The sequence below is a fragment of the Helianthus annuus genome, chromosome 17 (genome assembly GCF_002127325.2).
Source record: "Helianthus annuus cultivar XRQ/B chromosome 17, HanXRQr2.0-SUNRISE, whole genome shotgun sequence".
NCBI lineage: Eukaryota > Viridiplantae > Streptophyta > Magnoliopsida > Asterales > Asteraceae > Helianthus > Helianthus annuus.
In genome coordinates, this window is record NC_035449.2 from 89610048 (window position 1) to 89682136 (window position 72089).

General features: G+C 37.3%; 2 protein-coding genes and 3 long non-coding RNA genes across 5 annotated transcripts; 4 read left to right on the forward strand and 1 right to left on the reverse strand.

Moving 5' to 3' along the window:
* Positions 1 to 15015: 15015 nt before the first annotated feature.
* Positions 15016 to 16245, forward strand: LOC110924513. Its single transcript, XM_022168515.1, has 2 exons — positions 15016 to 15073; positions 15149 to 16245. The coding sequence occupies exons 1-2, from the start codon at positions 15016 to 15018 to the stop codon at positions 16243 to 16245; spliced, it is 1155 nt and encodes a 384-aa protein (XP_022024207.1).
* A 33-nt stretch (positions 16246 to 16278) lies between these two features.
* On the forward strand, positions 16279 to 20107 carry LOC110924512. The gene is made up of 5 exons (XM_022168513.1): positions 16279 to 16369; positions 16491 to 18002; positions 19446 to 19498; positions 19625 to 19927; positions 20006 to 20107. The coding sequence occupies exons 1-5, from the start codon at positions 16279 to 16281 to the stop codon at positions 20105 to 20107; spliced, it is 2061 nt and encodes a 686-aa protein (XP_022024205.1).
* A 149-nt stretch (positions 20108 to 20256) lies between these two features.
* On the reverse strand, positions 20257 to 22933 carry LOC110925605. Its single transcript, XR_002584610.2, has 4 exons — positions 22781 to 22933; positions 21581 to 21667; positions 20968 to 21059; positions 20257 to 20462 (listed from the first exon to the last, which is right to left on the reverse strand). It is a non-coding gene; the product is annotated as an uncharacterized LOC110925605 (long non-coding RNA).
* A 5360-nt stretch (positions 22934 to 28293) lies between these two features.
* Positions 28294 to 28966, forward strand: LOC110925876. Its single transcript, XR_002584834.2, has 2 exons — positions 28294 to 28688; positions 28763 to 28966. It is a non-coding gene; the product is annotated as an uncharacterized LOC110925876 (long non-coding RNA).
* Positions 28967 to 29862: 896 nt separating this feature from the next.
* On the forward strand, positions 29863 to 30696 carry LOC110921489. The gene is made up of 2 exons (XR_002582430.2): positions 29863 to 30348; positions 30470 to 30696. It is a non-coding gene; the product is annotated as an uncharacterized LOC110921489 (long non-coding RNA).
* The last annotated feature ends 41393 nt before the right edge of the window (positions 30697 to 72089 follow it).

Sequence of the window (72089 nt, forward strand, 5' to 3'; positions counted from 1 at the left end):
ATTATTCTTTCTTTAAGTACAACATTTTTCATACAGTCATTTCTTCGAACACCTGGTGTGCATCGTATTCTTAATGTCTTCGTGCATGTGGGTGTATTCAAATCACTACCTAAATCTGTTATTTTCATACCCAAAAACATGTATGCAGTAAATACACTAAGAACATCATGTATGTTAACTAACTCAATGAAGATAAATCTTTCAATGAAACAAGTTACATTTAGTTTACTGTATCCAGATTTGTATTTTCATTAAATAAATCCAAACAAGAAATCACAGATGAACATCAACATTGAAAAAAAATGATTTACTTTACCTGATTTTCGTAGACTTTTTAATGGGATGATGCACAACTTCAGAATGCAGATGAGAGCAATGTTTGAAACCCTTATCTATACTAAATGAAATAATAATCTGATAGAAAAATAGATATAAGGATATTGAATTATGATGGACAAGCAATTAGTGAATATTGACTATTTGATATACCTATCACTATGACAATTTTGAGCACAAGATTCCATACAATCACATTCATTTTTTGCCGCATATGTTTATTTGTTTGGTTATTTTTTTACGTTATATATTCATATATTTGTTTATATAGTTATTGTGTGCTGTGGGATCAATTATTAAAAGTAACTTATTATTTTTTTTTTTTTACCATAATAACATATATCAAATATGATAACATATTTATATAATCTTACAATATTACCAAAGTTTTATTTTTACTAATTGATTGATATATAATAATTTTTTTTACAACTAATGCTATTATATTGTTTCTTTTGTTTTACATGTTAATACAGTTTTAACTCCGGCAGTTACAAAAGATGAGTGCAGAGAGAGGCGTAAGCTACGGAAATTGTATTTGTATAGTAAAAGATCTAATGTATCAAACGTGTTACCGGTTTCTAAGAAAAAGAATCATCGACTTCTAATTTGTCTTCCATTTTATTTCACAGTCCCACTACTTCACAACATGCATCTACTAATTGTCCAGGTTTATTTATTTATTTTATTTAAACTTTTCATATTTTTTAAAATTGTATAGTTAACTATTTTTATACATATATATGTCTAAAATAATTAGATATATCTAATATCATAACGCAAAGTTACAATATTATCAAAGTTATTTTTTTAGACAACTAATGCTATTATATCGTTTCTTTGGTTTTACATGGTAATACAGTTTTAACTCCGGCAATTACACAAGACGAGTGCAGAGAGAGGCGTAAGCTACGAAAATTGTATTTGGATAGTAAAAGATCTAACGTGTCACACGTGTTACCGGTTTCTAAGACAAAAGAATCGTCGACTTCTAATTCGTCTTCCATTTTATTTCACACTCCCACTACTTCACAACATGCATCTACTATTTCGCCAGGTTTATTTATTTATTTTCTTTAAACTTTTCATATTTTTTAAAATTGCATACTTAACTATTTTGATACATATATATGCTAAAACTATATATATCGTTTTTCTTTTATCAGTTGTTTTCACGCAAAGTTATCAAAGTTACACTAAAGAGAGACGGAGATTAAGGAGACTTTATTTAGATAGTAAAAAATCTCCTATCTTACGAGGCAAATCCAGGGCTATGAACAGTTTACAATCTTCTTCTAATACAAGATCCTTTCATTGTAACACACAAAATGGTAATTTTATTTGTTAATATTTACAAGTAATATTATACCCGATTTTCTAAAGTCATATTTTATTTAGGTGATGACACATCTGCTTCAAACAACCAAACACTTTCAACAAGTATCCGTCGCTTTTCTATTTCTCCAAACATAACAACAGCGACTACAACTCCTATTTTACGCAAAACATCTCCAAAGCTATCTCCTGGGAAATCTAAGTTATTAGGCAGACCACGAATTACATCTCCTATTCCAATGGTTGATTTGACTACAGATGCAGCGTTAGATGAAGATCCTTACAAAGGTGTTTCACCAGGTAGTCGTTTAAGTTATATATTTCCGACATTATTTTTTATACCATTTTTTTATCTTGAAATACATCGATTAATTTCATTTATTTTTATTTCCATGCTAATCTACAGATTACTTAGATCATGGTGACCAGTGTATTACATGTCAAGTATGCATGGCAAAGTTATGGGCTGTAGAAACGGCGAGAGGTAGAACCAATAATGGGAAAACAAGTTATTTTTTATGTTGTGGTTATGCCAAAGTAGAGCTACCCGATTATAAAGATGCACAACCAAATTATCAGAAACTGTTTACATCTTTGGATAATGAAAGCAAGCATTTTTTGAAAAACATTCGCCGTTATAATTCTATGTTCGCATTCACATCAATGGGTGGTAAGGTCGATCCGACTGTTAATAGAGGTAATGGCCCATTTTGCTACAGGATTAGCGGTGAAAACTATCATAGTATTGGAAGTCTGTTGCCGGAGAATGCGAATAAACCAAAGTTTTGCCAGCTATACATATACGATACAGAGAACGAAGTTTCAAACCGAGAATCGATTTTTAGGTAAGTATCCTACAGTATAATTTGTTTCAATTGTTTCTCAATTAATAATTAATAATTCTTTGATAAAAAATGTGTCAAAACAGTCGATCTAAGGAGTCACCTACATCCTCTTCTGCTTCAGTTGATCGTCAGTTGATCCAACATATCAAGTCTGTGTTAGACTCCGATAATGTATTGGTTAAAGTTTACAGGATGGTTAGAGATTGTTTTCATCACGATCTGCAGCTTACTCTTAAGGTACGTCTTATTGGAAAAAGGGACAAGGATGGTCGAATGTGTCACACCCCGAAATATCAGAGCTGGCGTGACTGGACCGGTATCTTCATTGCACAGCGGAAGCAAAAAAGCTAAGACTTCTAAACAATGAACGCCCGCTATGTACTCGAAATCCCGTGGGTTCTTCTATTCCAACCGTTCCGTAGTTTTGAAAAATGCAACCTGAGAAAGAACATGCGAAAAAGTCAACATAAAGTTGAGCGAGTTCATAGTTTGTTTTGAAAAGATTTAAAATAAATCTTTTTGATAACCGGTTTCAAAGTTGCTGAGAAAATATAGTAAAATCATTTTCTTGGCATGATATATGAAAACTGTGAGTCTAGCCCACGAGAGTCTTTGTGCATTGCACGAGAGAGAATGGGCCGAGCCCAAACGAACCTTTGTAAGCAGGATCAGCGTGTCCTCTTACTTAGGTATAGTTTGAAAAACGTTACCAAAGTTTGTAAATCCATGTATTTGTGAGTTTACTTCAAATGAATCTTAAAAACATTTGAAAATCTGAGTATTAAAACTGGTATGTAAGCGTCTATGAACAGATCATTAATGTTTTGCAAGGACATTAATATGTGTGGCGACATAGGAAGCACTCAACCCTAGCGGATTTCCCCCGGTCCACCCGGTTAGAACAACAAAAGCACTACATGGGCCACACAAGGACCCAAGAGTGGGGCTCGCTACACCCGATAGATCTACCACTTTTGCCCTCGGTCTTATACAAGATTAATGGCACTTAAGAGAGATTACTATTCGCTCACCTGATCTAACAGTTCATTCCCTAGCTTAACCATACCCTAGTTAACGTATAATGTGAGAGTTATTCATGTCCTTGGGCCTCTGCCCATGTCCTTGGGCCTTTGCCCACGCCATTCGTGTTATTAAAACTCATGCATGTTTCGAAAAACACTAATGTTTTTATAAACCGGTATGTTTAGCATAATCTTTTCGTAAACCATTTGAGTTTGTTAAAATCATGTCGCAAAATGGTTTATAAATATGCAATATTCATTTATCGAAACCTTGTGTGATTTTGCAAAACTTGCATGTCTTTCCACCCCGAAAACATTTTATAAAAATGTAAAACAGTAAAAAGTGGGGGTTATGAACTCACCTTGACATTCCTATGCAAAGCTAGCTTAACGTGATTCAATGATGTCATTCCAATAATGTGACTTGCTAGCGTGCATCTATAGTATTCCTAACAGAGAATAACTTGTCAGTTTCTAGTTTAAACGTAGCTAAACTACGTGTCCGAGCTCTACCGAGTCGTTAACTAAACGACTCTCAGGTAGTGTTAATATTTTGATTTGAAATATCCAATTTATGGTTATTCGATCCCATTTATAATCGGGATAAACGCTAAGCCTCGGAAACAACTTAGTTTCCGAGTGATGTAGGATATATATATTTATATATATATAGATATAAGTATAATTACAAAGTCGTGTTAGTTCTCGAGAATAAAAGGCGTAGATGATTTAGTAATACGTCTTCATAGTTTTCGTAAAGTGTAAGTATATATAATATATATACTAGTTATCAACTAACTCGGTTAGCAAGGTGTTATAATTGTGCGATACGTGTCGTGTTCGGTTAGATGTTTGAAACGAATAAGCTTTATAAGAGTATTCGAAGTCCCGACACTCGAAATAAATATAAATATAAATAATTATATTTATGTTACATATTTTCCGAATACTAGACTTTTGAAATACGATTTCCGAATCGTTGACATTAGAAATAAATATAAGACATTATATTTATTTTATAAAATATAATTTTCGCCGTTTGAAATAAATATAACTAATTATATTTATTTTATAAAAGTGTTAGAGTTTCAATATGTTTTCGTTGACTTGTAATCCACTTTTGTCGAAACGTTATAAACGCGTTTTGTAAGTCGTAAAGCGTCGCCAAAATAAATATACTCTTATATTTATTTTATAAAAATACCTCGATCTCGTTAGACGTCGCTTATATAACATAATTATGTTTGAAACTTCGGATTTTTGACGAAAAACGGACAGAGTTTCCTCTGTTTTTAGGATAACCTCGACATCCAATGTGTCGATATTTTAAATCAAATCGCAACAATAATTCAATCAAACAATATGTGTATATGATTTTCGCCAAAATACGCCAAAAATTAAACGTATATAATAACTAAATAAACGACGGTTCGAGCTCGGTCACGTAAACTAAAAATATACGAATCTATATATAAAGTTTAACGCATCGTTAAAACTTTACCGGGTCCTGAATTGACCGCTTTTGACCCGACAATTGACTGCCGTTGACTGAAATTTGACCGGTTGACGTGTTGACCCGAAAACCCGAACCGAAACCAGGTGACCGATTCGAACCAATCTTGAACCATAACCGAAACGAGTTGAACCGTAATCGAATCGGGGCTGACTTGTTGACCCGAGTTGACTAGTTTGACTGTTTGACCGCCGTTGACCGAGTAGGCCCGGTTTGACCGAACCAATGACTGAGTTGACTCGGTTTGACTGAGTCAAACCGAGTTGAACCAACTTCGACTGAACCGAGCCGTCTGTTCAACTGCCTTGACCGAAACCAAGACCCGCATGTATGACCGAGTCTGAACTGAAGTGTCAACCACTGGAACCGAGGCTCAAATACAACCAGAACTTGGAATAATATAACCATCATCGTCATCATTCAGCAACGTCATCATCATCATCAGACAAAAAAAATGAAGACCAGCGTTACGTTATTGGTCAGAGGTGAACGGAAAGAAAGAAAATAACAAATAAAAAAAAAACTCACCGGAAAAAAATTTACGGCTTTAGCCGTTCGTTTTCATCATCATCGGCTCCATCAACATTATCATCATTATCGAGCAACATCTTCACCATAAGCGGAAACAATCATCGATTCGTCACCGCCGCCGAGTGCGGCGGTTGTCGTCTGTTCGCCGCCGCCTTCAGCCGATCTCCGGCAACTGGATATGAGAAAGAGACAGTGGGCGTGGTTGTCGGTTGCTGGAACGAACACCGCCGTGCACCGCCTCCACAGTCGTGCACCGCCTCCACCGCCGTGCACCACCTCCACCACCATGGTTGGTTGGTTCTTCACCGAAGAGAATAAGACAGATGTGTTGGTTTGTGTTGTGTGTGTGCATTTGAGTGTTCTTTATGTGAAGTTTAGATTATAAAGTGCAGACAAACAATTTAGAGAGGAGATAAGGGGTAGCGGCTGATGAAATGGATGGATGTAGGGTTTGGCCTCTTTAAATAGGTAGGGTTTGTCAAGTGGGCTTTGGGCTTGGGCCCGAGGCCCACAAGCCCAATCCCCGTATTTAAGTGACCCGAATTTTTCTACGAGACCCGTTATCAAAACCCGATCTTTCCGTAACACCATAAATTATAATTTAGTATCAAAACACGTAAAACATGACTGGTAGTCGTATGTACGATCGATCGTCGATTACGGTATGATTCGCGTAAAATCGCGTCGTTTGTCGCTTTAAACCGTTTTCGATCCGGTTTCGACTACGGATATTAAATTTAATTACGACGCCAAAATATATCATAAAAAAAAGTTTAATATTTGTCGGCGTTGTCAGTAGTTTGTACAGTGTCAGTTCGTTATCGCTTAATATTCAATAGATTTCCCGAAAATCTTCATACGCATACTGCAACATCCGATCAGCGTTCCTAGGCATACCAAGAGCCTAATTAAGTTAATTCGTGCCTTAAACACTACTTATTATCGGCTTAAACGTTAGTTAATTGCATAATTAGAAGCCGTTAATTACCAGTTGTCACATTCTCCCCCTGTTACGGAAATTTCGTCCTCGAAATTTAGACTATGTTATCTTCTCAGAGCTGTGTCGTTCCTAGGTAAGTCCGAATAATACCAAAATGAATGAGCACGTAATTGAATCAAAACCTATTCAGATTACGTGAATGTAAGGACATTTTGCATTGATAAGAACCCAATGATTCAACTGAGTTTGTTCAAGAAATCGATGTCAAGTGAACGAAGCGTAGTGATACTATCACCAATGCGACCAACTTTACGAGGTTCAACAAAAGAGGAATTTTGGACCAATAGAATTCCAAATAACGTTCACAATATGCAAATTAATTTTTGAAACAATAGAATTCACTACCAACGGAAACCTGCGTTAGTTGTTGTATGACTGAAACTCGGATTTAACAAGATCGAATAAATAGAATCATAAAAATGATTTGTCAACTATCGACCCATTAAATGAATAAAATCAATCTGTTGACATTGTTGAGTTGCAAGGATACACCGAAATGAAATACAACCGAACCTGGTGTATCATCGTCTTAATACATAATTGCATTAAGACTACTTAAACGATGTGTCAAACGAAAAGCATATATAGTTTCGCATGAAGCAGTTGATCGTGATTAGCACAAGCTACAAGTTTATACCGACGCCACAAGGTGTCGTAGTGAATGAAACAATTCGATAATAGCGGTGATTGAACAAGTATCACCTGTGTTTTTCATGAAACACTCGATCATGATTAGCCCAAGCTACAAGTTTATACCGACATCACAAGGTGTCATAGTGATCGAAATAATTCAATAATAGTGGTGAACGAACAAGTATCACCGTGTATGAAATCAGATGAAGGGCTCAACGAAGTAAATGTGAATGTTTGTTCCAAAACAAACATCATGATATTTTCAATTGATAATGAAACAAATAAATAATGTTTTCCGATCGGAAATGAAAGAGCAATAGATATCACAAAATATTCGATCGATGATTAAAGAACCGTTAAGAGGTACACCGAAATATGACGTAAATTTGTGTACCATTATCTTAACACACGATTGTGTTAAGATTGCTTTAATATGATAAATCAACAAAGCGGATTTAATGTCAATAAACAAATAAATAAATAATTAAATCCGTACATGAGGTGAGCAATGAGATTAGCGCAAGCTTCAAACTTGTGAAAAACGCCACCACAAGGTGATCGTGATCAAAGAAACGATTCAATGAAGTCGAAGACCAAGAAGCCTGTTATGGTTCAAAGCAAATGAAGTGCTTGTTGGGATTATTTCGAATATGATGGCCTCAATCCATCATATGGAATCTTGAATCGAATATATATTACGAGCAAGTTCAAACAATTGAACTTGGTTTAAGCACCATCCAACAATGGAAGCATGTATCAACAAGAAAGTTTCGACATGGCCACAACGAAAAAAAATAACCATGTATGCCATTCAAAAGAAAATGAGTTTTCCAAGAAACTATCGACTCGATATCAAAGAGTCAACGCTTCGCAATAATGCGGGTCATTTAAATCACAATGCAAAGATCAAGTATAGCGAAATAATATACGAGATGTTGACAAAACGACCATTCGAAGTGAAACCACATGCGTAACAAACAAGGCATGTGTAGCGTACGAATTTGTCAAGAAATAGGCAAACGAGTGTTCACTATCATGAAATAAAATCTTCATGATGAAATGACTATTAGGGGGAGTAGAAATACAAAAATCTACTCACTATATGCAAAATTTCGGAATTTCAAATAAAGGAATTTAAGGACTTTACCTGGAAGTTCACGTGATGATCGTTTGTTATGTGACATTACCATGGAATGCTGTACGTAGCACAATCGCCATGAATGAAGTAGGGGAAATGCGAAGACATGTGACTTCTTTTGCAGCGCCAGCAATTGTGAGTCTCTTTAGACTAAGCATCGATTCTTATGAAATCTTGTTTAAGCGTACCTCAGTGTGATTCGTGTCGTTTGCATGATCACGTGGCAAAGTGCTGCATTTCGATCAGTAATTCTCTCGCTGACAGAATTAACATCATTGTTGTCGTGCCCAAGTGTGTTTTCCCCAAGGCCTTGCCTCGAAAATCGTGTGTGATGTACTTTGACATCCGCTGATGTATAGTTTATGTTTCACGTATAGTTGCGCAATAGCATTTCGTTCCACCTAGATTACCTGCTCGGGTAATTAAAATAGCATAGAAAATATAGGTAATGGTGTTTGCCCGAGTTGTTAGTCACGGTTTCTAAGTGAGAACCTCTAATGAGTTTCAACATAAGCTTCTCATCAAGAGTTTTCCAAAAGTCCTACATGCGTGTTATACAAAACTATCAAAGTTTTGATTTTCGTGTGTAATTGTTTCGTGTAACGTGTATCAACACAACATTGTGTATGCTTAAAACCAAAATTGTTGACTCATTGTTTTCGGCAACGGTTGGAACCCATATTCGAGTCCTAGGCGTTCTGTATGTGTTCACGTCTTAATAATCTAAGTCCCCAGAGGATAGTGAGGTTTAAGCTTAGGTATCTCTACAGAAACCTAATTCGCTGAAACCTATAGCTCTGATACCAATCCTCTGGGGACTGAGTCAAACCGAGTTGAACCAACTTCGACTGAACCGAGCCGTCTGTTCAACTGCCTTGACCGAAACCAAGACCCGCATGTATGACCGAGTCTGAACTGAAGTGTCAACCACTGGAACCGAGGCTCAAATACAACCAGAACTTGGAATAATATAACCATCATCGTCATCATTCAGCAACGTCATCATCATCACCAGACAAAAAAAATGAAGACCAGCGTTACGTTATTGGTCAGAGGTGAACGGAAAGAAAGAAAATAACAAATAAAAAAAACTCACCGGAAAAAAATTTACGGCTTTAGCCGTTCGTTTTCATCATCATCGGCTCCATCAACATTATCATCATTATCGAGCAACATCTTCACCATAAGCGGAAACAATCATCGATTCGTCACCGCCGCCGAGTGCGGCGGTTGTCGTCTGTTCGCCGCCGCCTTCAGCCGATCTCCGGCAACTGGATATGAGAAAGAGACAGTGGGCGTGGTTGTCGGTTGCTGGAACGAACACCGCCGTGCACCGCCTCCACAGTCGTGCACCGCCTCCACCACCGTGCACCACCTCCACCACCATGGTTGGTTGGTTCTTCACCGAAGAGAATAAGACAGATGTGTTGGTTTGTGTTGTGTGTGTGCATTTGAGTGTTCTTTATGTGAAGTTTAGATTATAAAGTGCAGACAAACAATTTAGAGAGGAGATAAGGGGTAGCGGCTGATGAAATGGATGGATGTAGGGTTTGGCCTCTTTAAATAGGTAGGGTTTGTCAAGTGGGCTTTGGGCTTGGGCCCGAGGCCCACAAGCCCAATCCCCGTATTTAAGTGACCCGAATTTTTCTACGAGACCCGTTATCAAAACCCGATCTTTCCGTAACACCATAAATTATAATTTAGTATCAAAACACGTAAAACATGACTGGTAGTCGTATGTACGATCGATCGTCGATTACGGTATGATTCGCGTAAAATCGCGTCGTTTGTCGCTTTAAACCGTTTTCGATCCGGTTTCGACTACGGATATTAAATTTAATTACGACGCCAAAATATATCATAAAAAAAGTTTAATATTTGTCGGCGTTGTCAGTAGTTTGTACAGTGTCAGTTCGTTATCGCTTAATATTCAATAGATTTCCCGAAAATCTTCATACGCATACTGCAACATCCGATCAGCGTTCCTAGGCATACCAAGAGCCTAATTAAGTTAATTTGTGCCTTAAACACTACTTATTATCGGCTTAAACGTTAGTTAATTGCGTAATTAGAAGCCGTTAATTACCGGTTGTCACATTCTCCCCCTGTTACGGAAATTTCGTCCTCGAAATTTAGACTATGTTATCTTCTCAGAGCTGTGTCGTTCCTAGGTAAGTCCGAATAATACCAAAATGAATGAGCACGTAATTGAATCAAAACCTATTCAGATTACGTGAATGTAAGGACATTTTGCATTGATAAGAACCCAATGATTCAACTGAGTTTGTTCAAGAAATCGATGTCAAGTGAACGAAGCGTAGTGATACTATCACCAATGCGACCAACTTTACGAGGTTCAACAAAAGAGGAATTTTGGACCAATAGAATTCCAAATAACGTTCACAATATGCAAATTAATTTTTGAAACAATAGAATTCACTACCAACGGAAACCTGCGTTAGTTGTTGTATGACTGAAACTCGGATTTAACAAGATCGAATAAATAGAATCATAAAAATGATTTGTCAACTATCGACCCATTAAATGAATAAAATCAATCTGTTGACATTGTTGAGTTGCAAGGATACACCGAAATGAAATACAACCGAACCTGGTGTATCATCGTCTTAATACATAATTGCATTAAGACTACTTAAACGATGTGTCAAACGAAAAGCATATATAGTTTCGCATGAAGCAGTTGATCGTGATTAGCACAAGCTACAAGTTTATACCGACGCCACAAGGTGTCGTAGTGAATGAAACAATTCGATAATAGCGGTGATTGAACAAGTATCACCTGTGTTTTTCATGAAACACTCGATCATGATTAGCCCAAGCTACAAGTTTATACCGACATCACAAGGTGTCATAGTGATCGAAATAATTCAATAATAGTGGTGAACGAACAAGTATCACCGTGTATGAAATCAGATGAAGGGCTCAACGAAGTAAATGTGAATGTTTGTTCCAAAACAAACATCATGATATTTTCAATTGATAATGAAACAAATAAATAATGTTTTCCGATCGGAAATGAAAGAGCAATAGATATCACAAAATATTCGATCGATGATTAAAGAACCGTTAAGAGGTACACCGAAATATGACGTAAATTTGTGTACCATTATCTTAACACACGATTGTGTTAAGATTGCTTTAATATGATAAATCAACAAAGCGGATTTAATGTCAATAAACAAATAAATAAATAATTAAATCCGTACATGAGGTGAGCAACGAGATTAGCGCAAGCTTCAAACTTGTGAAAAACGCCACCACAAGGTGATCGTGATCAAAGAAACGATTCAATGAAGTCGAAGACCAAGAAGCCTGTTATGGTTCAAAGCAAATGAAGTGCTTGTTGGGATTATTTCGAATATGATGGCCTCAATCCATCATATGGAATCTTGAATCGAATATATATTACGAGCAAGTTCAAACAATTGAACTTGGTTTAAGCACCATCCAACAATGGAAGCATGTATCAACAAGAAAGTTTCGACATGGCCACAACGAAAAAAAAATAACCATGTATGCCATTCAAAAGAAAATGAGTTTTCCAAGAAACTATCGACTCGATATCAAAGAGTCAACGCTTCGCAATAATGCGGGTCATTTAAATCACAATGCAAAGATCAAGTATAGCGAAATAATATACGAGATGTTGACAAAACGACCATTCGAAGTGAAACCACATGCGTAACAAACAAGGCATGTGTAGCGTACGAATTTGTCAAGAAATAGGCAAACGAGTGTTCACTATCATGAAATGAAATCTTCATGATGAAATGACTATTAGGGGGAGTAGAAATACAAAAATCTACTCACTATATGCAAAATTTCGGAATTTCAAATAAAGGAATTTAAGGACTTTACCTGGAAGTTCACGTGATGATCGTTTGTTATGTGACATTACCATGGAATGCTGTACGTAGCACAATCGCCATGAATGAAGTAGGGGAAATGCGAAGACATGTGACTTCTTTTACAGCGCCAGCAATTGTGAGTCTCTTTAGACTAAGCATCGATTGTTATGAAATCTTGTTTAAGCGTACCTCAGTGTGATTCGTGTCGTTTGCATGATCACGTGGCAAAGTGCTGCATTTCGATCAGTAATTCTCTCGCTGACAGAATTAACATCATTGTTGTCGTGCCCAAGTGTGTTTTCCCCAAGGCCTTGCCTCGAAAATCGTGTGTGATGTACTTTGACATCCGCTGATGTATAGTTTATGTTTCACGTATAGTTGCGCAATAGCATTTCGTTCCACCTAGATTACCTGCTCGGGTAATTAAAATAGCATAGAAAATATAGGTAATGGTGTTTGCCCGAGTTGTTAGTCACGGTTTCTAAGTGAGAACCTCTAATGAGTTTCAACATAAGCTTCTCATCAAGAGTTTTCCAAAAGTCCTACATGCGTGTTATACAAAACTATCAAAGTTTTGATTTTCGTGTGTAATTGTTTCGTGTAACGTGTATCAACACAACATTGTGTATGCTTAAAACCAAAATTGTTGACTCATTGTTTTCGGCAACGGTTGGAACCCATATTCGAGTCCTAGGCGTTCTGTATGTGTTCACGTCTTAATAATCTAAGTCCCCAGAGGATAGTGAGGTTTAAGCTTAGGTATCTCTACAGAAACCTAATTCGCTGAAACCTATAGCTCTGATACCAATCCTCTGGGGACTGAGTCAAACCGAGTTGAACCAACTTCGACTGAACCGAGCCGTCTGTTCAACTGCCTTGACCGAAACCAAGACCCGCATGTATGACCGAGTCTGAACTGAAGTGTCAACCACTGGAACCGAGGCTCAAATACAACCAGAACTTGGAATAATATAACCATCATCGTCATCATTCAGCAACGTCATCATCATCACCAGACAAAAAAATGAAGGCCAGCGTTAAGTTATTGGTCAGAGGTGAACGGAAAGAAAGAAAATAACAAATAAAAAAAAACTCACCGGAAAAAAATTTACGGCTTTAGCCGTTCGTTTTCATCATCATCGGCTCCATCAACATTATCATCATTATCGAGCAACATCTTCACCATAAGCGGAAACAATCATCGATTCGTCACCGCCGCCGAGTGCGGCGGTTGTCGTCTGTTCGCCGCCGCCTTCAGCCGATCTCCGGCAACTGGATATGAGAAAGAGACAGTGGGCGTGGTTGTCGGTTGCTGGAACGAACACCGCCGTGCACCGCCTCCACAGTCAAGCACCGCCTCCACCGCCGTGCACCACCTCCACCACCATGGTTGGTTGGTTCTTCACCGAAGAGAATAAGACAGATGTGTTGGTTTGTGTTGTGTGTGTGCATTTGAGTGTTCTTTATGTGAAGTTTAGATTATAAAGTGCAGACAAACAATTTAGAGAGGAGATAAGGGGTAGCGGCTGATGAAATGGATGGATGTAGGGTTTGGCCTCTTTAAATAGGTAGGGTTTGTCAAGTGGGCTTTGGGCTTGGGCCCGAGGCCCACAAGCCCAATCCCCGTATTTAAGTGACCCGAATTTTTCTACGAGACCCGTTATCAAAACCCGATCTTTCCGTAACACCATAAATTATAATTTAGTATCAAAACACGTAAAACATGACTGGTAGTCGTATGTACGATCGATCGTCGATTACGGTATGATTCGCGTAAAATCGCGTCGTTTGTCGCTTTAAACCGTTTTCGATCCGGTTTCGACTACGGATATTAAATTTAATTACGACGCCAAAATATATCATAAAAAAAAGTTTAATATTTGTCGGCGTTGTCAGTAGTTTGTACAGTGTCAGTTCGTTATCGCTTAATATTCAATAGATTTCCCGAAAATCTTCATACGCATACTGCAACATCCGATCAGCGTTCCTAGGCATACCAAGAGCCTAATTAAGTTAATTCGTGCCTTAAACACTACTTATTATCGGCTTAAACGTTAGTTAATTGCGTAATTAGAAGCCGTTAATTACCGGTTGTCACAGAATGTATAACTTACCAACATTTGGCGAGGTTGCTGCTCTAATTGTTGGAGATGTTGAAAACGCAATTGAGAACAGAGATATTGTTGTTGAAACTAAATCGGGGACTCTTCAACGAATAAGTGAATTACATCCTTCTTACCTTGCTCTTCAATACCCAATTCTCTTCCCATATGGAGATGATGGTTACAGAGTTGACATCCCTCATAGAGGTGTCATAGATGTAACCAACAAGAAGCGTCCAAATTGTACGATGAGAGAGTTCTTTTCGTATCGTATTCAAGATATAGTAAACCAATTTTCGCTGATTCTAAATTCAAGGAGACTTTTCCAACAATTTTTGGTTGATGCTTATACGATGATTGAGAGCGAGAGACTAAACTACATACGTTTTCAACAAAAAAATCTAAGATCTGATACCTATGAAAGTCTCCGGAAATTGAGAAATAATGGTCAGCAAGATATATCTAATGTTGGTACACCTCTTATATTGCCTTCTTCGTTTACCGGTGGAGCTAGATATATGATGCAAAACTATTTAGATGCAATGGCTTTATGTAAATGGTTCGGTTATCCTGATTTTTTATAACCATTACATGCAATCCCAAGTGGCCAGAGGTAAAACGGTTTCTTAAAGACACCACTCTGAATCCAGAAGATAGGCCTGATATCCTATCCAGGTTATTTAAAGTGAAGATGGATGCAATTTGTAAAGATTTAAAGGAATGTCATATGTTGGGAAAAGCAGCAGCAAGTACGTAATGCAATCTTTTTTTTTAAATATATTTGTTACATTTTCTTTTATTGATTTTAAATAATTTTTATGCAGTTATTTATACAATTGAGTTTCAAAAACGTGGCTTGCCTCATGCGCATTTGTGCTTATTCATGGAACCAGAAGCTAAACTTCTCACTGTTGACCAAGTTGATCCGTTCATATGTGCCGAAATTCCAAACAGAGATGATGACCCAGAGTTGTATACGCTTGTGAAGGATTTTATGATTCATGGACCGTGTGGTAATGCTAATATGAACTGCCCATGTATGGTTGATAAACAGTGTTCAAAAGGTTTTCCAAAAAGATTTCAAGATACTACGACAATTGACGCCAATGGTTTCCCATTATACAGAAGGAGAGATGATGGAGCAACAGTTGTCAAAAACCGGATCGAGTTAGATAATAGAAGTGTTGTACCATACAACAAAAAGTTATTGGAAAAGTATCAGGCACATATAAACGTTGAGTGGTGCAATCAAGCTGGGTCAATTAAGTATTTGTTTAAGTATATCAACAAAGGTCCTGATAGAGCAACAGTTGCTGTTTTGCATAGCGATAATCACAATGAACAACATGAAAAAGATGAGATTAAAGAGTATTATGACTGTCGGTATATCTCAGCATGCGAGGCATCATGGAGGATATTTAGTTACGATGTAAATTACAGATATCCTTCTATTAGCAGGCTTCCATTCCATCTTCCAGGTCTACAACCGGTTGTCTTTGGACCAGACGAAGACATCAATTCTGTTCTTAACAGGCCATCTGTCAAGTGTTCTATGTTTCTGTCTTGGATGGAACGGAACAAAGACCCTGATAACCATTTGGCGTGTACACTAACTTATGTTCAGTTTCCAACTTGGTATGTATGGAAGATTGAAAACCGTTGTTGGCAACCTCGGAAGAAAGGCAACTCAATTGGCAGAATTCATAATGTTGCTCCCTCTCTTGGAGAAGCTTATTTTTTAAGAATCTTGCTCAATAAAGTAAAAGGACCTAAGTCATATAACGATATCAAAACTGTTAATGGTCATGTACATGATACATTTAAAGATGCGTGTTTTGCACTTGGTCTTTTAGATGATGACAAAGAGTACATCGAAGCAATTAAAGAAGCAAACGAAACAGCAACAGCTTCGTATGTATGAAATTTATTTGGCATGATGCTATTGTCCAATACTATGTCAAGACCGGAGATCGTATGGGAAAGCACGTGGAAATACATGACAGATGATTTCATCTACAAATATAGTAAACTACATCGTGTTCAAGGTACATTATGAAACTTTAGAAAAGCCATTTTGCTTTTTTAGTTTTTTTCATACATGGTTTAAATAAAATATCATACTCATTGTATTTGTATTTGAACATGTAACATGTTTATCAATTCCAGACGACGAACTTAAAAATTACGCTTTGTTGGAAATTGAAAAGTTTTTAGGTATGAATAGCTCATCACTACGGAACTTCTCAACAATGCCTTTTCCAGATTCTTCTTCGTTATCTGATCTCGACAATCGTCTGATTAACGAGGAGCATACTTACGACGTATTAAGTCTCGCAGAGGAATATGTTAATCTGTTTAATATGTTAACTGAAGAACAAAGGTCGGTGTTTGAAGAGATAATGAAATCTGTTGATGGTAACACTGGAGGGATGTTTTTTGTTTACGGAGATGGTGGCACCGGGAAAACCTTTTTATGGAAGACGTTGTCTGCCGCACATCGATCAAAAAGAGAAATTGTATTAAATGTTGCTTCGAGTGGAATTGCATCGCTGTTATTGACAGGCGGCAGGACTGCACACTCCAGATTTCGTATTCCTTTGAATCTTAATGAGGATTCGGTTTGTCATATAAAAGCAGATAGTGATGTCGCTAAATTGTTGCATCAGACCAAACTTATTATATGGGATGAAGCACCTATGGTCTATAAACATGCGTTTGAAGCCTTGGACCGCACGATGAATGACATTTTCAATTTCGACACCTCAAGAAATTCTGAAATCTCATTTGGTGGTAAGGCTATTGTTTTTGGTGGAGATTTTAGACAAGTACTTCCCGTTGTTCGAAATGGTGGAAGACAAGAGACGGTGAATGCATCATTAAGTTCGTCTTATTTGTGGAGTAAATGTAAGGTGCTAACGTTGTCAAGGAATATGAGGTTAACCGTTGGAAGATCTCCATCCAAGATTGAGGAAATAAATAGTTTTGCTAAGTGGCTTTTGGATATAGGAGAGGGAAATGTTGGTGGTCCTAATGACGGAGAAGCGACAATTGAAGTGCCATCTAATCTTATAATTAATGATACTTCCGATCCCATTTCCAGCCTGATCGAATTTGTTTATCTTTCGATTCTCGAGAACTTTAGAAGTCCTAATTATTTTAGTGATAGGGCTATACTTGCGCTGAAGAATGAGGTTGTTAACGAGATTAACGATAGGCTGTTAGCGTTGTTTCCCGGTGAAGAAAGAGAGTATCTAAGCTCTGACCATCTTTGTGCAACTGAAAATGTTAGTTCAATACAAGAAAGATTATACACACCGGATGTTCTCAATGGTCTTAAAGTTTCAGGCTTACCAAATCACAGGTTAGTGCTAAAAGTTGGTGTGCCAGTCATGTTATGTAACATTGACCAAAAAAATGGTTTGTGCAATGGTACAAGGTTGAAGGTTACAAAGTTGTATAACCGTGTAATAGAGGCTAAAATAATATCTGGAGCTAACATTGGTACTCGAACCTATATTCCCAGAATTAGTTTAGTACCTTCAGACAAGAAGATTCCCTTTTCATTTCAAAGAAGGCAATTTCCGGTTGTTGTTTGCTTTGCCATGACTATCAATAAAAGCCAAGGCCAATCACTTTCTAGAGTTGGTCTGTACCTAAGACAACCGGTTTTCACGCATGGTCAGTTGTATGTCGTGTTATCGAGAGTTAAAACAAGAGACGGTGTTAAATTGCTAATACTGGACAAAGATGGGAAGCCTACAAATAAAACAACTAATGTTGTGTATAAAGAAGTATTCAATGACTTATGATTTTTCATTAATACTTAATATGTATATTTTAAACATGATTATTTACTGAGTGTTAAATTTTATAATAAACAATTTGAAAATAATAACATTTTTTGCCATTTGTTGTCTTATTACTCCTGTTATTTCCAATACTTTTAACAATTTATATATATATATATATATATATACATATATATCGTGAAAACCTTACTTCCGGTTTAGTCTTTCATAACTTCATATTCATACTCACATGACTTTATCATTTTGAAATCCATTTAAAAAAACCACGCTTACAGTTCCCCTGTTTCCTATTTTTTCTTCCAAAAATTATCATTGCATCTCTCCAATATATACATAATCACATCAGTCATTCCAAAATTACAAAGATCGGTGTTTTAATAATATTTATAATGATGAATTTTTGGGATTTTCATACCGTCATTCATCCTTACTCTCTAAATCGGTTATCTATCTACCATCGCCTTCATCATCTTCGCAATTTTCTTCGTCGGTTTTGGCTCCGGTAAGTTTCTTAAAGGTTCGATTTGTAATTTTGTGAAGCTATGATTGTTGATTTAGTAACTGATTTAAAGTTATTTTCGGTTAATTTTATAAACCCTAACCTCTTTGCTACTTGATTTTTTAGGTGATAATGTTTATTGTAACTTTGTATTCATTTATTGTAGTTGTTTTAGTCACTATTTTGAACAGATTGCTGTCATTATGTTTTTGCATGTCCATTATTAAAACCGAAATCTTCGCCGTTATTTTTTGTTGATATGCTCATCTTTACTGTTATTTTTGTTTAAATTGTTGTATTCTGATGATAATGTTTTTTTCTGGGTGATTTTTTGAAAGTGTTTTTTATATTGAAAGACTTAATTGTTGTGTTCTTGAACAATAATTGAACCATAGCATGTATCTTTCTATTTGTCTATACCTGGTGTTATAAAAGTATTGGTTCATGATGTTTTTTTTCCGAATTAGGATAATATATTTGTATACTCTGCATTTGGTTGTTTTGATTGAATTTTATTACCTAGTTTTGCAACCACTTAAGTCTTTTAACATTTGTCAATGCATCTGTTAAAAGTATACTTTACGATTACTTGACGTTTTTAACATTCTATTACATCAGTTAATGTTATGTCTATTAGAGTAAAGGAACTTTTACTATACAAAAGAGGCTGCAATGCTTTTATAAATTTGCAATTTTACCAATAATGTTAAAGATCCTACCTTTATATCATTTGTTTGGCTTTTTATTTTAGTTGGCGGTGGATTTATAACCTTATTCTATTTATATTAATGTTCTTTATAAATATCTTTACAGATATGGATCGTGGTTTTTTTGTTTACATCGAGGACAGGAAATTAGAAGAACAGGTTATACATTTGTTCATAACGTGTTATATATTATTATATTGTTAAGTAACAACCTAACTTTTAAGAAATGTTTAAGTAGCATTTTATCGTGTTTTTATTATTTAATCACTTAAATGATGTTTGCAGCCTTTACCAGCTTGGTATAACAAGTTAAATGAATTAGATGGATATCCCGTTGGTAATGTTTTCTTAATCACTGATGATAAAGCAATATTTGATGTTAAAATCAAGGAGTCTACGGACGGTTATTGTGTGTCAAACGGTTGGTCAACTCTTATAAATGTTCTTGAAGTAGACAATGGAGACTATGTTGTATTTGAACTTATGGATGCAATGACGTTTAGAATAACTCATTTTAAGAGTTATCCACACCCGGATCAAGGTTCAAAGTTCCACGTTGTTATGTCAAACCCCGAGAACCAAAATCTGGTATGTTTTAAACAGTTTTTTTATGTTCAGTAAAGATTTACATTTTGTACTTATTCAATGTTTTTTAATCAACTGCAGTGGTTACCGAGAGACTTCATGCAAGAGCATTTCAATGGTGATAATCTGTTTGACAATTTTGTTATTGTTTTTGACAAAACCACACGTGGACCGTTAGTATGAGAAGACTCTGGGATATCAACCATTTCTTTGTTGATTTTACTCAAGTTTCCAATGATCTATGTTTAATAACTGGCGATCTTATTGTTTTTGAGTTGGTTGATGATTATGTCTTGTAAGACCCGTTCTTATAAATCAAGGCTTAACGTATATTTTGCGAAAATAATCATGTAATTAATGATTATATATATATCGGAAATACAGGTTTGTTTAAAACTTTTACAATTTAAGTGATATACATAATGTGATTTAAATCGCCGTTTAGAATAACGACAAAACAACGTTGCGGAAGCTTTATTTAATGTGTGTTCGGTTCTTGCTCGATGCTCGATCTTCATCCGGGACCCTCGACATTCACCTGTGATCAAAACCAACTTACAGGTCAGTTTTGATAATTAATTAAACTAATACAACGGGGAAATTAGGAAAATCCCACATGGATATCTTAAACCCAAAATAAAAAAAAACTCATTTCTGACCTCCACCGTAACTTACGGTGGCACCGTAAGTTACGGTGGTCTCTGTGTTTCAATTATTCAACCATACAACAGTAGGCATTTACTGTAACCAAATCATGTCCACCGTAACTTACGGTGGCACCGTGAGTTACGGTAGCCCCTGCATCATTCCTTTCCTTTTTGCCGTTTTTGACACGAAAACTTTCGTATCTTTCAAACCGCTCGTCTGTTTAACCTACCGTTTCTTCCAAAACACTTATTTCCAACAACTTTTAAAGGTTGTTTGCCCGGTTTACCCAACAAGGGCATGTTAGTCAACTTTAGCCCCTCATTTACGACGAAGGGCAATTGCTACAATTTGACCCAAAAATATGTATGTTTAACCACAATCGAATTTATACGTACCTGGCTCGAGCCAACCTAGTGACCCGTTTCAACACCTTGCTTTTATTACCGATATTCTGTGGCGACGCAATTATCCAAATTACTATTCGCTCCTGTAACACATGACTTGACCACCACATTAGTTGATGTTGTCAAATGACGTTATTCCCACCATTTGACCCGTTCGATCTATATATAACCCAACATTTTCATATGTAACAAAAACATGGTTTTTATTTACAAATCACACATCCGAACCATTTCGGATTTTCTCACTAGATCCCTTTCTTTCTAAAGTCAATTTCCTATATTTTTAACCCATTCGGCTTATGCTATGGGTATCCTTTGAAACTTATTTTACTTTAGTCAATACTTGACTAATTTTCATTTTTACCCATTTTCCATTGCTAGTTACGCTATAAGGTAACTTTAAGAAAACTCTTAAACTATTAACCAATTCATGACTAGTTTACCATTTTGCCTTTTTCACCATTAATCATGGTTTAAAATGTTTCTATTCGTTCCAACCCAATTCGTTTCATGTTGGAACTCATAATTTGAACCAAATCCTTTGTTGTATTTATCGCCTATAAAATAAACACGTATACTACAAGTAGGTGTAAGTTTTACTTACCTTGCTTCTGAAACATGCTTTTACTTCTTATTTGCTTCGTTTGACCCGCTTCCTTCCAAGCCTCCATCTAGCTTGTCAAAAGTCAAACTATCATCATAATTCACAAGGTGGTTAGGTTAGTCATTATAACCACGACTATTCCACCTTACGTGTTTTCTATGTCAAAACTACTATTCGACTCCGTCCATGGTTAGTTTAACTCTTCAAAAGTTAACTACCCTTAATTATATGATATGTGCATATAAGCTAAATCGACTTCATAATTAAAATTTGTATTACCCCACATCACACATAATTAGTCGAACTAGGAAATTACGCGTTTGATTCATAATTTCAACATATGAACATTGTGGGCATAATTTATAATATCAACAATCAAGTTTCGTATCACTGAAAATAGGCTGTTTTTGGTGACCTATTTAACCTGTTTACAAGTCTTCAAAATTTATGATTTTTTTATGTGGCGTACCTCTCGGAGGGGGAGCCCTTGTGTTAAAATTTCAAGATCTAACTCTTTACCAAAAATTCGTAAAAATTCATCTACTAAGCTGCAATCAGATTCGTCACTTCTGACTGCAGCTTACGGAAAAATTCATTAAAAATTCCTCGTTTATCCGATTGACGAAATTCCAATTGGAGTTTCTTCTAATAACTTAATACTTTCTACAGTAAGAATTTGAGATCATAACTAAATTCCTAAATTGAGTTATGACATTCGTAATGGGCTGCAAATTCTGCCAGAAAATGCAGCTTGAACCTTTGACACGGAAAAATTCATAAAACGCTCAATTCTCGTCGAAAAAATGCGATTCCAGTGGGGTTTTAAAGATATTTCCTGGAATTACATTTTAGACTCAAGAAACACATGTTTTTATTACGTTTTGTCCAAGTTACAGCCGATACAAGTCGGCTGTAAATTCTGATCAAGAGTCGTTTGAATTCAGCTTTCAATTTAAGCAAGTTCTTGACATCATAACACCATTTCAGCAATCAAGAACCCTAACAACAATCACCTTCAATGGTGTTCATGGATTTTTTTTACTAAAATTAGGCACGATTTCAACATATCTTGTCTAGGGTTTACTCCTAAACATTACAAGGTTCCTATTTCATCCATATAACAAGCATGCATCAACAAATTTCGAATACCCTAAATTCATGAGGATTTCAAGTAGAGAATTAACATCAAATTTTACATACCTTACAACCCCCTTGCGATGAGGATCACGATTCTAAGCTCGGATTTCGTTTTGGACCAGATTTGCACCTCCAATTGAGAGTTTTTGTGAGTTTTCTAGGGTTTGGAGCATGGGGATCGCCCCCTGTCTTTCTTTTGATCGACCAGACTCCCATTTTGGGGTGTTTGGTTTATTTTTTTATTTGTTTTATCAATTTTGGTTTCAATTTTAACAACTTAGGTCCCTCCACTTTAGTTTCTATAATAACTTTGGTTAATTTTAACCCTATTATAAGTTATTTCTAAACTATTAGCTAACTAGGTTAAAATCCCTAGTTAGCAAATTCTTGTTTATTTAAGAATTCTAATATTCACCGGGTTTCTTTTACCACTGAAGGTAAATTACCCGTCTTTTAGTATAAACGTGGTTTGATTACCAAACCCGTTTTCGGGGTGTTACATGTCTTTACGATTAAACTGTTCCGTACTAATGGTCTTCAGTCGCTTAGTCCTGACCTTGCCGTACCAGTGATGGAATCCATTAAGAAGGAGGTGCAAAATTTTGTTTTAGACCGAGGATTTTATATTGTTATTGCGGACTCCTCAAAAACCGAACAGGTAATGGTTATTTAATGAACTAGTATTTTTTAATATGTCCAGCGTATGAGCATCAACTAACGTAATACCTGTTTGTAATTTACAGTCTCTTCCTTTATGGTATAATAAGTTTGACAACTTGAAGGGGTATCCGATTGGTCCTGTACTTATCAAAAATGACGAAGGCAATGAGTGGACTGTTTCTGTTAAATCTACTGCCAATGGGTATTGTTTCTCGAATGGTTGGTCTGCTATGGTTCGTGATGTTGGTCTGGAGGATAAAGATGTTATTGTTTTCCATGTTGTTGATGCTCAGAAGCTAAACTTCACTCATTTTAAGGCTGATTGTCTTTCCTGTGTTAAGAACAAGTTTTATGTAGAGATGTTATTTCCCGAGAATGCTAACTTGGTAATTTATACTTTTACTACTTAGGATGAAGAACCAACTGACCTTTTTATTGACGATTGCATTTATTCTTTATTTAGTGGTTGCCGAAGGAGTTTATGAACCGGTATTTCAAAGCGGACACATTGGATGATAACTTTTCAATTCGTTTTGGGAATATATACATCTGGAGTGTTAAAGTGAATAGGCTCTGGGGATCCGACTACTTCATTCAAGATTTCTCACAAATCACCAAAGATCTTCATCTCATATCAGGTGATGTAATCTTTTTTGAGTTGGTTGCGAGACGCATTTTCAACATTCTACTTTTCCGTCCTAATGGATTACAGTCTGTTTTTCCTGAGTTTGCGAATAGTGTTGGTGTTGAAGAAGAGGAAGACACGGAACAAATGGATGTTAGTGAAGATTACATATTAGATGGGGGAAATCAAGACATGGAAGATGACATTGTAGACGTTGTACATGATGTGCCAGTCATTGAAGCTGATCCTGTCTTCGAACCAGGATTTGTTGACGTTCCACAGATTCCGGCCATTGTTCATGAAGCCAACGTATACGAACTAAGATGGTGTCTATCTTTTCATTTTGTAAGTTTTTCATACTTTAAATGCTTTATTTTAATATTATGTAAGGCTTTCAAGGTTGTTAATTTTTTTTTAAATTTGTTTATTTTTCGGACTTTAATGCAGCGGATCCCAAAGGACTTTGCAGCAAATGTTGATTTCTCTGTCCTTGATGACATGGTCGTTCAAACTGAAGAAGGATTTTCAATGATACTCCAGATCCGGCAGGAAACGGCACGTGGGATACCTCGGTATGCTTTCAGAGGATGGCGGAACTTCATGCTGCAGGCTGGGTTGGAAAATGGAGCAGAGTTTTTGCTGCGATATTATAGGGATCAAAACACGTTGCGAATTGTTAATCCGGACCACTAAGCGATGTATTTATTGAAAGACGTCATCAGAAGTAAACATATAATATCGTTACCAACGCTATCCTATATGTGGTAACAGTTTTGGAACAATTATTACTATATATGTTTTTGTTTACCAAAGTTTAATGTGAAACGAACATTTTGTTAACGTACTTTTTGTGACTTGCTAAAGTGTCTCAAAATATTAGGTTTAACAATCAAAGTTTAACGGTTGTACGTTTCAATTATTTTATGTGTTTAGTTGGTGTTAAGCCACCCGCAAAGCTCGCGGGGTCTTAGGCTAGTTTTTTTATAAAAAAAGAAGAAAAAAATTGATTGGTGGAAAAAGGGTGGACCCACATTAACAACCAATCACCCCCTCTCTCTCTCTCCTCTCTCTCAATCGGTGAGTACACACCGCTCCCCCACCCCGCTTCCCCTCCCCGAATTGATGGCGGTGGTGTTCCCGCTCGGGGACTTCACTCCCCGCTCCCCTCCCCGAGAAGTGCCCCGCTCACCCTTACGTAGTTTTAAGGTTCTAGTCCTATTAGGGACAGGGTTTTTAACGCACTGCAACATGCTTGGGCCAGTGTTCCCCTTTGTGACCGCATGCCCAAACTTGCTTATTACCAAAGGGTTTACAGTTTAGGGCTATTAAGGAGTGTGGGAAAACTATTATTCCCCAAGTTCTAGTCCTATGACAAATCAATGTAGATTTAGAAATAAATTTAGTAGTTGTGTGAGTTAACCTTTAAAAAAAACATAAATTTAACATTTTATGATATAATTAGATGTGTATAACATACTAGGTTAGAATCTCGTGTATTACACGGCTTCAATTAGTAAAACTTGGTTTTAATTTTGTAAATTTAAATATGTGGGATCATAAAAAGGAACTTAGAAAATGAGAATCACAACTCTTAAATACATACCTTAGAAAAAACAAAAACAAACTAATGGTAAAATAAAATTTTATTATAAACAATGGTAATGTTTAAATAATAAAAACGTGCGAGGTTGGTGAAAACAAAATAATGAATGTATTAAAGTAATATTGAAAAGGAATTTGGGTAAATATGAAATGGGTAAGGACCTGCGTGTAAGTTAAATGAGTATACAGTTTATACGATAAAAGTTCAAGGATGCCTAAAATTGTATCATGTGTTCCCTTATTTTGTAAAGTTGAATTCATTTGTGAAAAACTGGATGATTATAATTTTGATAGTAATAATGATTTGACATTTGAATTGGAGTAAAGTACTGAATTATCAAAACTCTTAATACTATAATCTGTTATTTATTTGGTAATAAGTAATTTTGTGAAAATATGTTTTTTTTAACAGAAATGTTGTAACTTTCTTAAACTACAACTCCCATAATAATAATAATAGTAATGGTTTAGATAGTACATTTATTTAAAGTATATATTTTTTTTCTTAAATGTTAATATACAGAGTAAAAATACACAAATTGTCCTTTATTTATGTACTAAATTACACTTTTTGTCCTTTCTTTTAAAAAGGCACGCAATATCCCATTTATTTCTATGTTTTGCACGCTCTTTGTCCTTTAAGTTAAATGATATTATCTTTTCAATTAACTTTAAGGTAAAATGATCACTTTGCTGAAAGGATATAATCTAAAGTTTATTTATAAAGGACATAACATGTAATTTATTCTTTTATTTTATTTGTTTAATAGTCTATTTATTTTATTAAATTTATCACTATTATTTTATCGGTTACTTTAAAATTTTCTTAATTCGTTAATTAACACTTTTTAATAAAAATATATGTTTTTATAATTTGTTTATTTTTGTTTTTGATTAAATTATTTACTTTTTTATTTTACAAATAATGTAATTTTTATACTATGTTTTTACATAAACCATTGATGTGGTCGAGTTGTTTTTTTTATCACTTTTACAATTATTATATGTTATTCGAACAAAATTTACACCTAAAGGTGGAGAAAAGTAAGCAAGTCGGTTGCACGATACTACTGGTCGGTTTAAACATAGATAAAAAAAGCATGCAACAATGTTGTATTTAGAGATGAGCATCCGTCAAATATTTTATAACACGTCTAAAATAACCGGTTGCGTTAAATATGTCGTTACAAAATCAAAATTTTATAGAACATCATAGTTTAAACCGACCCATTGTAACACGCGTCTAGCATGCTTATTTTTCTCCATATTTTGGGTAAATTTCGTTTGAATATCATATAATAATTGTAAATGTGATAAAAAAAATAACTTGATCATACTAACGGTTTTTGTAAAAACATAGTATAAAAATTACATTATTAGTTAAATAAAAAAAAGTAAATAATTTAATCAAACAAATGAAAATAAATAAATTATAAACACATATATTTTTATTAAAAATTGTTAATTAATGAATAAATTATAAGTAATCGATAAAACAATAGTGATAAATTTATTAAAATAAAAAGAAAATAGTGATAAATTTAATAAAACAAAAACAACCTAAGTAAATAACATGTTATGTCCTTTAAGCAAAATGATCATTTTAAAAGTCCTTTAAGCAAAATGATCATTTTACTTTAAAGTTAACTGAAAAGTTAACATCAGTTAGCTTAAAGGACAAAGAGCGTGCAAAACATAGAAATAAAGGACAATTTGCGTGCTTATTAAATAATATAGGACAATTTGTGTAATTTACTCTATATTTAATATATATATTATCGTAATTTAGGAATTAAAAATAATATATAAATTAAAAATTAGTATAAAAAAATATGAAAGAGTGATTTTAGTAGTAATACCTGACATTTTTTAGAATTATTTTTTACAATAAAAATTATAATCATTTATTATTGCAATGATTATTCTGAAATCATTTATTATAAGGCTAAAGGGTATGGGAGTCATGGTTAGGACATGATTCGTCACGTAGAAACATGAATGGAATGCTATACCACCCATTCCCTAATCCACAATGGTTTGCATGGATTAAATCATGGCAACCATGGTCATCCTTTTCATTTTTCAAGTATTCATTTTCTTTTTTTTTAGACAAAGAAAAATAAAATAAATAAGGGGATAATGGTTTGGGTCATGTCCACACCCTTAGGGTAGCGGTTTTCAATTGTGGATTAGAGGTGAGTGATGGCACTGATATGGAGGGTCATGACCACACCTTATAGCCTAAGAATAACGATGGTTTAGGCTATATGGTGTGGTCCTGACCCTCATGGTGACCATGACCCTTCACATCAGCGTCATGTCGCCCACTTCTAATCCCTAATCCAAAACCACTATCCTAAGGGTGTGGTTATTACTCAAACCACTATTCTCTTATTTTAATTTATTTTTGTGAAAAGAAAAAAAGGAAATATTGAAAAATGAAAGAAGACTCATGATTGCTATGGTTTAATCCATATGAACCATGATGGATGAGGTAAGATTGATGTAACAATCCGTTAATTGTCTTACGTATTACGTAACGATTGATAACCCAATCTATGTGCCCCTTCAGCCACTTCGAAATCATTTATTATAGTAACGATTGTTCTGGGAAGTAACTATGTATAAAATACTCATAAATTCCATATTTTCTATTTTTAATATTATATTGAATGTTCTTGTGTTTAATGTGTATGAAGTTTCCCAAGATTTGAGATCAATTTAGTAAATTTCAAGACTCAAGAGATAACTTAGCTAGAAAGGATCCGTGGGTCAATATAATATTATTCAACTAGCTCACAAATCCTTGATACAGGAATATGTTACCTTTATATATTTATCTTTGTAAAGAAAATGTGTTTATATACTAAACCCTTAACCTTTATATATTTATCTTTGTATATATGTATGTATTTGAATGTTGCTAACCATGTTGTCATGAGAATGACAATGAAAGTGCAGGTATGTAAGGATGAATGCATAAGAGTCGAATGTTAGGATTCGTAGATCGAATCTGATATTGTAACCGAAAGGGACCCGAACTTGCATATATGTTTGGACATGAACACCAAGTTTTCGTTAGATGTAATTCCCACATTGAGAATGTTTTACACGAAGTCGTTTTCTTGGCTAACAAAACGAATATGTTATGATTGCAGGTTATTCAGGCCTTTCGTACAAAGTGATGATGATTGAAGATCGAGTCAGGATACGGATAATACGGAGGACTGGTCACGTAGTTTACTAAAGTTGTGTTTTATTAAATGTAATAAGAAAAAATGGAAATGTGGCACCCGAATTATATATAGGATGGTTTCTAAGTATTTTAACTAGTTTTAATGAAAGAATTTTCTAATTTACAATTCCGCTGTGTGTTTCCTGTTAAATCAATTTAGCGTGTTACAAGTTGGTATCAAGGGTTGACCCAAAATCAAGTACAATGAGGTAAGTTCCACAACTCTAATCCATATGCTCTTGAGATTAGTGACCCCTACAATCCAATACTTATTCAAGACCCAAAGGTTGAATTTAGAGTAAACTGCTATTTTGGTCCCTGTGGTTTGGACACTTTTGTCATTTTAGTCCAAAGGTTTCATTTTTAACCTGTGGGTCCAAAAAGGTTTCACAGTTGCCATTTTAGTCCACTAGGTTAACTTCATCCATTTTTTCTGTTAACGAGAAGGCCAATTCGGTCATTTTATATGGCTGAATTGCCCTTTTAGTTAACAGAATTACATACAAAATGACCAAATTGGCCTTCTCGTTAACAGAAAAAATGGATGAAGTTAACCTAGTGGACTAAAATGGCAACTGTGAAACCTTTTTGGACCCACAGGTTAAAAATGAAATCTTTGGACTAAACTGGTAAAATGGCCCAAACCATAGGGACTAAAATGGCATTAACTCTTGAATTTATTATAATTTATAAGCTCCATAGAAATAATTGGATGTTTACTTTGTAAGGTTTGTTCGTTAAAAGTCTTTTGTTCATTAACTTACCCATATTTTAGAGTGAATTTCAAATTTTTTCCTTTATCTTTATAGTGGATTTTAGGTGGTGTCCTTTATCTTTTAAATTGACGAGTCTTGTACTTAATGTTTTACAATTTTGCATGTTATGTCCTTTAGCCCTAACCCAGTTAGATTTTTCTGTTAAATCTGATCATGTGAATTGCACATGAGGGTATTATTGTCATTTCAGTTTTTAGGGTATTAATTTGGGTATTAAATAGACAACTAACTTTGGGTATGTAAATTGTGTAGGCCTGCTGCCATCACCACCAAAATCCTCCGCTTATGGTTTCCCGGAGCCCCTTCTCCCTCAACTCCGGCCATGGCGGCCACCCTTATCCTTAAACCCTCACCGTCGTTCTCCGCCCATCCTCCGCCGTCACCGCCGCACCTCCTTCACGCCTCCTCCCCGTTCCGGCTATCCACACCATTCTTCAGACCAACCACAACAATCTTCTCTCCACCATTTCACCACCACTACCACACTTCCTCCTCATCTCAAACCGTTTTCAGTACCATCGCCACCGGTCCTGACCGAATCACTTGTTTTAAGAGTCCGGAATCTGAATCTGACCTAATTTCCACTTTCAATGACAGAACTCTGAAACAAGAGTTCACGGCCGAATCACGAAGCGGAATTCCGGTAGGTATAAACAGGATTCCGGTGCCGATGTAACGGATGAAGAGGTTGAGAAGTATATACAACTTGTGAAGCAGCAGCAGCAACGAGCGTGTAAGTTTCTTTATCGATATAATCTGTATGTATATTGTATATGTATACTTCTTTAGATATTTGAATTGGTTACTGTTTAGTGTTTTGTTTGATTTGAAATGGTGTTTGGATATGTGTGTAGTCCGAATGAAAGCGGGGCGCCTCGAGGTTTGGGGAGATTGAAGGATATGAGTGTTTGGGAGAAGAGGAAAATTAAAAGGAAGGTTGCGATTCAGACAATGGTTCTTGATTTGATGGAGGTTTATTTAAATAGATTGAGATTAAGAAGGTTTTTCTGTTATACAGTTTTAGTTATCGATTATGAATTCAACATCTGATTTCAATTATTTGCTGTTGTTTCCCCTCTTTTATTGAATTTGATATGGATTTTGGTGGTGGTGGCGTGATGTGAGGTCGATGGTGGTGGTGACGGTGGATGTTGGTGATAAATGGGAGAGAGATGTGAGAGAGATATCTAATTTTTAATTTTTAATTTTTTTAATGGTTAGGTATTTATTTTATTTACATAACTAGTCCCTGAAAAGTGAAATGACAATAATACCCTCATGTGCAAGTCACATGACCAAATTTAACATAAAAATCTAATTGGGTTAGTGTGACACCCCAGGAAAACCGGGAAAACCATACAACTTAACTAGCTTCCTCAGTGAGTGCCATCAAATTTCGGGACGAAATTTCTTTCAACTTGGGGATGATGTGACAACTCGAAATTTAGAACCTTTCGTGTATTGTAGTGTAACCGACTTGAAATGTTATGTGATTAATTAATTGTTGGCTTAATGAACAATATGTGAACACCCTATGTGATTATATATTATGCTTATGTGTATGTTGTATGTATGCGACCCGAGACAACAAGGACCCGACTCGAGACCATGTGGTCTCGAGTGAACAGTAACCATTAGGCCGGTTTGGGCCTTTGGCCGGTTGGGCCATTTGGGCCGTAAACCCTCATCCGAAACCCTTTAGGGTGCACCACTTGAACTAGTATATATATATCACCCTAGCTAACCTTGTCATTTTTTATCAACACACCCACACTCTCACTCTTTCCCTCTCTAAAAACCCTTGAAACCAAACATCACCTTCACTCCCTCATTCTCGGATTTTTGGACTCTTGGATCGGCTCACACACGAAATCGGTTGGAAGATTCACACACACTTGGAAACCCATCGACCGGTTAGTGTTTATGATGTTTATTGTGATGTTAGCTCGATATGATGTTTATTGTGTTTGATATTAGTGTTCCATGATGATTCCTAATGTATATGATGTTCTAATGTGTATAATGTTGATAATCGGTTAATATGTCTTGATTTCGGATACATATTGCATGATGGGCTATGGTATCTTGTGTTTAAATGTGATTCAAACCACTTAGGTTGATGAACATGAAACCGGCTTACATAAGAATCGGATAAATGTCCTAAAAATCGATGTTTTGTGATGAATGAAACCATTTAATAAGTATGTTCAAGTGTGTTGATAGTTATGAGTAGGATGAATGCATAATGTGTTTGAATAAGGGTTGATTGATATGATGAACAACATGAACATGATATGAATATATGAAGAACTAGTTGAATGTGTTATGAAGGTGCTTGAATATTTGAATTCTGCTATGTTTGATCCATTTTAGCTAAATGATAGACAACAAAACATGTTTTAGTGGATAGTACCATATAATGTTGCATGACATTTGAATTTCATTGGATAGTACAACTGTGCAGAATCAGCAACTGTTGGGGAGTCGGAACCCCTGGTTGCGACTCGCAACCACAGCATTACAAGCCGAGACCACCAGTTGCGACACAGGTTGCGAGTCCCGTTGCGACTCGAAACCTTAGCATGATCAGCCGAAACCATGGTTGCGACATAGGTTGCGACTCGCAACCATCCATGATCAACACAAACAGCATAACCCGCAACCATGCTTGCGAGTCCGGTTGCGACTCGAAACCACGCTTATTGGGCTTGCTTAATTATGGGCCTACGTTAATGGGCCGGGCGTATGGGCTTCTGTGTTAACTGTTTAATACGTGTTTTGGGCTTAAGTAGTTGGACTGAACTTATGGGCCAAATGTGCTACTGTTAATTGAAAATACTGTGCACTGTTGTTAAACTGCCATGATAGAACTTGTATGCCGGGATTGCTACTGGTACGTGCACTGCTTGGTTTGAATCTGGTATAAATGGTATCTATGTTAGGACATAGTTGACCACTTGCAACTTGATTGACCTTTCTGTGATTTAACTGCCGAGCAAACCAAGGTGAGTTCACACCCTCTACAAAGCATGGGATTCCCTGGGTTGGGAATGGGGTTAAGGAACGTGGGTTCCTCGTCCTCCTTGTGTAGGACAGCAGTGGTTCAGGAATGTGATTCCTCGTCCGGACGGACGGATAACTCGTACTAGACCAAAACTCTATCACGAAGTCCCTCCTTTTTATATCGACTTAATTGCCGGGCCAATGGCGAGCGGGTCATTAGTTAGATAGCGCTATTTAGGTCTGACAAACCTCACACCGTGCCGCAGAGGACGGGCGTGAACTAATGGATCTGGGGCACGTCAATGATGATAGACATTGACAGTTTCAGGGCACATAAACATGACTACAGTCAGCAGTCGATATGGTAACGAGTCTAGTGTACGCATGGGGTAGCCCCCACGGCCGAAATGCCTGATAACTAACATGGGGTAGCCCCACGGCTGGAATGCTAGAGTAACTGGGAATGAACAAGTCACGTTTTTAAACTATGGGGTAACCCCCACGGCAGGATGCCAGTTAAAGGAAACTGTTTTCGAAACAACTAAAACGAACACCCAACTGTGAACTCACTCAACTAGTTGTTGACTCGTTACTACATGCTTTGCAGGACCTTAGGTACTCAGCTGGAGCTTGCATGGAGGAGAGTCGTTGTGGGACATGGATTGCTGTGTACCATGTTAAACTTGAAACCATTTGAACTTATGTTTTAACTTTAAGACTTATGCTTCCGCTTACAACTTAAACTTTGTTTTGTTTGAACACCAATCGTATTGGTTAGACTTTTATAACTATGTATATGCTCGTTCAGTATGATTGGTGGCTGGATCCTGGTCAGTCACGCCTCCAAGCGGTGGTACTCCGCGGGGGGATTTTGGGGGTGTGACAGATTGGTATCAGAGCCATTGGTTATAGTGAACTTGGTTTTAATAAAGGAGAAACGTTTTTGTTAAAACCAGACTATAACCGGTTTAGTGCTCAACGGTCCACAACGACGCTTCACTCCACATGCAAGGCTCGACATTCTAGGTGACATGATATGTGTATATTGCCTACTTGTTAGATACATAGTACATTGCCCATGGTATGCTTGATTGGTATAAATACTGTTGTTTGAACACGTGTGTGCTTACTCTATCCTACTATCGTACTTTCGCGAACCTCTCTCACTCGTATTACTCTTGTTATGAAGAATCATGTCTGGACGCGTTAACATGACACAAGCCCAGTTGACGGCTTTGATCAACGAACGAGTTGCCGCAACACTTGCAGCTGCATACGCAGGAGGTCAACATGCTCATGCACCAGTGTGCACTTTTAAGACCTTTATGGACTGTCGACCCACTACTTTTAGCGAAACTGAAGGAGCAGTAGGTCTCCTCCACTGGTTTGAGAAACTAGAATCTGTGTTCGAAATGTGTGAATGCCCTGAAGCGCGCAGGGTGAAGTATGCTACTGGTACTCTCGAGGGTTTGGCCCTCACGTGGTGGAATGCTCAAGTGCAAATGCTGGGGTTGGTTGCTGCCAACGCCACCCCATGGGAAACTTTCAAGGAAATGATCAGGGAGGAATACTGCAGTCGCGATGACATCCATAAGTTGGAAGACGAGTTCTACAACCTCAAGATGACGGGGTCAGAGATTGAGGCGTATACTAAGAGATCGCATGAGCTTGCCTTGTTGTGTCCTACTATGGTGGACCCTCCGTATAAGCGAATTGAACTCTATCTCAAGGGCTTGGTGCCAGAGATCCAAAGTCATGTGACTTCAGCAAACTTGACTACTATCCAGCAGGTCGTTCAGTTGGCTCACCGTCTCACTGATCAGGCGGTGGAGCAGAACAAGTTACCAAAGCGCATAGGTGCTGCAACTACTTCGGGTACCTCTAGTGAGAACAAACGGAAATGGGATGGAACTTCAAGCAAGGGTTCAACTTCTGTGCAATCTCAGTCTCAGCAGAGAAAGACTGACGACCACAAGAGCCCCAGTCAGCAATCGTCTGGTGGACAAAGTCATGGTGGGTACAAGGGGAATCACCCCAAATGCAATCGCTGCAACCTACACCACAGTGGGCCATGCACCAGGGGCAACTGTCATCGGTGCAACAAGCCTGGTCATGTTGCAAAGGATTGTAGGAGCGCATACCCCGCCAACCAGAATCGTCAGCAACCTCAACAGAACCAGCGACAACAACAGGGTAACAACAAAGGATGCTTTCAGTGTGGAGCTGAAGGCCACTTCAAGAAAGATTGTCCCCAACTGAACCAGAACAACAACAACAACAATCAGGGGAATGGTAACAATGGGAACCACAACAACAATGGTGCCAGGGGACGAGTGTTCGTGATTGGTCAAGGTGAAGCAAGGAATGATCCCAATGTGGTGACGGGTAAGTTCCTTCTCGACGACTTTTATGTTACAGTTTTATTTGATTCAGGCGCCGATACTAGCTATGTGTCACTAGAAGTTAGTCAAATGCTTAAGCGTATTCCAACCCCCCTGAACACCAAGCACACTGTAGAGCTAGCCAATGGTAAGAGTTTGGAGGCCTCACACGTAGTCAAAGGTTGCCAACTTATTCTCGCTAACCAGACCTTCTCTATTGACCTTATCCCTATCGTCTTGGGTAGTTTCGACGTTGTCATTGGGATGGATTGGTTATCCCAACACCGAGCAGAGATTCTTTGCAACGAGAAGATCGTTCGTATTCCTGGTTTTGGTAATGAACCTCTCCTGATTCGTGGCGACAAGAGAAGTGCTGTTGAGAACATCATCTCTCTTCTTAAAGCCCAGAAGTGCTTACGAAAGGGCCACACTGCAGTTTTGGCTCTCGTTACTGACATCACAGAGAAAGAGAAGAAGCTAGAAGATTTTCCAGTTGTACGTGACTATCCTGAGGTATTCCCTGAGGAATTACCTGGTCTTCCACCCCATCGCCAAGTCGAGTTTCAGATTGAATTAGCTCCTGGAGCTGCGCCTATAGCCCGTGCACCTTATCGTTTAGCTCCATCAGAATTGGAAGAACTCTCCACGCAACTACAAGAACTCTTGGATAAGGGTTTCATTCGTCCTAGCTCATCGCCTTGGGGAGCCCCAGTACTATTTGTGAAGAAGAAGGACGGTACCTTCAGAATGTGTATCGACTATCGTGAACTCAACAAGGTGACTGTGAAGAACTGTTATCCTCTACCGCGCATTGACGACTTGTTCGACCAGTTGCAGGGGTCGAGCTACTATTCAAAGATCGATCTGAGATCGGGATATCACCAGCTGAGAGTTCGAGAAGAGGATGTCTCTAAGACAACCTTTAGAACTCGATATGGGCACTATGAGTTTTTGGTCATGCCGTTTGGGCTGACGAACGCACCCGCAGTTTTCATGGACTTGATGAACCGAGTGTGCAAGCCTTACCTGGACAAGTTCGTTATAGTCTTCATCGACGACATCCTGATCTATTCTAAGAGTCAGGAGGAACACGAACAGCATCTACGACTTATTTTGGAACTTCTTCGAACAGAACAGCTTTACGCAAAGTTCTCGAAATGCGACTTCTGGCTTCGTGAGGTCCATTTCCTAGGCCACGTGGTAAACAAGGATGGGATTCACATTGATCCATCCAAGGTAGACTCTATTAAGAACTGGCCTGCACCTCGTACACCAAAGGAAATTCGCCAATTCTTGGGATTGGCAGGTTACTACAGGAGATTCATTAAGGATTTTTCTAAGATCGCGCAACCTCTCACCTCGCTAACGCAGAAAGGCGTTGTTTATCATTGGGGAAATGCACAAGAGTTAGCTTTTCAGCATCTAAAGGATAGACTTTGTAGTGCACCTATCCTTTCACTGCCAGAGGGCACAGACGATTTTGTGGTTTACTGTGATGCATCAATTCAAGGTATTGGTTGTGTATTGATGCAACGAGATAAAGTCATAGCCTACGCCTCACGACAACTCAAAGTTCACGAGAAGAACTACACTACACATGATTTGGAGCTGGGAGCTGTTGTTTTCGCACTTAAACTATGGCGGCATTACCTGTACGGAACCAAGTGCGCCATCTACACCGACCACAGGAGCCTAGAGCACATATTCAAGCAGAAGGAACTGAATATGCGGCAACGACGATGGGTCGAGCTACTAAATGACTACGAGTGCTCCATCAGGTATCACCCGGGCAAGGCGAATGTTGTGGCCGATGCCCTAAGTCGAAAGGACACTGCGCCTAAGCGCGTAAGAGCTCTACAACTCACGATCCATTCTAGTCTACCTTCGCAAATACGAGCTGCTCAGATAGAAGCACTGAAACCAGAAAACGTAAGGGCTGAAGCCCTACGCGGGTCAAGGCAACGCCTAGCACAGAAGGAAGACGGTGCTTACTACGTGACAGGACGCATCTGGGTCCCACTCTATGGCAACCTACGAGAACTTGTGTTGGATGAAGCACACAAATCTCGCTACTCGGTACACCCTGGTTCGGATAAGATGTACCACGACATCAAAACTACGTATTGGTGGCCTAGCATGAAGGCCCACATAGCAACTTACGTCAGCAAGTGTTTGACCTGTGCGCGAGTCAAGACAGAATATCAGAAACCCTCAGGCCTACTCCAGCAACCAGAAATACCACAATGGAAATGGGAGCAAATTTCCATGGATTTCGTTACTGGCTTACCTAGATCTCAACGCGGAAACGATACTATTTGGGTGATCGTGGATCGACTCACAAAATCCGCACACTTTTTGGCGATTAAGGAGACGGATAAATTCTCCACTTTAGCAGAAATATACCTTAAGGAAGTTGTTTCGAGGCACGGGGTGCCCACCTCTATCATCTCTGATCGAGATGCACGTTTTACTTCGGAACTGTGGCAGGCAATGCACAAGTCCTTTGGCTCACGATTAGATATGAGCACAGCGTATCACCCACAGACGGACGGGCAGTCCGAGCGCACTATCCAGACCTTAGAAGACATGCTTCGTGCATGTGTAATCGACTTTGGCAACAGCTGGGAAAAGCATCTGCCACTCGTGGAATTCTCGTACAATAACAGCTACCACACCAGCATGAAAGCTGCTCCGTTCGAGGCATTGTACGGACGTAAATGCCGGTCACCTCTTTGTTGGGCAGAGGTGGGGGATAGTCAAATCACTGGTCCTGAACATGTGGTAGACACTACTGAGCGGATTGCTCAAATACGACAACGCATGGCGGCCGCTCGAGACCGTCAGAAGGCCTACGCCGATAAGGGCAGGAAACCACTTGAGCTCCAGGTTGGGGAGCGGGTATTACTCAAAGTTTCACCCTGGAAGGGTGTGGTTCGTTTTGGTAAACGAGGCAAACTCAACCCACGATACGTTGGACCTTTCGAAATCATTGAGAAAATAGGCAAGGTGGCCTACAGACTGAACTTACCAGCAGAACTCGGTGCAGTCCACAACGTTTTTCATGTGTCGAATCTGAAGAAGTGTCTGTCAGATGAGACCCACGTAGTTCCTCTGAAGGAACTCACGATCGACGAACAGTTGAAATTCGTCGAGGAACCAGTCGAAATCACGGACCGGGATGTTAAGGTCCTCAAGAGCACTAGAATACCTCTCGTTCGAGTTCGTTGGAACTCACGTCGCGGCCCAGAGTTTACCTGGGAGCGCGAAGATCGGATGAAACAAAAGTATCCCCAACTGTTTGCAAATAGTACGACCACTACTGAGGCTGAAGCTACGGAATTTCGGGACGAAATTCCAGATCAACGGGGGGAGGATGTGACACCCCAGGAAAACCGGGAAAACCATACAACTTAACTAGCTTCCTCAGTGAGTGCCATCAAATTTCGGGACGAAATTTCTTTCAACTTGGGGATGATATGACAACTCGAAATTTAGAACCTTTCGTGTATTGTAGTGTAACCGACTTGAAACGTTATGTGATTAATTAATTGTTGGCTTAATGAACAATATGTGAACACCCTATGTGATTATATATTATGCTTATGTGTATGCTGTATGTATGCGACCCGAGACAACAAGGACCCGACTCGAGACCATGTGGTCTCGAGTGAACAGTAACCATTAGGCCGGTTTGGGCCTTTGGCCGGTTGGGCCATTTGGGCCGTAAACCCTCATCCGAAACCCTTTAGGGTGCACCACTTGAACTAGTATATATATATATCACCCTAGCTAACCTTGTCATTTTTGATCAACACACCCACACTCTCACTCTTTCCCTCTCTAAAAACCCTTGAAACCAAACATCACCTTCACTCCCTCATTCTCGGATTTTTGGACTCTTGGATCGGCTCACACACGAAATCGGTTGGAAGATTCACACACACTTGGAAACCCATCGACCGGTTAGTGTTTATGATGTTTATTGTGATGTTAGCTCGATATGATGTTTATTGTGTTTGATATTAGTGTTCCATGATGATTCCTAATGTATATGATGTTCTAATGTGTATAATGTTGATAACCGGTTAATATGTCTTGATTTCAGATACATATTGCATGATGGGCTATGGTATCTTGTGTTTAAATGTGATTCAAACCACTTGGGTTGATGAACATGAAACCGGCTTACATAAGAATCGGATAAATGTCCTAAAAATCGATGTTTTGTGATGAATGAAACCATTTAATAAGTATGTTCAAGTGTGTTGATAGTTATGAGTAGGATGAATGCATAATGTGTTTGAATAAGGGTTGATTGATATGATGAATAACATGAACATGATATGAATATATGAAGAACTAGTTGAATGTGTTATGAAGGTGCTTGAATATTTGAATTCTGCTATGTTTGATCCATTTTAGCTAAATGATAGACAACAAAACATGTTTTAGTGGATAGTACCATATAATGTTGCATGACATTTGAATTTCATTGGATAGTACAACTGTGCAGAATCAGCAACTATTGGGGAGTCGGAACCCCTGGTTGCGACTCGCAACCACAGCATTACAAGCCGAGACCACCAGTTGCGACACAGGTTGCGAGTCCCGTTGCGACTCGAAACCTTAGCATGATCAGCCGAAACCATGGTTGCGACATAGGTTGCGACTCGCAACCATCCATGATCAACACAAACAGCATAACCCGCAACCATGCTTGCGAGTCCGGTTGCGACTCGAAACCACGCTTATTGGGCTTGCTTAATTATGGGCCTACGTTAATGGGCCGGGCGTATGGGCTTCTGTGTTAACTGTTTAATACGTGTTTTGGGCTTAAGTAGTTGGACTGAACTTATGGGCCAAATGTGCTACTGTTAATTGAAAATACTGTGCACTGTTGTTAAACTGCCATGATAGAACTTGTATGCCGGGATTGCTACTTGTACGTGCACTGCTTGGTTTGAATCTGGTATAAATGGTATCTATGTTAGGACATAGTTGACCACTTGCAACTTGATTGACCTTTCTGTGATTTAACTGCCGAGCAAACCAAGGTGAGTTCACACCCTCTACAAAGCATGGGATTCCCTGGGTTGGGAATGGGGTTAAGAAACGTGGGTTCCTCGTCCTCCTTGGGTAGGACAGCAGTGGTTCAGGAATGTGATTCCTCGTCCGGACGGACGGATAACTCGTACTAGACCAAAACTCTATCACGAAGTCCCTCCTTTTTATATCGACTTAATCGCCTGGCCAATGGCGAGCGGGTCATTAGTTAGATAGCGCTATTTAGGTCTGACAAACCTCACACCGTGCCGCAGAGGACGGGCGTGAACTAATGGATCTGGGGCACGTCAATGATGATAGACATTGACAGTTTCAGGGCACATAAACATGACTACAGTCAGCAGTCGATATGGTAATGAGTCTAGTGTACGCATGGGGTAGCCCCCACGGCCGAAATGCCTGATAACTAACATGGGGTAGCCCCACGGCTGGAATGCCAGAGTAACTGGGAATGAACAAGTCACGTTTTTAAACTATGGGGTAACCCCCACGGCAGGATGCCAGTTAAAGGAAACTGTTTTCGAAACAACTAAAACGAACACCCAACTGTGAACTCACTCAACTAGTTGTTGACTCGTTACTACATGCTTTGCAGGACCATAGGTACTCAGCTGGAGCTTGCATGGAGGAGAGTCGTTGTGGGACATGGATTGCTGTGTACCATGTTAAACTTGAAACCATTTGAACTTATGTTTTAACTTTAAGACTTTTGCTTCCGCTTACAACTTAAACTTTGTTTTGTTTGAACACCAATCGTATTGGTTAGACTTTTATAACTATGTATATGCTCGTTCAGTATGATTGGTGGCTGGATCCTGGTCAGTCACGCCTCCAAGCGGTGGTACTCCGCGGGTGGGATTTTGGGGGTGTGACAGTTAGGGCTAAAGGACATAACATGCAAGATTTTAAAACATTAAGTACAAGACTTATCAATTTGAAAGATAAAGGACACCGCCTGAAATTCACTATAAAAATAAAGGACAAAATTTGAAATTCACTCCATATTTTATGTATATTTTGAAGTAAAAAGAAAGAAAAAGAAAAAAAGAAAGAGTTACAAAACTAAAATGTATGAAAAGGAAATTGAATAAAAAAACACGCACCTAGGTTCGAACTCTGACATAACCCGTGTTTAAGAAAGATAGTAGGGCTGTAAATGAACCGAACGAACACGAATAAGGCCATGTTCATGTTCGTTCATTAAGGAAATTAACATGTTCGCGAACTGTTCACGAACGCATACCGAACATAAGTTTATGTTCATGTTCGTTCGTTAAGGAAATTCAGTTGTTCATGAACAGTTCGTGAACACTGGTCTCGAACATAAACGAACGCAAGCGAACATAAACGAACGCAAGCGAACAAAAACGAACACAAGCAAATAAAAAAGAACGCAAACGAACATTTAACTTGAAAATAAAAAAAATAAAAATATTATTATTGTTAAACATTGGATATAAGTAGTTAAATACAACCATCAAATGATAAATCAAAACACAAAAAGTCTAATACACCACCTAACGATGAATCAACTTTAACTAAATTAGAAAAAAATAAGGTTTCAAGTTTTCAATATGTTCAGATAAAATGTTTATTATTTATTATTTTTTAATATAATCAAACGAACACGGACGAACGTAACCGAACATATTACCGAACGTTCACGAACGCAGTCGAACGAATGAGACCTATGTTCATGTTCGTTCGCTATGCTAACCGAACGAAATTTTTTGTTCGTGTTCGTTCGTTAAGCTAATCGAACGAACATAAACGAATTTCCCGCCGAACGATTCACGAACGGTTCGCTGAACGTTCGGTTCGCTGAACGTTCGGTTCGTTTACAGCCCTAAAAGATAGTCTATCCACCGAGATACATACACCTTTTATTAGTTCACCATTTCTTTTGGATGTGTATTTTAAGCAAAGGCCAATATGGTATCGCCTAGTTGGCCGGAAGATTTTTCATTGAGTGATTTTTTCTGGGAAGGTCCCATGTTCGATTCTTACTAAATGCAAATTATGTAAATATGAGGGAGCATCTCTGGGAGAGATTTGAACTTGAGATGAGGAGTTTAAACAGCATATGTTGGCCCTTTAAAATAAGCTGGAAATTCAGTCGATCTGTCGTTCAAAATATATATATATATATATATATATATATTAAGCAAAGACAATGTATATGAAAGCAAAACAGGAAAATAAACATGGTTAAGTGGTGGGCTCGAACCTGCAACCTCACCTCCCTTCGTTCGAAAAAGTCAGTAATAATAATTTTATAAAAGTTTCTTGAAAATATTAATTTTGTAAAAGTTTTTTAAAAAATTTATTTTACTAGCAACTGTATTACTAATGAAAAAAAACTTTATCGTATTGCATTAGTTTGTGTTGTATAGCATTGAAAAAAACTTTATCGTATGAGTGTAGCATTAATGTGTGTTGTGTAGCATAAGATTTAGCGTCGTTTTATAACAAAAAATAATAATAATATATTAAATTTGTTCCAAATACTGGTCGGTGTTTTTAAATCAATATACCAAATCTCTTTTGATATTGATAATGACTTGTACTCCGCGTGGTCCATGTTATCTATTTTTACGAATCTTGACTTGACCAACAAATTGTGTATTTGAGTATGGTTTGTTTCAAATTGATATTTTAGTCAAAATAGTTCTTTTTCTTCTCTAGTCTCTGAGTTTTTCATTTTTTGTCATTCTGATCACATTGTCTAACTCTGTCTAAAAACCCAATTTTAACCAGGGGTATTTTTGATATTTTCACGAACCCACCGCTACAACCACCCCTATTGTCACCACGAACCCACCGCCATAACCACCTCTCACCATCACCACGAACCCACTGCTGCCACGAGCCCATCGGCACAACCACCCCCACCTCCACGACGACGACGACAAGCACCACAATCACTGCTCAACGACTATAGATCGACGATGGCTGATATAGTATATCAACGATTATAGAGACCAGATTTGGTAAGTTTATTTCCTTCTTTTAATTCCGGCCAAAAAGTATACTTTTCGGTTGTGGTTACCTCACGATCTGGTAATTAATTCTGGCCAAACATTTGTTGTTGGGTGTTGTTTATCAGCAACAGTGGAGAGAGGATGTTGTACAACATTTGGCCACAACGGTTCATGTCCGTTCAACGAGGTTTTGATAGCGGCTGGAGTAGTTGCTGTGGTGGTTGAGGTAGATGTGGCCCGAGAATTGTGGTGGAGTTTGCCGGAGATCTGTGTCGGCGATGGCCAGAGTAGTTGTGGAGGTGGTGATGCAAGGAAATTGATAGAGAGAGAGAGAGAATGGGTTGGGGATGATTGGGGAAGTTCTGTACGTATGTGTATATATTAACTAATATAGTATTTTGTTTTTTTTTTAAATTTAAGGGCTAAAGAAAACAAAAATTAAAATGTGTGGATGAAAATGAAAAAATAAAAAAAGAAGTATGTATAGTGACGATAATACCCCTTACTTAACTGGGTCTTTTTAATGAAGTTAGGTCAGATGATCAAAATGGCAAAAAAAATGGAAAACTCAAGGACCCGGAGGAGGAAAAAAACTATTTGGATTAAAATGACAATTTGGGACAAAACTCAGGGACTAAAATGACAATGTACTCTTGTGGATTTTGATAAAAGATTTGATCTTTATAAACATATTTTAGCATGGGAGTTATATACCATCTCTTTATCTCTCTTTATACATACATAGATATATATAGAGAGATACTTTATACATACATAGATATATATAGAGAGATACAGTGGAAAAGGACGTGGGAATAGTCGAAACCTTTAGCATAGGTTTATTATAGAAACTTATTTTTAAATTGGAGGTCTTCGGATCAAGTTCTACTTTAAAAGAAACTGGTTTTTTTTACGTCGCGCGTTTCGGCGAAACCGAGTAAATGATTATGTAAAACAAATGTGATTTGAAAATAAAACATGTTGTTTAGAAAGCCAAACCATTAAAACGATTTAGTTTATTATCGTACCATTTTATCATACCAAATCAATACTTTATTTTGAGTTACGACTTCATTTTTAACAAAACTTATAACAAAATGTCAGAGAAAAAATTAAACACAACTACGTATTTAAGCTTTTAGAAAAAAAGTTATAACGTAACTATTAAAGAAATATCAAATTAATCGATAAATTAATATATGTTTTAAAAAAAGAAAAAACAATATTTAAAAAATGGTAAAGGAAATATATATATATTTTCTAAAAAGGAAAAAAAACTAAAATATGTTATTAAAAGTAAATATAATAATAAACTATTATAATATATTAAATAATAAAGTAATAAAAAGCTATATATTATTATTATAAAAATAAAGTTACTATTCATCATAACTTGTCAACAATATATATATATATATATATATATATATATATATATATATATATATATATATATATATAGGGTTAGGTTAACGTACAAATGCCCTTATCGTACATTACGTACGCTATCATCTCAGCCGTCAGATCTTCATCCCACATTGAAATCGCATGTTGGTTTTTTGTAACAATTTCGCATGTTGGTTTTTTAACATGCGATTTCATCAAAATTACCACATGCGAAATTGTTACAAAAAACCAACATGCGATTTCATCAAAATTATCACATGCGAAAGTGTTACAAAAAACCAACATGCGATTTCATCAAAATTATCACATGCGATTTCATACATGCTATTTTATAACATGCGATTTCACTACATCGTACGTAATGTACGTTAAGGGATATTGTATTTTACACTTTGCCTATATATATATATAATGGCCATTCTAAAAAAAACAAGGAATAAAACAAAATATTATAAATCTATTATATCCGATTAAGTGGATTTGTACGAACATTCTAGCCTTAGACAGAAAACTAAGGGTACATGCATCCACCTTTTCAGATTGCACATGCTCACATTATTAAAACCTAAACTTTGACGGGATTTTGAAAACATCAAAGGCTTAAAAGCCTAAAACAAATCATCTAAGGATAGATGATGATTTCTTGTAAACGTTTTGTAAACTTTTAAGAATGAATTTGTGACTTTTGTATTGTTTTGGTAATCACCTAAGGATAGGTGATGGTTTTGTATTAAGAATCTATACGTGAGTCACCTCACGTTTGGGTTCTAGGAAGGTTATAGTCTAGGTCAAAAACATTACTAATAACCTAATTCCCTATAACCATGGCTTGGATACCAATCTCTGTAACACCTCGACCGCGTAAAAACAACAAACCGCGGCGGAATCATCGGGGAGTCACTTTACAGGAATTGTTTCAAACACATGATATTTAAGGTTTTGTTTTATTGAATTAATAAATTACATTGTCTTTGGATAACACAAACAAAATACAAACATTTGTCTTTAAGTTTTAAAGTAAACTAAGGCCCGAATCCATCCTACATGTAGCATGCGTTCATAATCGTCACACATTAGCACATGAAACATATGTGAGAAAGATGGTCATCAATGAATGCTGGTGAGTAACATAGGTTTTGTGGTCAAATTCATGGCTTTGTATTTGTTATTGCAATACCTCGTCCGACTACGAGAGTCGATGAGTGAAAACTTTGTATCCAAACTTGTATTAAATGTGTTTGGTATTGCAATATGTTTAACCAACTATACAAGTTGATATGAGTAAGAAAACCTTATAACTATGAATCTTGACAAAAGCGTTTCTTTTGTAAAACCGTATAAGAAAACAATTCAAAAGAAATTTTGTATGGTTTATATATCTTTAATTGAAAACCGTTCGTGACTTGTTAGAAACCATTTGTCCTTGTTTGAAGTGATTTGGATAACGCGATGATGAGTAATACGATAAGAGCATTTATATATAGAAAGTACCAGCGGCGTATCCACCATGCTTGTGAGTGCATAATGTCTATCACTTCCGTCAGAAATGAATCAAGACAAGGTGTAAAGAATGAAGTATATAGGGTGAAGTCCATCCGGACGGATGGAGGATTATCCATCTGGACGGATGGAGCTTAAAACTCAAGGAATCCTTCCTTTTAGTGAACCCTATAAATAGGAGTGTCTTGAGTCATTTTATAACTTTTGTCACTTTTGCATCTTGGAGCTTTGAAGGCCTAGTGAGAGAAAGTGGTGATTCAAGGTGTAAACATTGTCATATCATTGAATAGAATCATTGTTAATTACGTTCTGGTGTTTGATGCACACACGTATACGGATTCCACACGTCGTACGTGTTCTTCGTAATCGTTCGGAAGTTCGTATTCGATCCTAAAACGCGTTCACAAGTGGTATCAGAGCGGGAGATCGATTGCACGGATCAGAGTTACAAGATTACACGCGATTTCATCAGATTCGGAGTTGAAATTGCATCGGATTTGTCACATTCTTCTTCATCTCATTTTCTCACTTTTTCCAAAAACTCAAATTAACAACGATTTCATGGTTAAAATTGGATGAATTTTTTATATAATATGCGCAATACATAGTTCTATAACCCTAAAAAATTCAGATTTTAACTCAAGGTTTAATGAGGTGAATTTGATGAAAATGTGGCCGAAAAGTTAGGTTTTTCGTCACTGTTACTGTTCATCCGAGCTGTTGGCATTGTTCATCCAGACCAAGTCTTAAGCCATCCACTCGGATAAAGAATTAAAATCTTCATGCGAACCAACAGGCCATCCGGGGGGCCCATTTGGAGAATTTGGATTACGCAAGTCCGTCCGGACCAAAAAAAACTGTGTAAGCCTATACATAAGCCCATCTGCCCGATTGGGCTCATCCGGACAAAAGTGGTTTTATTCGCTGATATAAGGATCCAACAGTTCAGGCTCATCCGGAAGATTATAACACATGTCTATTCACTAGTCCATCCGAGTCTATCCGTTAAGTTTTTGATCCCAACCGCTCAGATAAGGATATTAGTATTCCATCCGCTAAGAGCTCATCCGGAAGCCCAATAGTTGATAAAATAGTTCATCTGAATCAATTTGTTTAGTCCACCTCTTTTGGGTTTATTCGTGAGCCCATTTAGTTCATTCGGACCAGTTAATCTACATTTGGAGGCCCATCCGGAGATTAGAGGTTTATCCATAAAGTTCATTCAGACATAGCCCATTTATTATTTGTTTAAAGTCCATCCGCTGGGTATTCGGAATATTAAAGCTCATTCGGGTTTGTTATAAAGGACAACTGGTAATCAGCTTTGGTTACTTGTTAAAGGCCCATCAGGAACTTAAAAGTCCATTTGAAATTGTTTAAGATCATCCGCTGAATCGGGCCATCTGGACACTTCAAAGCCCATCCGAACCAAGCAGGACATAAGTGTTCATCCATTATAACTTGAGTGTTTATCCGGGTCATATTGAATGTGAAGTCCATTCATAGTCTCGAAGATTCACATTGTCCATTATTCACACGTTTCGAGTAGTTTAAGTGTTCAGTTTTAAAAATCTTGCTTAACAGTTTGTTCAATTGTTTGCAGGTGATAATCAAGGTTGATTCCAAGATGTCGAGCATGGACGAAGAATTCTACAACGCGTTTACATCTGAAACAGCAAGTGAAACAACACCCGAGACAAAAACTGTTTCAAATTTTATTTCCGAGAGTCTGAAGTATGACAATGTGTACGGAAATCATCAACGACCACCGAAACTAATGAATATCGAAGATTACCATTGGTGGAGCACTAGATTTGAAAACTAGGTGCAGGCTTATGCTTATGAAAGCTGGGTTATGTTAATTTTTTGATATGAAAAGCCAGTGAACGATAAAAATGAATTACTTACAATTAATAATTTTCAGAAAAAGATAAGACAAATCATTCTAATGAGCTAAAAATTGTAACATTATTGCAACAATCGGCTAGAAAAGATATCATGTTTTTACTACAACATGGTGAAACATCAAAGTTGATATGGGAAGCATTGAAGCTGAAAGCCGAAGGAGGTAAAGATAACAAGAAAAACAAAATCTCTTTGCTGAAAAAGGAATTCGATTTATTCGGATGCATGAAGGGCGAAACTGTTAGACAAATGATAGAAAGATTTTGTCATTTGAAAATCGAGTTGGAGAGGTTTGGAATCAACAAAGACAGAGAAGAGATTGTTGATAAACTGGCTGAAGCATTAGCGCAGATTGATGATTGGAAAACATTTGTGATAGTACTGAAAAATGATGCCAAGTTTGACGAGATTACGTTGGATAGTTTGATTGAAAAAATTGAAGGACATGATATAGAGTTACAAAAACAAAACAAAATGTAACAACTTTCACCAAAACTATTAATTATTATTTTATTTTGTCTAATAGGAAACCCTAATTGAGACCCCCACGTATTATTGCATAACCCCTAAAATTTTCAGAACAATTGAAATCAGGATCAGGGCCCCCTAAAATTCATGGGGGGGGGGGGGTATCCCCTAATTATGTTTATCTGCTCAAAACGATTCTAAAACACGTAATTTCAATTTCCGTCGACTCAGCAGGCCTAAACAAGTGACAAAGCAACCCTAGGCTAGGGGGGTATGCCCCGCGACTCGCGACAGGGGAGGAGGATCCCTTCGCGACTCGCGGGAGGGTCCAAATCGGGCTATAAATACAGGGGCTTGGGACTTGAACTGTTTGCTTGTTTCGACGTTAAAATTCGAATTGTACGCTGAGTTATACGCTGTTTACTATAAAAAACACACACGGACAAGAAACGCTGCCACGACAACAGGGTAATAACTTGATCGCTATTACGATTCAATGTCCGATCGATTGGAACTATCCGATGGATGTTTAAGTGCTGCCCACATTAGGGTTATACTTTGTCATTCGTCGTGAATTCGATGGATGTTAAGTATCACACTTTATCATTCATTGTGAGGATTTGTATCTCGTGAGTTGTCGTAAAAAGTTGGATTAAAGTTACTAACCTAGTTTTCGTGTGCATTGTTATTCGAATTAGGTTCCAAGGCTAATCAGTAGGCTAGACTCTGCCCGTTTAAATCTACAATGTGAGTCATTCTCTTTTTATCCAAATGCTTTACAAAAAACCTAAATGTTTCTCCAGTTATAATTACATGGATTAAGTTTTTGTGTAATCTTCAATTACTGCCGGTATGTGGGGTTTTGTATACATTACTTGATACCCGTCACCATTGGACAAAGGGTTAGCCAATGGGTGATCTGACCATAGTCACAGATACAGTCGAGTGGAAAATACCGGGTAATTGGTTGATAAAAACATTGTAATCACCCTTAATACTGTAGGATCGTGCGACTGACCCAAATGAGTCGTTCAGAGGAGTTTTACTCTGTTTCAGGTGCGGAAAACAAGAAACAAAGCTAGAAACATCTTAATCTTCACTTAAATCACTGATTGTATTGAGTTGACGTTGATTACAATCAATCCTCACACCGGCAGCACTTCGGCATGGAATACAAGGACTAGCTACTGATTTCGCTCCTGAGGAAGCTATATATAGTGCTTCTGATTTCGCCCGAAATGACATAAAGTCATTTGGAGCAGAATCAGCATTATAATTCCGAGCGAAATCACCAACTTATGATTTCGGGCGAAATCACATTCATATGCATTAGGAGCAAAATCAGCATTTAACACATATACACTTTCCTATTTTCTCGTAAAACGTGCCCTGATCTATACAATGTAATCTAAGACTCGATACAAGACGAAGTCGACAGATGTATGCACCAACAGACTCCCCCTCAGATGTTGACGAGTCTGACTGTGTCGAGTCTTGACAAACTTCAGTCTTGATCAGCCTCTGGGCTTCACACTCGCTTCTCATCTACAGACTCCCCTTTGCAATATGCTAGGATTCCTTTAGTTCTTCAGCATTATTTGCTTCAGAATCGTTTTCTGGTTTTCAAACTTTGTCCACGATCGATAGCCTGGCTCATACTTTGTCTTCAGAGTCCACATGAATCGGAAACCTGGCTCTTTAGAGAATTGTTCCAAGATCGAAATCTGGCTCTCTTCCGGCATCAGGATAGATTTACCTGGCTCAGACAAGCATACAGCCTTGCTTTCAACATCTTCACCTGGCTTTCGTCTAGCTCAGGTTATCTGCAAAACCTCTACCTCAAAGTAAAGTTTCATATATTCAAACATTTCAACTATTGAGGTATGCACCAACACTGACTCTCCCTCGGAATAAACAAAGATTTTGTTGAACCAATTGAAGGATTAGATTTTGAAAACATTTAATTTCAAAGAACACACTCCCCCTCAAATTTTGCTCATCATGTTTAGCCCTCGGAATTTTGAAAATCAGCTTTTCAATATTAGTTGTCGAAAATCTTTTTGTATTTTTCAAAATTTATGCTAAAGCACACTAAAAATCTTTTTGAATTTTGAAATGTAAAGAAAATAAAGACACAAATCAAAGAAATAAAGAAATGCAGAAATGAAATATTTACAAACAATATTTTTTTGTGAGTTTGTGTAAGAGGATCATATCAGTTTCAGAGACAAGTCACCAACACCGTTAAGCTTGATTCATTTTAAGTTCTAAACAATTCACCTAGATTGTCAGTATATTGATCCACTTTAAATTTTCACACAAAGTTCAATTGTTCCGAGATACGATATTAATGTCTTAATGACTTACACTTATTTGTGTGTCCCACTACTTGAATATACTCCTGTATCCAGATCCCAATATTCAATCTTACAGGTGAGTATATCACAGATGATATCTGTAAAGGGATTAGGTGCGAGGGCCGTGAGAGCTCAGGTCGATACTTCCGTATACGCAAAGAGATGACGGCTTTGACTTTTGGTGTGTCCCCTTTAAAGGATCTTTTGTTACAATAGCAATGACTATCAATTTTATTGTTTCATCAATTTGCTGAGGGCGAGCTTATATTTCAAAGCATTTGCAGAAAGCATTATCCGGGGACTAGGTCAGTATTTCCATACAGCAGAAGTCCTAAGATAATACCCCAGATATCACTGAGTATAAAGACCTAGTATCTCAGAATAAGGGATCTTTCAAACAAGATTTCAGGGGTTACCTATATATCTAAGAAGTTGTTACCCACAGAATAAGCAAGTTTGAATTTTTTAGGTTTATATCTCGTCACAATCTACTAAATGTGCAAAAACCTACTGACATATCCGCGGTGAGATTGTTTATCACATTTTTCATTCCAATTCTTTAGCATGTTGTGACAGTCAACTGATGTACTATCATTTCCTCTTTTCACAACAAAACTCATTTTTTTGGATTTTATCATGTTTTTGGATTTTTCAAATTTTCTAATGTTTTTGGATTTTCTGAAATTTTCTACTCCCCCTAAAATTTAAAACACATTTTAAAAGGAAATTTGAAAACTATCTAAGCTCTTGACCCAAATATAGAAAATTGAAAACAAACTATACAGATAAAGTGGCAACCGATATCGAATCGCATCAAATCGCCATTCACTTGGCATAAACAATCAGAACTCCCCCTTTCAACAAACTATTTTCTCATATAGATTTTAAAACACTTAAGTTTGTTTCAATCAAAATGATTTTTTCGGAAAATAAGTTTGTTTTTACCAATTGTAGTATCACTTGAAAAATAGGGGTATGGTTCATCATATTGTTCACCAAACACTTGTAGTAGATCAAGTACAAATTAATGTCCCTGATATACCGTATGAAAGAATGCACCCTTTGTACCAATTTATAAAAACAATCACCATTGTCCAGTGTAGGAATAGAACATCTACACTAGATCATTTACCAATTGTATGAACAAAATGCAGATTCCTGCTTCACACTTACCAACCTGGAAGCTCTGGCGTAGTCCTTCAATCTGTAAAGATTTCAACAATTTTTCAAATCTTTCACAAAAACATTGTACAAGAATGATGTCGATTCCTGATCCACGATTACAAACTTGGGATCTCCGGCATAGTCCTAAGACTTCAAGGGAAAAGAATTTCCACCCAAGTCTTTTCAGGCTTGAGGGTTTTCAATTCTTGCTCAGTAGGGTTATATGTTGCCTTTTTAGTGGCATAAAAATCTTTAACCCCTTTTGCTTTCCCATTAAGCATTTTCCCAAAATTTTCTTAACATTCCCATTAAATGTTTTCTCGACATCAAACTCATTTTTCTCGGAGTAAAACTGATCCGAGATCTCAACCTTACCAACGTTTTGTTTAACTTTCTCAAATTCCAGTGATGGAAAATCATCATCATTCACTGGATCCTTTACCTCAACCTGTGGCTCTTCTGGTTTTGTGGAACCAGACTCATCGCCGACTTTCTCATCATTCTTTTTAACAACCCACACTTGGTTGTTTTCTGCATTCTTTTTGTAAAGATTCTTTTTAGAACGCTCTCCAACTCCATGAATAGAATTTTCAAAAATTTTGAAGTTTTCAGTTGGTGATTCAACATCAACAACCTTTTCTTTCAATTTGTCAGAAACTCCCTGTTTTGTCTTGGCATTTTTCGGGAAATTCCATGCAATGTGACCAACTTCATTGCATTTGTAACAGGTTCGAGTCTCTCTTGGATGAAACACTCCAGTTCCATTCCTTCTCTTCTCAGCAAGAAACTCCTGGTTTGATTGTTTCCAGAATGGTTTCTTCTGTTCTTCCTCAGCACTTCCACCTGAAACAAATTCTTTTTTTGTTTTAGAATTTTTCTCATTTTTATAATTTTCTCGTGAAATAAAACCAAGACCTTTCTTTTTGTAGCTACGATTTTGGTTTGGTTTCTTTTGAAAACCAGGACCAGAATTGTAACCCTTTTTCTTGTTTAAACGTTGTTGAACTCTTGAAGTGTATTTTTTAGGTTTTTCAAGATTTTTCAAAACTTTCAATTCTGGAATATTAATTTCTATTAGTTTGAAAGTCTTGTTAATCAATTCCATTTTAACACTCATTATAGGAAACTCTTTGTTGTAATATAATTTGTCGGAATCCTTCAAAGTATAAACTACTTCGAATGTTTCGTCATTCAAATTCGATTTGGATAGAAAAAACTCTTTACTATAGGTCCGTTTGACCGACGACTTTTGACCATTAACTGACGAACTTGACCCTCCAGATTCAGACTTTAACTCAGACTCCTCATCAGTATCTAACACCTGATCGACCACCTTTTTGATTAACTCAGACTCATGATCAGTGTCAGACGAGGTGAACGTGATGTCAATGTTTTCTGGTAATTCATCAGTAGTATCGGTTTTTAGCTTTATATTGACTGCCTTTTCAAGTTGCTCCTCGTTTGGTTTTCTAGGAGAATACCCTTCCCAGATCGGAGGCGGACACTTGTTATAACTAACAGTCGGTTTCTTACCAGTTTCCTTTTTCTTTGACTTCTCGTCTTGAAAAGCTTCCAAACCTGCAACAGTTGAGTAAATTCGATCAATAAGGTAATCAGAACTAGAATATCTCTGCAATAATCTTCTGATTCTCTCATTTTCAATCTTTTCAGCTTCCAACTCTTGCTTCCACTTTGCACTTTCTTCGATGTAGAAATTAATAGCTTTTTGCTTTGTCATCATAACAGCATTCATCATCGTTAGTGCTTGTTCTCTCTCAGAATTTGTCTTTTGAAGACCTGTTACAGTTTTGTTCAAGACATCATAAGATTCTTTTACATAGTTGAGATTGAACAACAACTGCTCTTTCTTCTTCTCATATTCAGCTATCATCTCATCTTTTGCTACACATTCCTTGCAAGATTCCAAACACTTTGTGCAAGGCTTGATGACTTCAACAATCTTTTCAACTTCTATTATCTTCTCAACTTCGACAACTTTCTCAGCTTCAGTCACCTTTTCTTCTGTTCTTACTTGCTCAGTCTCAACCATCTTCTCAGCAACACTTTCAGCATTCTCATTCTGAACAACATCTTAAGATTTCATTTGTTGTTGTTCTTTTGCAACTCGTTTTTCTTTTAACTTCTCCAAGCGATCTGCTAAATAGAAATGAAAACTTTCAGGAGAAAGATGAGATTTTGCAATGTTAATATGTTTTTCTTCCTCATCATCACTGCTGTCATCTGGAGGTGACTGATCAAACTCTACAGATTTTTCAGGACTATCATCTGATGAACCAGTATCAGATGGAGTTTTATCAAAAACAATTTCCTTTTCAAAACTGTCATCACTTTGTACACTCTTATCTGAACTTTGTGAGCTTTCATCAGCACTTTCTGAGCTTTCATCAGATGCAACAGATTCTTTCTCCACATTCTTCACAGTCTCACCAATAGACTTCATCCATGTGGCAAACATATCTGGTTCTCTAACAATCTTAGAAATGAATGCTTTAAATTCTCCTTTTTCATCAACAAACATATCCCAGCTAAATCCTTCAGGTAGTTTTTCATCATATTGATCTACTAAACATGCTTTGCTATCAGGAGATATGTAATTGTTCCAGTTAAAATCCACCAAACACGCTCTCTTTGAATCCTCGATTCTTCTACCATGAGCCACCTGTGGTTCTTGCTGTTGTTGTTGACCAACTTGCTGATATATGGCTTTCCGGTAGTAATCGTCTTTTCCAAACGGATTTTGAGCTCCACTAGCTTCCCTGTTCTTGCACTCTCACTTGAAATGACCTTTCTCCCTGCAACGAAAACAAGTAACTTTAGATTTATCAAAACCTAAAGTAGAAACATGTGCATCAAGAAAATCATTTCTCCCGGTAATAAGCTTGAATTTTTCAGCTCGTCTAAGAACACTAGCTAGACACCATTTAATGTCCACTAATTCCATCTCTTCAGCGTCTATCTGATCGTAATCCTCCTTTGTGAGCATAGGATTTCCGATCCGACCTGCAACAAGACCTTGATACGAGAGAAGCACGGAACCAAGTAGAGCCATGTGATCTTTCGCGACTTCTTCTGAAAAACTTTGGCCATCTGGAAGATTCAAAGCAATGTTGCACTGGATCACATAACCATTTCCTTTCTTTGTGCTTTGAGAATGGAAACTTGTAGTTGACTCTTTCGGATTTATTCTCGGAAATGAAGAGAATCCACTGCTGCTTTTAGTTGAACTCTGATCAACCTTTTCTGTAGAATCCCCAGCACTAAACGTAGTCTGGATTTTCGGACTTCTCTCAGTTTCCGGAACCGAAACACTACCTTTGTAGTACATCTTTACATCCTGTTGACCACTTGGACTGTTCATCCTCGCGATCTTTTGCTGTTCCAGATCCTGACTTTCAATCTTCTCGATAAACTGAGAAATCGTTAACCCATCATAAACACTGGTATTTTTTTAGAATCATCAAGTAGGTTCCCCATTCTTTTTGTGGTAACGCATCAGCTAACTTGTCTACCCACTCTTCACGATCTTTTGTTATACTGAGCATTGACATGGATCGCACCAAGTGGCAGTAACGTTCAATCAGCTTCTTTGTGTCTTCACCCGGTAGACTGCTAAACAGATCAAACTCTTTCTTGAGCAACGCCTTCTTGCTCTTAATCATGTTTTCACTACCCTCAAACTTAACCCGAAGAGCATCCCAGATTGACTTTGAAGTTTTGTCGTGTTGTAGTAGAATGAAGATGTCTTCTTTGATGGCTTGCTGTAATAGACTGATCATCATTTTTTCGGCTTTATACATATCTCGTTCTTCATTACTAAACTCAGAAATTGTTTTCACAACTTGTAACTCAGTACGTGGCAAAGCATATTTCTTCAAAATACACTCCCATGACCTAAGATGATTTGCCTGAACCCAGTTTTCGAATCTGTCTTTCCATCCGTAGTATTCTTCGATATTCATCAGTTTCGGAGGCTTTTGTAACGTTCCGGTCTCGTTTTCCAAGTTCATGTTCTGAGCAATAGAAGCCGGAGTAGTCGGAGATGAAGCGAACGCGTTGTAGAACTCTTCACTCATGATGACGTATCACGTTTTTCAAAACAGTTACTTTCGAGCGAAATTAATCTCAATGCAGTTTCGAGCGAAATAGCAATATACAGTTTCGAGCGAAATCACCCAATACTGAATTTGGAGCGAAATTACAAACAAGTTTGGAGCGGAATCACTTGTTTTGTCTTCTGGAGCGAAATCACCAGTAGAATTGGAGCGAAATTAGAAGTTTGTATCACAGGAGTGAAATCACCACACTGGTTTGGAGCGAAATTAGATTTTAGATGTCCTTGGAGTGAAATCAGGAGATAATTTGGAGCGAAATCAGACAGGTATCTAGAGCGAAATTAGATTTCTGAGGTAAATCACAACAAGTCCATTCGAGCGAAATCAACTCGGAGGTCAATTTTGTCCATTTTTAAGCCGTATTTTAATGTGAAACTTTCAAAGATTTGTCTATGTCCAATTTTAAACAGTCTGTGAAAATTTTGTCCGATTTTGACCGTTAGAACTTCCTGAAATGATGAAAGAAGGTGTAGAAGCTAGAAATATCAATGAAATTCGGCTGTAAACTGCAGAACTCCTCCAACTGGCTTTGATACCACTTGTTAGGATCGGTTCGGCTGACCCAAATGAGTCGTTCAGAGGAGTTTTACTCTGTTTCAGGTGCGAAAAACAAGAAACAAAGCTAGAAACAGCTTAATCTTCACTTAAATCACTGATTGTATTGAGTTGACGTTGATTACAATCAATCCTCACACCGGCAGCACTTCGGCATGGAATACAAGGACTAGTTACTGATTTCGCTCCTGAGGAAGCTATATATAGTGTTGATGCATGGAATGTCTGTTGACTACGTCTGCATTACGTCTTAGGTCAAGATAGGTCAACATAGGGTTTTGAAAGTCAAAATTAGGATATTATGTTGTAGTTTCGCTTTTATGTACATAGGTATAGAGGTTTCGCTTTTATGTCATTAAGGTTTCGCTTATGTGGTATTTAGATGGTTTCGCTTATACGGCATGTCGTATAAGCGAAAGCACAAGGACTATAAATAGGCATTATAAGCGAAACCTGATCATTCGTTCGTGTACGTGGGAGCGGAACTAGGTCATTGCTTTTGTAACGAAACTCTGTCAAAATTGAATCAGAAAGCAATAAAAGATAAGGAATTGAAAAGGAAAAGCTGTGTAACTTCATGTGCATTGATTCCGCCTTTGTATGTGAAGATGAACGTTCTCAACTGACTGTTTAGGGTCGGAACACGGTCCAACAAGTGGTATCTGTTGGTGCATGTTTGTGACAACAGCTTGGACTTGGTCTTTGGATATCTTGTAATTAGTTAAACGATAAACAGTTAGCGGGTTTAGCTTTGTAATAGTGAGATTATAGAGTTTGGGCTAAACTAAACCCATTTGGGTCAAGGGGAAACGAATTGGGCTTTGCCCATGTAGGAAACCCTAGCCCAAATAGTAAACCTTGTGTTATATAAACAAGGTTAGGCTTTAGGGTCTAGGTTGATCAGTTAATCAGTTGATCAGCCAAAACAGTTGTGTGAGAGAGTATTTTCGTGAGAGCATAAGCTTGGACGAATTTGGTAGTGGTTAGGGTTTTAGATTGATTGTAATACGAAAGTTTGATAATCAATAGAAACCCGGTTTGATTGAATTGCTGATTTCTGTTTCCTACACGTTTTCTGCTTATTCTGATCAAGAGGATTCCGCACTCTTGATTGGAAAGACGATTCTGTGAAGATCCATACGACTCAAGGGGACCTACAATTGGTATCAGAGCATTAGGCTCTTGAAGGCTCGGTTCAGAATTGTTTGCTGTAGAAAAGGGTTGATTTTCGGGTTGTTTTGGAAATTTTCGAAAATTTTAAGTTTTTAAGACCTAGGGTTTCGAAATTTTAGTGTCTGATTTTCGAAAATTTTGGTGTGTTTGATCTGTTTGAGTATTTAATTTTGCTGTGTTAGTGTTTTTGGTTGCAGGTTTGGTTGATTCTAGAAGAATTTTGGCTGAAAAACTTGAAGATTCGAAGATTTGTTCTTCGTGTTCTTCGTGTTCTTCATACAGTTCTTCGTTGTTTCTTGAAAATTACTAATAGTTTGCTATTTTGATTCTGCAGGAAATTGTTAGGAAATCAGAATAAAATCTTTTCAAACTTTGGAAAGATTTGGTTCTAGCTGAATTCGGATAAATACTCTGACAGACCAGCGAATTTGTGACCTAGCACCTCGGTGACCGGTGAAATGAAATTTCCCAATTATCTGATCCATCGAATTTAACTTCGGTGACCGGCGAAATTAAATCCAAAGGCGACTTTGGTAACCGTATAATTTTCCTCAGCGAAATTATTACGGTGATCGGCGAAATTAACCGTCGTGCCAGCGAAATTGACCTGCCAGCGAAGTTATCTAGAGAAATTAACCAGCAAAATTAATTTGATCAGCTAGCATATTTATTCCAGCGAATTTAAAAATCTAGCATATTTATAATTCCTCTACCAGCGAAATTAACTTGGTTTGCCAGCAAAATTAGCGTGACACGGTGAAATTAACTTGGTTTGCCAGCAAAATTAGCGTGACACGGTGAAATTAAGTTGGTTTGCCGGCATAATTAGCGAGACACGGTGAAATTAAGTTGGTTTGCCAGCAAAATTAAAAGGTGGAGTGGAGGAACTAGATACGCATAGAGGAATTAACGTTTTCGTGAATAGAAAATGATCCATAGCTCGTTTGACGAAACCGTCTACACCGTTGGACTCGGTTGATTTTTAGGACCAAAAAAAAAAAAACTCTGGAAAATCTCGAAATCGGTTTTTAACATTATATATCATTGGATTCGTCTTTTCGAGACGATTCTAAAGGTGTAATTTGGTAACCACTGTTTTCGGACAAACTTTGTACGGTTTTCTCAGTCTGCAACGATTAAAATGTCGAACATGGCCAAGTTGAATGCTCCTAAGATGATGAAGGTGGAGAACTATCTTACTTGGAAGGACAGCTTCAAATCCTTCATTAAATCTCAGGATGCACACATGTGGGTATGTATTGAAGATGGGTACGTAAACCCAGTACATGATTTTGAGGGCAGACGACGAGTAACAGCCTATGTCAACATGAAAGCTGATGATAAAAAGATGTATGAAGCTGAAAAGAGAGCTTTAGCTGCAATAAAGTCATCCTTACCTGATAGCATCAAGCATACCTTCACAAAGTACACAAATTCAAAGGATATGTGGGATGCATTACAAAAGAGATATCAGGGAAATGAGAGTGCCACTCAGGCATTCATGGCAGAGATAGTGCCAGTTGATGAGGCTGAAATTACTGTGAGTGATGCTGAATCAGAAGTGAAAAGTAATGAAGCTAAAGTGGATGCTGAAGTAGAGAAAGAGAGTGAAGCTGAAAAGGTTGTTGCTGATCAAACCACAGAAGTTCATGAGAAAGAGGTACAATTTAATTCTATGTGTTTGAGGTGTCGTGAACTACAGGGTGAGGTTGACAGGTTGTCAACTCAAAACCAAAGTCTGGTGAGCGAGATGTCTAGCATAAAAGAGTCAAATTTTTTCGCTAAAAGAAATGAATCTCTATACTTGAAGAAAATTAAAGGTTATGAAACTGAAATTGATTCTTTAACCTGCAAACTAAATGAAAAACTTCAAGTCATAGATTTAGCTCACGAAATGATGGCTGAGAAAACAAAAGAGATTTCTGAAAAATGCAAAGAGTTGTCAGATGCACAACTCAAAATTATTGAACTTGAACAGAAATTAAGTCAATTCAGAGATTCGTCTTTTGTTATGAAACACATGATGGGTGGGTTAAAGAAGAGAAATGACAAGACTAGTGTGGGATATAATGAAGTCCCACCTCCTCTTAGTCATGACTATTCTTTCCTCCCTGATGAAGATGAGCTAGCAGCCTATATGTCAACTGCACCAAGTAGTTTCGGATCGACATCAAGTCAAGGTGAAGGGTCTGAGAGTGGTGATGCTAAGAAGAACAATAACAGGGAAAATTTGAAAAAGCAAAATTCACCTCAAAAGGGCAAAAATCAAACTTTTGTTAAAAAGATTAATTTTGTTCAAGGTAGTGATATGAAAAATGAAACTGCGGTTATTGAAAAAGAATCAAATGTAGAGTTTGCTAAAAATAAAAACAAAGAAAAATCTGAAACTAAGCAAACTGAACAAAATTCTTCAAAGGCATCATCACCATCTGATAAGGGATCTACCTCAGAGACTCCAGCTAAGAAGTCTTTGAAAAGGAGATCGTGCTTCAGGTGTCACATAAAGGGACAAGTAGCTAGCTGTTGTCCTAACAAAAATAGTGAAGCACAAATGAGTGACAAACAGAGAGGGAAATTACCAGAGAGGAGTGGTAATAGTGAGGAGAAAGGCTCAAATTCTCCAAAGAAATCTGCTCCTAAGCAACCAGAGACAGTTGCTGTTGGTGTGGATAAGGCTGAAAAAGGAACTCCACAAGTTCCTCGTTTTCAAAGAAATCAACCTAGATTTCAGCCTAGATCTCCACCGGGCAGATATCAGAGACCTAGAAGCAGTTCACCAAGAATGAACAATCAAAATTCCAATAATTTCAGAAGTCAAGGTCATTATCAAAATCGATACCAAAATAATGGTGGTCGAAATTTTTATAACAATGGCTTTAAAAATTACAATAATAATGCTTCTTGGAATCAAAATCAAAATTTCCAAAGGTCAAATTGTCCAAATGTATATAGGAACCCTCAGGACCAAAGGCCTAGTGGAAATCAAAACCCATTTCCATCAACAGGTCTAAGATCCAAGACTCCAGTTAGGAGTAATGGATATTGGATGGATGTTCCAGTTGTTGGTGAATTTGGACGACCCAAGACCATTAAGGCTTGGGTCCCCCAATCTAACTAATTTCTTAGTTGGTGTGTGCAAGAGCTGCTAAGGAGGATTATCAGCTTATGTAGATAGTGGCTGCTCTAGGCACATGAAGGGGGGTGTGAAATTGATGATTTATATATATTAAATGATTTAAATTAAAGTTCAAAGTGATGAGTAGACACCGAAGATAACCTGGCAGATCTTTATACTAAAGCTTTTGACAGGGCTCGCTTTGAACACTTAGTCGAACTCAACGGGATGAGGAATCCTGAATAACTGGTTTTTCATAAGAATTTTGTAAATAGTTTACTGCTTTTCTTAAAAATCAAAAACATAAAAAAAATTGAAAAATAAAAAACATAAAAAAGAAAAAATAGAAAATCAAAAATGAGTTATCACTGTGTAAAAAAGGAGAAATGATAGTACATCAGCAAGTTAGACTGTCACACTGAACTTGAACCTAAATTGCTTAAGTGTGATAGCAGCTTCATCATATGATGTACCAGTAGGCAAAAAGCATGAAATAATCAACTTACCAATGTGATATAAACTTAAATGAACTGAATATGAGTGGGGAACACATCAGTGGTGTATGGTTTAATGACCTTAATTCTTGCGTTGATAGATTGCCAAAATCTGAAGTTTTGGGTCTTTATACTGTTATTTCATCTAGGGATATCTTGGCTGTCTGTCTGTTCAGAACTAAAATTGTACATGACCCCAGGAAAGAAAGTCACTTGGAATTAGTTCATTTCTATTTGAATGTCTATATGTTTTCCCGATACACACAATTTTGATCTGATTCTGAAATCTTCTCTGAAAAAAGTCGTGTACCTCCTCTGCTGCATCCAGATATATGCTGACCTGGAGGTGCTAGGCAACGACAGCTTCTGCTGCATCCAGATACATGCTGACCTAGCTGTACATTGTCGCGCTATAGATCTAATACACCCGAAAGAGGCCCTCTAGTGCCCAAAAGAAACCCAAGAAACCGATATCAAACTGAGAAAATCTCATTTGATCTGTATATTATACCATCTCTACTAAAGATCTATTCTGTTCTCTTCTCAACCTATTCCCAGTTAAGATTTCAGAACTCTGGATTGGACTTGTGAAATATGTGGTAGGGAAGATACTTGAATGATAGAGTGTGTTGTTTATATTTCCAGGATTTGATAAGTATTTATTTGGGTGTTCATAGTTAAGCTATCAAAACATGATAAAACAGATTATAAGCAGACCTAGATACAGTCAGGATATCTTAAAGGATGACATCAGTATACTCACCTACTACGATGAATCTTTGTGCATACCTTGATCGTGGGGGTATATCCTGAAGTGGGACACGCTTGTATTTCATAAAATAAAATTACCTTAACGTATCATATGGTAATGGTACTTGAAATGTTCATGCATTTTGTTTAAGTGGAAAAACATACTGGTAATCGTCTTGAACTGCTTTTCACGAAAAATTAAATAAAGAATTATCTAATTGTGTGAAACAGTTTGATTGTGCTGATATGATCTTCTTACCAGTGATTCTCACAAAAATAGAGTGTTTATTGTTTTTGTTATTTACTTGCTTTCAAAAAATATAAAAATCCAAAAATAGTGTCTTTTTCTGTTTAAAATTCTTAATGTACGGAAAACTGTTATTCTTGGAGGAATTGTTACTGATAGGGGGAGACGGTGTTAGAAAGTGAGTTCAAATTTTAACTTCTGCAGGTTCTTGTGTGTTGAACAAAATGTTTTTGTGTGTTGGTGATAAGTTGAAAAAGCTTAATCTGTTATACAGTTTAACTAATCTCTTGGAAAATAATAATTTATTTAACTTATGTTGAAAAATTCTTATGGTTTCTCGAGATGTTTGTTTTATAGTATACAGATTGAAGCACTTTGTTGCTGAGAAGTTGCTGTGAAGTGTGAAGATGAGAGTTTGATTGGATGTATGGTAGAACCTCCTTTCTATATTGCAGACAAGATTGAAGAGTGTGAAGATTGCTGTGCAAATGCTAAACTGGAGTTTACTCAAACGCTAACGTTTTGAAGATTTGGTGATTGGATGCATCAGCTTAGGGGGAGTCTGTTGCTGACAGTCTGTTGCTGACAGAAGCTATTGAAGCTGAAGCTATCCAAAGACCAAAGACAGTGCAAGATTACTTGAAGATTGCAAGAAGACCGAAGACAAAGTTTTGACTCAAGACAAAGTTTTTATGAAGCTATTGTCAAGGGGGAGTTTGTTGGTGCATGTTTGTGACAACAGCTTGGACTTGGTCTTTGGATATCTTGTAATTAGTTAAACGATAAACAGTTAGCGGGTTTAGCTTTGTAATAGTGAGATTATAGAGTTTGGGCTAAACTAAACCCATTTGGGTCAAGGGGAAACGAATTGGGCTTTGCCCATGTAGGAAACCCTAGCCCAAATAGTAAACCTTGTGTTATATAAACAAGGTTAGGCTTTAGGGTCTAGGTTGATCAGTTAATCAGTTGATCAGCCAAAACAGTTGTGTGAGAGAGTATTTTCGTGAGAGCATAAGCTTGGACGAATTTGGTAGTGGTTAGGGTTTTAGATTGATTGTAATACGAAAGTTTGATAATCAATAGAAACCCGGTTTGATTGAATTGCTGATTTCTGTTTCCTACACGTTTTCTGCTTATTCTGATCAAGAGGATTCCGCACTCTTGATTGGAAAGACGATTCTGTGAAGATCCATACGACTCAAGGGGACCTACAGTATCAGAGCTTAGGACGAGGAGTTCATACTACTACAGCTTGATTCTACAGAATTCTCTCATTTCTACTCACTTTCTCTCATACTTTTTCAATTTGAACTGGTTCCTACGGTTGAAATGGCCTGATTTTTTAGTATAACGTGCGAAACATAGTAATAACAAACCCTAGAAAGAATCAGACTAAAACACGGCTTAAAAATGGTTAAAATCAGTTAAAAATAGGGTTCCGCTTATTCGGACATCACAGGTTTCGCTTGAAATAACCTGTTAGTTTCGCTTTTACGGACATTTCGCTTATTCGGTCAAGTAGATCCGCTTATTTGAACTTGATAGTTTCGCTTATAGTGACTTCTGGGTATTTCGGTTATACGGACCAAGTAGTTTCGCTTATACGAACAACCTGGTTTTGATTATAGGTTTCGCTTTTCTGTCAACTCATAGTTTCGCTCATATAGTCAAGTGTGATTTCGCTTGTTTGTCAACCAGTGGTTTCGCTCATACGGACTGTAGTTGTTTCGCTTATTCAGACATACTCTATTTCGCTCATTTTTCACATTTTTCAAAAATTTCGAAAATTGTTCTAAGTGTTTGCTGATTTTGCAGGTACATTCAAAATGGATGACATATTCTTGAACCCGTTTAGTGACATGTACGCGTTCACGGGAAATTTCCGGAAACGATGATACTTCATCAAGCAAAGAGAATGAGAATCCGCCGAATGCGAAGAAAAAGTTAACGGAAGCTTGGGAATCGGAAAGAGCCTTCGGAACCTTCAATAAACCTCCAAAGCTAATGGCTATCGAGGAATATAGTCGGTGGTCAAGAAAGTTTGAAGATTGGTTAATGGCATTCGCATTTCCTAGCTGGAAGAGTTTGAAAAACGGTTATGAAAATGGAAACAAAAATGGTGAAACTTTAAGATCAGCTGAGGAGATTGATTCATTTGTAGCTGAGCAGAAATGTGTAGCTTTGTTATTCCAGTCTGTTCGGGAGGACATAATCTCATTGATCGATTATTCAAATGCAAAAGATCTCTGGAAAAAGCTAGAAACGAAATGTCTAGGAAGTGCTGAAATTGTGAAAAGTAAAAAGAAACTTCTTAGGAAAGAATTTGATATGTTTAACTGTTTAAAGAATGAGTCAGTCTGTAAAATGATAGAAAGGTTTGGTCATCTGAAGCTGGAATTAGCAAGACATGATATCAGATTTCCTGATGAAGAGCTTATCGACAAACTGTTCGATTCATTACCTGACGAGATGGATTGGAGATATTATGCGCTGATGCTGAAAAACACTATCGAGCCTGCAAAGTTGACTGTGGATTTGGTGATTGAGAGACTTGAAAGTCACGAGTTGGAACTAAAGAAGACATACAAAGTCAATCATTCATCCTATCAGCAGAATTTGGATTTGTATTATCCAAAAAGCATGATGCCAAAAGCAACTTCTCCCAAAACTGCTTTTTCTGCTGAAAATGTGTCCACATCAAGCAAAGAAAGTCAAAGTGGTCAAAGCAGTGGAAATCACAGTGGTTATCACAGTGGATCTTCATCATCTGCAAGTCATTCTGATGCAAAGAATCGTTTTCAATGCAACATTGCAATAGACTTGAAGAATGCTCAGAATTTTGATGAGGAGTCGGCCAAACAGCAGATGATCTTCCTAGCATCGGTGTTGGAATCGTATGAAGGATTAGTAGCTGGGAAGATAGGCAATACCAACTTAACGAAGGAAGATTATGATCAGATAGATCCTGAAGAAATGGAGCTGATCGATATTTGTTGGGCTATGGCCAGTGCTGTTCGTCGAGCACAACGTTTTATGGAAATTACCGGCAGGAAGACAATTGGTGGTCCATCTACCAAGCTAGGGTTCGATAAATCCAAAGTGACATGTTTCAACTGTAAGCAGAAAGGTCACTTCAAGCGTGAATGCAGAAACGCATATACTGATGAGTCGGAGAATCCTTTCAGAGATGATTACTACAAGAAGGCGATTTATCACCAGAATAAATCCGAGCCGCCTAGATTGAAGCAGGTTGAAGACAACAAAGAGAAATCTAGAGCTCTTGCAGTAATTTACGATGATGAGGGGTATGATTGGAGTCAAGAGGTTCTATCGGAAGAAGATGCGGTTGGTTACGCATTCATGGCGAAAAACGACGAACCTATTCCTTGGAAAGACAACCGAACTGAAGAGCAGAAGTATAGATACAGAAAAATGTTGGCTGAAAACAGAATCATTAGAATTTCTGGTATCTATCTGGAAGCGAGGAGAGCGAGAAGATGGGATCCGGACAGGGAGTGCTATCTTGATCCATATGGAAACATTGCGATCGATGGCAAAACACTTGATATTGAAGCCATAATCAAGGAGTACAAAGAAGAGGATGATTATTGGCAGAATAGATGGTGGGGAACTGGAGACGAGAAAGAGAAAGAAGAGAAAGAGAAAAAGGAGAAAGAAGAGAAAGAGAAAAAGGAGAAAGAAGAGATTGAGAAATCAAAGAAGATTGATACTGGGGTTATTGACACAACGCAGGAGTTGACTACTGAGAACCTGGGAAAAATGCCTGACAAAGTGCTGGCTGCTAAGGCACTTGAGGTAGACTCTAACTCCGTGTCTGAGACAAAAAGCCAGGTCAGTTCAAACTTGTCAACAAATGCGTTAGGTAAACAAATTGATGGAAATGTTGATTGCAAAAATTGCAACAAAGAGTGCAAATTTTGTAATACAGTCACGTATCTCAACGGTAAGAAAGTTGAAGATCTGACAGCAAAGGTCAGAAGCGTTGAGAATCAAATTCTTGATCGTGACAAAACAGTTAAAGCTTCAACTGAACGGATAAGAGAATTAACTAGCCAAATTGAAAATGATAAAATTGATCATGAAAAATTTAAAAAGGAAAATGAAAAGTTAATTCTTGAAAACCGTCAGATTTCTAAAAACTTTGAAAAACTCAAAAGCCAATGAAAGATTGTGATGATCGAAATGGTAAAACTCATAAAGAAAACGTTCATTTAAAAGCAGTACTGAGAGTTAAAGAAGAATCAATCAATCAAAAACTGGATGAAATCGCTAAACCGAAACTTAAATTTCAAGAGGCTGAAATTGAAAACGAGCAAATCCAGTTGAAACTTAACAGTTACAGAATGATATTGTAAAAGAAGTTGTTGAAAATGTGCTAAAAACAGATAATGACACTACTGAGGAAGATGGGTGTTTCTTGGACAAATACATTCTAAAACAAAAGTCCAAGAACAACTTAAATGAAGAATCAAATCTTGTCATGTACAAGATGTTGGGTTCAGATAAGTTGTTTTCGGATTCAGAGTTTCCGATTGAGAATGTTAACATGAACAAATTGACAAATGTTTTCAAATTGGTCAAAGTTGAATTGTCAGAAGTGAACAATCTGAGTAAAAAGAAAAGTAAAATGAGGTTTGAGAAAGAAAAAATTTACAACAAGAAATCTGTTAATCCACCACGTTTTTATAATAACAACCGAAACAATTGGTCGGGTGGTTATCAGGGGGGTAAATCTTATCAGAAGAAAAATGTTCCAAACAAGAAGTTTGTTGAGAAGAAAAAGTTTGTGAACAGTTCAAGTTCACTTGCTGATGAAGAGAAAGAAATTTTTTCAGAATCAAATAAAGAGTTCTTTGAGAAGAGAGCTTCACAGGCTCAGTCTGAAGGCACAAGTCGAGTGGCTGATACTCGAATATGCTTTCGATGTAATCAAGTTGGTCACATTGCACGAAAGTGTACCAACGTGAAGCCTAAGCCTGAAACTGTGAAGACTCAACAGAAGAAAGTTGATGTGAAGGGTAAAGCACCAATCATTGTTGAGAAAAAGAGTGTGAAAAATGATAACATCAAAGTGAAAAATGAACCCGTAAAGAAGTCGGTAACTAAAAATGACAAATTTTACAAAGGGGTTGCGTTATCTCAACAAGTTTGGAAACCGAAAACAGAGAAAAAGGTTTTACCTTCTGAGGATTTAATTCAAGTTGATTATGATGCAAATTTTCCACCTCTGAAGGCTGAAAACTTTAAAATTCAAGTTGCGAGAGTTAAAACGGTCAGGATTACACCTAAGGCTGATGAGGCCTGGGTGGACACCATGTTTGACTAAGCAGTTTGAATTGCCGGAGCTTCCTTGATCGCAAAGCAGGAATCGGCATCTTTATTGAAGTTGGTTAAGTCAAAGTTTGTTATGTGCAGGATCTTCCAAAACTTGTATCCAGATGGATCATGGATAGTGGAGCTTCAAGACATATGACAGGGAAGACTGCGTTGCTGTATGATGTGAGAAACATAAATGGAGCATACGTAGGTTTTGCGGGTAATCAAGGAGGAAGGATTATTGGTGAAGGAACGTTATCCAACGGGATTGTAACGTTTGAGAAAGTTAACTACATTGCTGAGCTGGAGAATAATCTGCTGAGTATCTCCCAGATCTGTGACAGGATGTATACCACTCACTTCACTGATAAAGAATGTTTGATCTTGAAACCAGGATTTGTTATCCCTGAGGAATGGATTATCATGCGGGCACCGAGAGTTAATGATCTGTACGTGTTGGATATGAGCGTAGCTACTACAACCACGGGTCAAGCTCATTGTTTCGTGTCCAGAGCAACTGAAAAAGAATCGAGATTGTGGCACCGAAAAATGGGGCATATACATCTTAGAAAAATGAATCATTTGGTGCATAATGATTTGGTTACAGGAATTCATGTCAAAGGTTTTCATCTGGAAGGGGAGTGTATTAGCTGTGTAAAAGGCAAACAGAAGAAAAAGTCACACCCTACAAAGCAAGTCAATTCAGTCTCAAGACCCCTGGAGAGACTTCACATGGATTTGTTTGGTCTGGTGAATGTCAAGAGCATTACAGGAGATAAATATTGTCTTGTCGTTACTGATGATTATTCTAGATTTTCGTGGGTTTCGTTCTTGAAGACGAAAGACGAAACATTTGACAGTTTAATGGCATTGTTCAAGAAAATTGAGAATTTGTACCAAAGGCGTATCAAAAGAATTCGAAGTGATAATGGTACTGAATTCAAGAACAGCAAGATGGAAGAATTTTGTGATGAAAGAGGTATATTGCATGAGTTTAGTGCTCCGTACACTCCGCAGCAGAATGGAGTCGCAGAACGTAAAAATCGGACGCTAATCGAGACGGCTAGAACGATGCTCGCAGATTCAAAGTTACCAATTAATTTCTGGGCTGAAGCTGTTTCCGCCGCATGCTATACGCTCAACAGGGTTCTCACTGTCAAAAAGTTCAACAAAACATGCTTTGAGCTGATCAATAATCGCAAACCGAATTTGAAGTATCTAGAACCGTTCGGATCACCCTGTACAGTTATAGAGCCTTATGGAAAGTTTGGTCCGAAGTGCATTGAGGGTATATTTGTTGGATATTCAAGTCCTACATGTCACACCCCGACCACGTAAAACAACAAATCGTGGCGGAAACATCGGGGAGTGTTGTAACAGAATCATTGTTTCACAACCATGGATCAAATAGTTTTGTTTTATTAAATTATTGAACTCAATGTTTTGGTACAATTCAGATAAATACAAATAATTGTTTCTCTGTTTTAAAGTCGCTAAGGCACAAGTCCATCCTATGTGTAGCATGCATCAACAATCATCACAAAGCAGTACCTGAAACATATATGAAAATAGGTACGTCAGCATAAAAATGCCTGTGAGTAACATAGGATTTTATGAATTAGATTCATGGCTTTGGATAAAGGAGGAAAAGGTTTTATGTTTTCAAAATAGCCATGAATCCAATGTAAAAAGTTTTGCTTCTGAAAACGTGTCGTTTTGTAAAAGGGTTTATAGTATATACAAAATATACTTTGGTTTTGGAAAGTTTGTATAAATAGTATAACAAAGTATACTTTAGTTTTGAAATAGTTAATAGGTAGTATATCGAAATATACTTTAGTAATTAAAATATTAGATTTGGTAGTATATCTCAAGTATACTTTAGTTTAAGGATAAAAGTATTGGTAGTATATCAAATTATACTTTGGTTTATGAAATAACAAAGTAGGTAGTATATCAAACTATACTTTAGTAAACAGTAGCATATCAAACTATGCTTTGGATAGTATATCAAAATATACTTTGGTTTAAAATAACAAGATTGGTAGTATATCAAACTATACTTTGGTAAACAGTAGCATATCAAACTATGCTTTTGGTAATTAACAAAGTAGTATGTTAAAACATATGTTGGATTTTGTACTTAGTATATCAAAATATACTTTGGTAGATCACATTTGAGAGCACATCAAACTGTACTTTTGTAGTATATCAACATATACAAAAAGAGTGTGATTTGGTATTCAATCATGCCTTAGTGTATCAAACTACACTTTGGAGACTATAGAAACACCACAAAGGCAATTTCTATTTGGTTAAAATTTGGTTTCTGACATTCCATACAACAGGAATGGGGTGTCTAGTCCTATAGCGCTATATCATACTACCAATCGGCTAGGTGAATGTATAAAAATGGTACAATCCAACAATTTGTTTATTAAGTTTTGGAAAATCAGTATTTAAACCATAGGTAATTGTTTAATTTGTCAAAAGAATATGTATTAAGCATGTGTAATCATATAGTTTAAAATCAGGAAAATAACAGATAGGCATATATGTTTCACCCCAAAACAATTGAAAACAGTAAAAGAGGGGACTATGTACTCACTTGAGATAGCAAGTATCCTTGATTAGGTGTCCTAACCAAGCTCGGGAAATCAAGGAATCAAGTGGCACCTAGTATGGATCACTATGTTAAACAATCGGATCCTAAATCGGGAGATAGGATATAATGAGGTTCTATAAATCAAATGAGTAATTGAACTCATATGGTATGATTTAATAGACCCTACATTCTGATTGGAATGCCTACCTAAGTGCTTTTGACCCGTTTCGACACATTATGGTAACATAAGTCACTATAATGCGTCGTTAGCGTAAAACTATGTCCGGATAGTTATCTATGTGCTATGTCAAGTCTTACATGCCCAATTATCCCTATACATGTTACTTAATCAGATTATATGTCGAAAATATGTCCACATAATCAAAATACGGATTTTAGCTTCAAAAGGGCATTTTGGTCATTTCCTGTGGGCATACAAGCTAACTAGCAAATGACTAACCAATCCTAGGTGATCATAAGGTTATAACCTCAGTGGTTATTCCCTATGAATCTATGATCACTTACTAAGCTTGGTCGGATCTTAAAGATCGACCCAACGGGTCGGGTTCGGAAGTGTAAGCGGTTGTTTAGACCGCTTACCTTACGACCCTAAACAAGCACAAACTAATAGTGTCGAGTTAAACATGTCAAAACATGTTTAACCTACTGATTTGGTATCAAAACAAAGTGTTTTGATACCCTAAAGTAGTTCCGTTGCAAAATGCGTGCTAAAACGCATTTTGACCGAAACTTTGACTCGACACTACAACTAGTTAACGTGGTAATCAGCGGCTATAATCACGAAGGATTATAACTATCGTGATTACAATCACGTTTCAAAGTTCAATTGAACTTTGACTTGACCAACTGATGGTCAAAACCGAAAGTCAAACTGTTGGCCAAACGTTTGACTTTCTGCACTACATCAAGAAAAAGCAATAAAAAGAATGAAAGAAGCTCACTAAGGGTCCTTGCTATCTTTTCAACAAGAAGACAAAGTCCCAATTCAGCTTAGGAGAACTCCAAAGCAGATGTGAAGGAGAGAAAGAAGGAATGAGCAATGAACAAGTGAATGGAGTGGCCTATTTATACTTGTTGGTGATCAACAAGATCATGGCAAGTGGTTTGTTTAGCCATTAAGCAATGAATCACAACCATACAAGTGTTAGGGACAGCTGGTATTACTTGGAGAGCACATAAACTTGCCCATCACACAAAGAAATTACAAGTTTGGTCCCTGAATTAACAAACTGTTGCTGAAAACAGACTTTCTGCCCAGATGTGATGGTCGCGTAGCGCGACGACATAGGCATGGGATGCTCGCGCTACGCTACCATGTGTCTGATTCAGCAAGTTTCAAATAATTACAGTTTTGGTCCCTGCACGTGTTTAAAGCCTTTTTCGATGCGTTTAAACCCCGTTAACCTCATTTCAAGGCTCTAAAATGAAGTTAAAGTATAGGGTCTCAAAACATGCTCAAAAATATCTCGGATGTCGGTTCGTTTGATCGTACAATCGCGTTGTTCGGTTAATTACGACGGAAGTCGTAACGAACGCAAAATCGATCCAAATTAAGCGACGAATGGAATTTTTGCATGCCAATCACTAAAATAAAAATATTTTAGTGTGTACAAAAATTTTGGATGTCCAGATGTGGTCAGAACGTAAGATATGCGCGAAAATGCAAACTTATGTCGTTTTTGACACTTTTAGCCCCTGTAAGATCATATAAGCATGTTTTCGCACACCGAACCTATCAAAGCTTATTTCTAAGCTATGTTTAGATTATATATGGTATGTTTAGCTTATGATCAAGTTCCGGACTATTCGTTACC

Excerpts from the sequence above, each read along its gene's own strand:
- LOC110924512 (XM_022168513.1), top strand. The coding sequence starts at position 16,279 with ATGTCAAGACCGGAGATCGTATGGGAAAGCACGTGGAAATACATGACA. Across the intron at positions 16,370-16,490 it reads TAAACTACATCGTGTTCAAG|ACGACGAACTTAAAAATTAC; the intron begins GTACATTATGAA and ends TATCAATTCCAG. Across the intron at positions 19,499-19,624 it reads ACAGGAAATTAGAAGAACAG|CCTTTACCAGCTTGGTATAA; the intron begins GTTATACATTTG and ends TGATGTTTGCAG.
- LOC110924513 (XM_022168515.1), top strand. The coding sequence starts at position 15,016 with ATGGATGCAATTTGTAAAGATTTAAAGGAATGTCATATGTTGGGAAAA. Across the intron at positions 15,074-15,148 it reads GTTGGGAAAAGCAGCAGCAA|TTATTTATACAATTGAGTTT; the intron begins GTACGTAATGCA and ends ATTTTTATGCAG.